The sequence below is a fragment of the Lepidochelys kempii genome, chromosome 9 (genome assembly GCF_965140285.1).
Source record: "Lepidochelys kempii isolate rLepKem1 chromosome 9, rLepKem1.hap1, whole genome shotgun sequence".
Lineage (NCBI taxonomy): Eukaryota > Metazoa > Chordata > Testudines > Cheloniidae > Lepidochelys > Lepidochelys kempii.
The window spans coordinates 97,381,049-97,452,665 of NC_136388.1; the positions used below are offsets into that span (position 1 = coordinate 97,381,049).

Here is a 71,617-nt window from a genome sequence, read left to right on the forward strand (position 1 = left end):
TTTGCACCAGGGCTAAGTGAGCCTGAAACACTGCCGTTCTGAAGTGGTGGCATTTTACAGCCGCGTTACATTGGTGTATGTAGCTGCACAAGGTACAGGGCAATGGTGAATCAGGCCCCACTGTTTGTATTCTGTATCCTCATTTCCCTCTCCCTGCACCTTTGGAGCCATGGGCAGAGCCCAGATCTTAGTTCTAGCTCTCAAGCTGGACATGCAACTTCTCCCCCTGCTCCCACAAGTTTTCTACCCTGCCTTTTTTTTTCTCTTTTGTAATTAAGAAAGTAAACAGGCTGCAGCACAGCCAGTACTAATCAGCTGTATTTTGTTTCCTAGGGATCACATTAGCAGGAACCGATTCTTTTGCAATCTGAGTGTAAGATCTAGAACAGTCTGGTAGCATAATTAATTCTTTGATATTTCATAGTACACATTGTTTGCTTGATATTAGCAGTACTGACATATTATAGGTTTTTAAATGGACAGGGTTTATAGGCATTTTAAAGAAACTCTGATAAATGTATTAAAATTGTAGGGCCCAAATTTAATGTACCATGACATGGTTACACTCATCCGCTCTCATTCATAGTGACTTGGATTCAGAATATCTATTTTAGCATATCTAATACCCATTTAAAAACCAAAATCCAAGGGTCTGAAGCCAACTCAAAAGATGCCCCACTAACTTTTGGGAGTTCGTCGTGAGTGAGGACCGCAAATCAGTCCACAACCCAAAAAGAAAAATTGTTGTAAAAACAGCTCATTTCATAGGACATCTATAAAGCCTCATTTTGTTCTCTCATGCTTCTGCTGACTGTACACTTGTGCTCTACTAACAAATGCTAAGGCTTTGCCAAATGGCAATCCACAAAAGGGAGAAATTTGTTTTCCTATTTCTAAGAGGGCGATCTGGCAACCAGGAAAGATTTGATAGCAATTAGGTCCCAGTAGCTGTAGTTATTTAGTACTTGTAGGTCTGTTATGTTACAGCTGTATGAAGCGGAAGGACAAAAGTAACAAACAATAATTAAATCATTAATAGAAAACATTGTAAAAGGTTTTCTATTCTTACTTTAGCAATTAGACGCTTTCCGATGAGAAGTCTATGCTAGCAGTTTCTCATTTAGCCCACCACAGCACAACTCATTAAGGGAAAGAGCAGAGAGAACTTCAGAGTCATTCAGAGCACAAAGTAGAGGAAAATTTAAAGGCCAGCTCTACAAGCCCCATGGCAAGATTCTGAAGTGGGTTCTAATTAGATAACTACCAGCTTGCTATTTCTACGTGGCGTTAGCATTTCTGAAGCCTGGACATTTCTAATCAGCGAGTAAAGAGAATTATATACAATATGCAGAAATGATCATTTAAAGTTCTTAATGATGTGGAGTGCTGGAAGTTATCCTGCCTGCTAATATGTTAATGAAGATGCTATTATTAAGGGCATGGGCTATAAAAAGTAGTTGTCTCATTTGCACTGCGGGTTGTGTGGCATTCTGTAGAACTATTGTGTTCTCTCCCCCTTTTTAAAAATCCAGTTTATTGTAGGAGATGGAATTAAATTATGTACCGACATTCAGGTTGGATGCGTTCAGATCTCTGCCTTCTTAAGCAAATTCAGGGCATCAGATATAAACTAATCCGATCATACTCCCTAAAGCAGGCTACTAACATTGTGGCATCACTACTGTATACAGCAATCCTCATGTTGCTAAACATCTATGGTGCCGTTGTTCACAACACACTGACAGTGCAGACCGTAGCATGGGCTACCATTGAAGAGATTCAATGTTCTCATAAAAAGAAAAGGAGTACTTGTGGCACCCGAGAGACGAACAACAAACCACAGTGTTTGTGAGAGAGCAGAGGCAGACTGAGGGAATCCAGCAGGTGGCAGTAGACTCTATCGCAACAGCTACTGTGTTTATGATCTAAACAGATCCTGACTGCCAACTTTTAATTTCAGGTTTCTAAGGGATTCTACAAAGATCTTCTTACATTTATGAAAAATACCTCGGCCGTGTCCTTTGGTTCTGATCTGTGGTGTATAGGGGATACAAAATGATGCCATATTCACTTGTACGATATCAATCGAAGACTAAGGCTCACCTAAGGACAGCCTACAGTTCGTTTCTGGAAGTCATGGGTTTGTTTTGATTTGAAAGCCTGTGATGTTGAAGGCCCACTTCCCCCTGCCCCACTGAGACCTCTAAACAAAATCGGAGACAAACTGCACCCAGCTTTTCCATGTTCAAGAAGGCTGCACCCATTTTACTGAATGAAGCTGCTGCAAGACACAGCAAAGGTCATTTCTTTTGCACTATATACACTGTTAATAATTGCAGATTAACACAGGGAGGTGGGGAGTTAAAGCCTCCTGCTGGTGGCCACCAGTTTTGTTGAAGATTAGTATTATGTATGATATCCTTCCATATCCTAGGTACTTATATAGCCCCCACTACTGTAGTATCGGAGCACCTCCCAGTCTCCAATGTATTTATCCTTACACATCCCTAGGAGGTAGGGAAGTGCTATTACTCTCATTTTATAAATGGAAAACGGAGGCACAGATTTGCCCAAGGCCACAGAAGAAGCCTGTGGCAGAGCAGAGACTTCAACCCAGGTTCCCCTAAACCCCAAGAAAACTCTGACCCTGGAGCATCCTTCCTCTCTGAGAGTTATTGTCAAAGATCCCCCATGCACTGTTGAGGATGGAGGAGGCATGAGGTGGGTCCCTAATATGGTTAAAACAATTTTCTCTTGAAGGATTTAAAGTATATTCCTCAGTTGTGCTTCCAGGCCTGTGGAGTCCAAAGGTGAAACCCTGACTTCTCTGCAAGCAATGGCAGAACCCCCACTGACTTCCCTGGGGCCAGGATTTCACCCCAATGTTACAGTGTGGCAGCATGGACTGGTGCTCAGATTTTTGTTGGGCTCTACATAGTTTGGTTCAATCTGTGTCATTTTAATGTGTGTGGGAATGTGTTGTATTCCTCCGGAAGTGCACTGTAAAGAGAGAAATGGTGACTTCTGTAATAAATGTAACACGGCAGCATTCTGAGTACGTCTGCAGAGAGCTGCCACTGGTTCTGCTTGGAGCATCAGAATTTAGCACCGCCCAAAGTTACCACCTGATTTCTTCACTGAAAGGAGGATGAGACAGTGGTTGGTGTCAGGCAAGAAATAAACGGAGTTGCTCAGCTCCTGTCAAAGGGTGACACATGACCTTGGGCCAGTTTGTCCTTTCTGAAGTCCTTGCCACAGGCAATGTGCGCGCCTGGCAAGTGACGAGCTAGTGCCTATTTACCAGTGGAAATCATAGCTAAGGATTTCGGTGGAAGGGGAAAGAGTCCCTCAGTGCAGCAGTTACAAAGAAGACAAGGTAATGCAGGAAAACACAGCATTAGCTCCTGGCATCAACAGCTGGCTGGAAGTAACGACAGTCTTTCTGTTCTGTGTCTGTACAGCTCCTAGCACGTGGGGTCCTGGTCTATGGCAAGGGAGTCCTAGGCACTGTGATAATATAAAGAATAATAATTTGGGGCAAAGGACAGGCCAGTGGAGCATTCTGGCAGACTCATTCACCCTTAGCCAGCAAGCACTTACGCACATGTGTTACTGACCCAGCCATGAGTAGTTCCTTCAGAATCAGTAGGAGCACTGACATGAGCAAGTGCTTGCAGGACTAGGGCAGATGGTATCCTTCATATAAAGAGAAAGAGTGGTCTTGGGGGCAAGGCTCCGATTAGAGACTTGGACCTCTTGAATGTAATTCAGCCACAGACTCACTAGGGAACCTCGGCCAAGTCACTTAGTGTCCCACAATCTCAGTTCCTCATCTGTAGAATGGGGATAACAACACTACAACTCTATCTGTCCTGTCCGTTCACACTGTAATCTCTTTGGGTGGGGGACTGCCTCTTGCTGCGTGTATGTGCAGCACCTAACACAAGACCCCGATTTCCACTGGGGTCCCTATGTGCTACTGTAAGACAAAAAACAATTGCTATTTCAGGAGCACCCAAGCGGTCCCACAGTCAGAAGCAGGACCCCAGTGTTCTGGGAGCTTGCCTCAGTGGACACCCACACACAATCTCACAAGCGAGAACTACACAGCAGCTCTTTGACCTTCACCTGGGGATGGGCTCAGCACCCTGGCCAGGCAGACACTGGCTCCTGGACCGGGTGAGCCCCCATACACTTGTGTGAGAGGATTTAAGGGAAACAAATTCCTTTCCTTCCCTTCCCACCCTCCTCCTTTTGAGAAATCAAGGAACGCAACGTGGGGCAGAGACTGGGGAAGTATTTGTTCAGTCATGGCCATGAAGCAACTTCACACAACCCCCCACCCATTCAGGGTGTAGTACATTTCCATTACTCTCTGTCAGATACTGCTAGCATCCATTCTCCTTCCTGCCAAGAGACAGCACCTTAGCCACTTGGGACTTACGAAGAGTAAAGCAGGGCTACATCAATGATTCCATCTGGTGACCCAGAATGACAATACCGGCTATCCATGCAGCCCCTTCTGTCATTGCACCTGGTACCTCCTAAAACACAGGAGGAGTCATAGGCACATTTATTACATTAATTATGCTTATTAGTAGGGTGACCAGACAGCAAGTGTGAAAAATTGGGATAGGGTGGGGGGTAATAGGTGCCTATATAAGAAAGAGCCCCAAATATTGGGACTGTCCCTATAAAATCAGAACATCTGGTCACCCTACTTATTAGCCACCCACAGATAACACAGTTAACACCAGTTTGCTGATCTCTTTGCTCCTAAGCCCCCTTTCTTCCAAGGAAATGTTCCCTCTGGGTTCGTAGACCAGCCAGATCTTTTACAGGCTTGAGAGTGGAGCAGCCGAGTCAGCACAGGAATTCAGAGCAGAGCCGCTCAGATGGCAGCAGAGGCATGCTGTTCGCAAAGCCCTTCTCTTTACATCCTGCGCCAGGCCCAGTCCATCGCTATCAAGGGCAAAACTGCACATCCCAAACTGCAGCCCAGGGTCCAGTGACGTGCAACTTCTCGCCTCAGCTTCCTGAGACCTCCCACCTGTCCAGGGGTCAAGGATCCGGGTCTGTGAGACAAATGGGGCTTTTTTGGGGGTTACCCCTTCAGCAGCTACCAGACCCCTTCTCTACTCTGCCAGTGTCCATTTCCAGGATCTAGGCCTTCTCTCTAGTGGTGATTTGCCCCAGTTACAGCCAATGATAAAGTTGTGCAGGTGCAGGCCACTAGTGCAGACAGATAAAGTTGCTACCTGCCCAGTGAAGCTAAGTCCCATAGCATGGAGGAGCTCTATAGAGGGCTCTGTGCACATGGCAATTGGCCTGAAATTGGCCTGAAAACGGGCCAAATCCCCAGTGCAGATGCTACTACGGCTGCTTTCTCTAATCATGCTTCATTTTAACCCCACTGGGCTTCTGCTTCCTTGGACTAACGTTAAAATCAAAATTCCCCAGCCCTTTATGATCCTATCACTGAGATGAGCAGGGGGTTGGACTAGATGGCCTCCTGAGGTTCCTTCCAACCCTGATATTCTATGATTCTATGATGTTTTACATTCAACTTTCCTGACCGCTTCACCTGCTTCTCCTGCAAGAACTACCTTAGTTTGTCTGATCCTGGGGAAATCCTCCCTTCCCTGGATGCAATTAGCTTTTCCTGACCATTAGGCTGATTTCCAGCAGATTTAGTTAAAACTTCAAACACTTTGTTTTAAGAAACTCTAAACATCTCATCTTAAAACTTTCATGCTGATGCAGATTTCCATGGATCTTTTAGGGAAACACCACAAAGGAGGAAAGAGGAGTCTGGGTTAGACAACAGAGCCTGAGAACATATGGCCATTTCTACCATCCATTACAGAGCCTGACCCTTGGGTATGCCTTTCCAGCACCCTCCTAACCTTCCTGAAGAGAGAGACCTGACAACATACAACAGCTTCCATTTTGCTTTAATGCTGATGCAGCAATCAGAATAACAATCAAACAGTATTTACTGTAAGATGGTGGAGAGTAGCATTAGACTCTGGAAAAACAGGGCAAGCTCCATATCTTTTCAGATAGAGGTCCCGATCCTTTCATCTGATCAACATGGGCATACACTCACATCCAGAGCCCATTCAAGTAAATGGGGTTCTGTGAAAATCCAAGAGTCCTCCCCATTGAATCCACATGCAGGATCAGGGCCTTATTTTTGTAGTAAGGGTCTTGCTTGGGGATAGCCCTTTAAAAGTTTTCAGCTTTGTTATCCCCATTCTCACCATGTAGTCTTGCTGCCCTCCAACCTAGCAAGCCGGCTCTAGCAAAGGAAGGCCCCATTCCTGAAAGCACAAGTAATTTTACACACAAAAATAGTCCCACTGAGTGTGTGTTGGCAGGATCAGAGACTAAAATGGATTGATATTGCTGTCATGCTTTCTGGAGTGGCTCATAACCATGAGTGCCAACCTCAGGGCAGACTGTCAAAAAGCCGAGCAGAAACCCCAAACTGGATGTATGTTCTATAATTATATTTTACCACTCCAGAAAGAAGTTTGAACTCCTACAACACTATAACAGTCTTACCACAGAGTCACAGACAGTCCCCTTGAGCATTCCGGTCTATCTTTCCACCCAGGCAAGATGAACTATGTGATATATGGTCACTTTATTCCCAAAATCACAACAATATTCAGGTTACCTTTCAGTCCCAAAGGACCAGTCACTTACCCCACCCAGATCAATTGTACTCAGATGTCAAACCAAAGACAACACCTCTAGCTAATCCTGTAATAAACTAACTAAAGATTTATTAACTAAGAAATGAAAGTTATTTACAAGGTTAAAATAGGAAATGTACACACAAATGAGTTATAGTCTTATATTTAAATAGGTAATATAAGCTTCTGTAATAAGCAACTGTATATGTCTTTTAGGGCTGCCCCATGCCAAGCAGCATGGGAATCTCTTGCTTATGTTTAGAAATCTTTGTCCCTCAGAGCCCAGACAGCATAAAGAACCCAGTTTCTCCTTGTCAGGGATTTTTATCCCCTTCACCCACAATCCAAGCTCATAGGATGAGTTCATGCATAGGTCTCCCCTTTCTGGAGGGAGTGAGGAACACAGTCAACAAGATCTTTGTCCTTTGATGCTACACAATGCCTCACTGGCCTTCAGTGGGCCATCTTGTGTGCAGGACAAGCACTTCACCTTAATTACTGCTTCTTTTATTGTTTGGTAAGTTACACAATTGCAGAGGTTTACAATGCAAACACTCAATACAACTTTATACCATGGGCTAGCGGTGATAATTGAGATCAATAATACAGCATCCTACATTATTCATAAGGTCTAGACACGAAACACAGCCTTACAACTCTAATATTTACCTTAACAATACAAACACACAGATCAACCAGATTGTTTTCCAGGCCAGCCCGGGGCCTTGGCATGAGTTGCACCTGGTCTGCCAGCCTCACAATTGGGGATAGATATAACTAACTAGTGGAATTCACTTCCACCATTTTGTACTGAGACTCTTAAGTGAGATTCTGAAAAAGATTAGATATGTTTACAAATAAGAAGAGCCTCAGCAGTTATAATAGCTAGAAGAATCTTTTCCAGGGCTATCAAGCCTTGTGGTTAAAGGCAAAAGATGAACCATGGGGCCAAGGAAACTTCTCTCCATGACATAGTGTTGGAAAATTAGGTGAATTTTAGGTGTTTCTAAATTCCTCCTATTGTTGAGGAAAAGGATGGGCTTGTTATCAAGGCCCTGGACTAGTACTCAGGGGAACTGAGTTATATTGCTGCCACTGACATCCCGGGTGACCCTGGGACAATCACTTAATATCTCTGGGCCTCAGTTCCCCATCTGTAAATTAGGGATAAAAGCACTGCCCTACTCACAGGAGAGCTGTAAAGACAAATCTATTAACAAATATGAGTACTCAGACTCTACAACGATGAGCACCATAGGAAAGCCTATACATAAGCATATATCATTGACCATAGTCAGGGTTAAAGGACTAAATGGTTCTTAGGGCTTGTCTACTTGAAATGCTACAACTTCAGCTGCACCACTGTAGCGCTTCAGTGTAGACACTGTCTATGCCGACAGCAGGGGTTCTCCCATTGGCGTAGATAATCCACTTCTCCAAGAGGTGGTAGCCAAGTCGACAGAAGAATTCTTCATCGACCTAGCGCTGTCTACACCAGGGGTTAGGTCAACTTAACTATGTCACTCAGGGATGTGGATTTTTCACATCCCTGAATGAGTTACTGGGGTCGCCCTAACTTTTTAGTATAGATCAGTCCTTAGTCTATTCCAGGATTGTAACCCCTATGAAAGGGATTATCTTTCAGAGCCTGTCACTGCTTTTCCTTAATTATTGGCCAGAAGGGTTGCTGTAATATATGAAACATTCTTCTCCGTAGAGGCTAAGTTTGTTGCTTACAATTGCCCCTACCCTATTTCAGTTTTAGCTGAGCAAATTGCATGGCACCTCAGCATGGTACCTCAGTATTACGATTGCATTTCTTTTCTAGTAAATTATTTTAAAAGCAAATTTTCTCTAATTCTTTCTCTGCAATTGTCATCAAAGCCAACCTGGTAATCTGTTATCCTCTTGTAAGAGCATTTTTATGTGCCAGTGACACTAACGTTTTTGACCAACTAAACCAGTAAACTACCAGGCTGGTTACATTACTGGAATTTTCTATAATTTCACTGTAGTTTTTACCCTGGGAACAGTTACAGTGAGAGTTTTGACTGTGTGTGTTTCTTTTCCATTACTGGTAGCTAAAGAGGGAAATAAATATACCTTAGAGGTAAAAATATAATCCCTGTACCATATAGTCCAAAGCATTTTTGCTACAGATATAAAGTTTTTCAATATATTATGATTCCTGTCAACAAACAGCACAGGAGGGAAACTAAACTAAAGAAATATAGGAGACCCATGTGCACATCTGATTAATCTGACTTTTTATGGTAAACAAAGCAACTCAAGGGGCCCGTTCTCTTTGCTACTGTAATAAAGCTCTGCGTTTATACTGTTTTATGATGTCAAACATCTAAGAGTTGTTCCTTCACTTGAAAATAGAATATAAATTACCTTGGGTAAACTCTGCAGATGCTAATGTTATCTAGAAAATCCCGGGGTCAATAACTTCATGGAAGGTATAAGGGCTTCCCACTTGGTATGAGCAAAGCTAATGAGAGTACATAGAGTAAGCATCTAGATTAGAAAGATAGAATAGCATACTGTGAACTCAGTAACTCTGGATAGTAAAATAGTAGGGCTCAGAACTGAGTTTTCAGGTACAGGTTTGTACTGTCTCAACAAAACAAAGGCCTGATCTGAAGACCACTGAGGTGAAAGATATCCAGTATTGAATTAATGGAGACATGTGAAGGAGAATCCATCATATCCCAAGGTAAGTTATCCCAACAGTTGATTACCTTCACTGTTAAAAATGCATATCTTATAGTTGGTCTAAATTTGTCTAGATTCAACTTCCAAGCACTGTAAATTGCTATGCCCTTTCCTGTTAGCTTAGAGAATATCTACTATGAGAAATCTCATCTTCATTTAGGTACTGTTAGAACAGGTTCAAGTCGCCTCTTAACCTTCCCTTGAATAAACTAAGTAAATGGAGCTTCTCAAGTCTCTTACTGCAAAGCAGGTTTTTCAGACCTTGAATCATTCTTGTAGCCCTCTTCTGAACCCCTTCCAATTTTTCAACATCCTTTTCAATTGTGAACACCAGAACTGGACAGTATCCAGTAATGGTCTCACAGATGTCATATGCAGAATGCCACCTCTCTGTGCCTACTGAATATTTACCTCCTCATGCATCCATGCATGGTGTTCGTCATCTTGGCTAGCATCACACTGGGAGCTTATATTTGATTGGTTATCCAATATGGCCCTTCTAAGTCTTCGCCAGTGTCACTGTATTCCAGGATACAGTCCCCCATCTTGTAAATGAGATCTAGTGCAGTTGGGCTCTAGCCTTGGTGCTGATGTTGCAGCTGGTAGTCCCATTTCTGAGCTGGGTCTCAGTAAGTTAATGGATTAATATTGTCATTAGCTAGAAGAAATTTTCTTATTTGGGAGAAAGATGTAGAAAGGATCAGATTCAAAGCTCGTCAAGGCCAATGGAGTCTCTCTCTTCATTTCAATGGTTATAGGATCAGGCCCTAATAGGATCGGTTAAAGGAAGGACTCCCCAGGGATCAAAGACACAGGAGCTGAGGCAACTCCAAAATATTCCATGGAATCGGAGATGTGTCTCTGCGCTAGTCCTCTTTGTAAGAGGCTGAACCAACATCGAACCCCTTCAACCCCATTGCCCAGTACATCTGAACCTCCCTTACCTGTTTCTGGTGTACACTAGACCCTATTTGCCTGAGCATAACAGGGGTCACAGAATTTATCCAGATAAATGGGGTACAGACAAAATATGTCAGGCATCATAACCCAGTTTCAAACAGGAGGTTCACATAAGAGGGGTTTGGATAAACAAGGCTCTGCTTTTCTCACTTGCTTCCTGGTACATAGCAAAAGTTGCCACAACTGCCTGACAAAGTGGGGAAAGGCAGATTTGGCCTGATTGTTAAAGGAGCTTTGGCTGGCTGCAGAACGCAGAAGAGAGGCTTCACCAGCTCCTAAGGAGAGCACAGTGTGTGCAACACCATTCCCAGGAGTTAATAGCCAGCCGAAGAAGTGAAGATTTGGAAGCTATGAGACCTCCCACCTCTGTCTCCAGAGCTGCAGCACAGTGCAGCATCCCCTGGCTTCCTCCTTTCCATCCCTTGGCTTAATACTGCAGTCAGTCCTTTCTCATATCAAACACCTGCCAGCTTCAAAAGGTATTTTGCCTATGTCATAACTACAGGGTTGGGCCCCCGTGAGAACAGGGAGCAGGATATCTGTCTCTGACCACAGAGACACAGGTATGCCATATGCGCAAAAAAAAAAAAAAACCAAAAAAAAATGTATAGTTAAATTTCTAGAGAAAAAAGGCTCAAAGATTATGACAATTCTGCAAATCCCAGCTTTGAAAAGATTTGTACTAACAACAACAACAACATCTGCTCTTTAGCAAAGAGCTGCATTGACAATGCTTGCAGTGGAAGCACTGGATTTTAAACAGCTCCCTCTGTTTGTATAACGTTCAGATGCGGAGAAGCTGTTGAAAGAGGTAGGGGGCTAAGTCTCCTCTAGCGGCAGTGAGCTCAGCTTCAGCACAGAAAAGAGGCATGATTTCTCACCGTCTTCTTCACAGAACTGGAAGGGGGTGCTAGATGTAACAGCTGACACTAACAGATCATCAAATCTGTAGTAAGTAACTCAACGATAGACAAGAGTGGGCAGCCCATGTGAAACGCTACATTTTCACCCCTGCATCATCCAAATTATCTCCCATTTGACCGGGGGTTCTCAAACTGGGGGTCAGGACTCCTCAGGGGGTCATGAGGTTATTACATGGACGGTCACGAGCTGCATTTATAATGGTATTAAATATATAAAAGTGTTTTTAATTTATAAAGAGGGGGTCACACTCAGAGGCTTGCTATGTGAACGGGGTCACCAGTACAAAAGTTTGAGAACCACTGCATTGGACAGAGCTACTATGGGTAGCTCCCCCTTTTCATTTCTGCTTCCAGCCATTCTCTCTTTTCATCCCCTTTCTCTAGATCTCAGTATTCTCCCATCTCTCATTTCTTCTCTGCATATCGCCGAGCAGGGCCGCTGCCTTCACATGAAGCACGTCCAGTAGCAGCAGTTCCTCGGCCTGCATTGGCCTCGGAAGGAAGGCGCTCCTGTGCAAATGCTGCGGTATCATTTTTAATTCAGCACTAGCAACTAGTGCCCTCTTTGTGTTGCGGAGTGCATGCTATTGTGAGCCTGGAAATCCTTACAAGCCAAGAACCAGCACTAGATCCAAGGTAAAGCCAGTGTAAGGTGGGGGATGGTCCCACTACTGTTGGGTATTCTCCTGGTTTCTGTATTATTCCAGTGGAATCAGACGGCAAAAGGCTCCAAGTCCCTGCCCAGCCCTTTTTAGCCAGATGCCTGCCTGACCTCGAGGACTCCTCTTCCACTCTCCCAGACAGCAGATTCCTTGTAGCCCCAATAAAGCTGGGCCCAGGATCCCTGGGAGGGCTTACCCCCCAGTCTCATCACGGGTCACTCAGGACAGGGGCTAGGGCATCCCCACTCCGGGGTGCTCTCTCCACACCAGCCCCCTCCCTAACTCAGTGATTGCTACGTTGAGTTTAAACCACGTACGATTTATTAAACAGCAACTGTGAACGCATAAAGGAAAAGCCGTAAAAGTTCAAGGATCCAGGAACCCGCCCGAGAGGCACAGGGACCCCGCCAACAGTCTCTGGGACCCGACACAATTCACAGCCTGTTCCGTCCGTGGCCCAGGACCCCTGCCTGGGCTGCCGTCATACCAGGGCTCAGACACTGCTCTGGCGGCGGCCACGCGCCCTCAGGCTCTTGGGGGCAGGACCCTTCTCCTCCGCATCACCCGCTCCCCGCCCTTTCTCTGTCAGGGTCGCCCCTCCCCCGCATCTGACCTTCAAGCCCCACGTCTGGCGGCATCGCCCTGCGCTGGGCCCCCGCAGTTACTTGCGCGGCACAGCCGGCACCTGCTGTCCCGGCTCCGGGCCCTGGCTCACCGTCGGTGCGGCTGGGCTCCGCTGCCCCAGCTCCTGGCCGCTGCTCCGGCCCCCGCATGCCCTTGGCGCTGCTCTGCCCTGGCAGCCCCCGCTCACACGGAGGACAGGCTCCCGGGGCTCATTGGCCTGCCTGCCCTGTCCACCTGGCTGACTTGGAATGCTGGCCTCTCCCCCCGGCCACAGGGACAGTCAAGCTCAGGGCCCTGACTCCTCTGCAACCTTTCCCCTTTCTCCAGCTCTTGGGAGAGGGCCAACCCAAAAAATGCACTGCCTTTCAGTAAGGGGCCAACAGCCCCCTTACACCCGTGTGTCTCTCGCAGCACAGGGGCACTGCAGAGCACAGGAGCGCCGCCCAGGCACTACAGAATGCAGCTCAGTTAAGCAAACTCATTTCCACGTTCCCCATACAGGCTCTACCCGCAGCACTGCCCGTGGGAGACACGGGCAGCAAGGGTGACCCTAGTGTTGTTGGCTGCCTGAGGGGGATAGACCCAGATAAGCCTCCATTGCAAATGCTAACTAACTGGTCCTCTATGATGTAGCCAGATCCTGGCACCCAAGCCTGCCTGCACAAGCCTCCATTAGGCAGCACGAGATCTCTTTCTCCTGCTGCCAGTGTGCCCAGTAATGGCACCAAGCCCCTGCTTGGCCCAAGCACACTGCTCTGCCTGGCCAGGCTCGCCCTGCTCTGCCTCTCCCTACTTGGCAATGCAGCATTCTGCTGGTTTTCTGGTGCAAGCCCCAGCTGCTGCAGGTGACCAACCGCTTCATCCTCAACCTGCTGGCAGCCAACCTACTGCAGAGTGGACTGGTGATACCCTGGCAGGTGGCGAGCTCGCTGCCTGAGCTCTGGCCCCTGCACCTGTGCACAACCCTGGTGGCCCTCCTGACCTCTTTTCCTTCCCTGGGGCCAAAACCATTGCCATGGTAGGGTTGCCCACCCTGGGGGATTGTCCTGGTGTCTCCAGGAATTAAAGGATTAATCTTTAATTAAAAATGGCATGTGATGAAACCTCCAGGAATACATCTAACCAAAATAGGCTATACTAGTACCTGGCCATCATCCACCCACTCTCCTACACAGCCAGGATGACCCCCAGCAGGAACAGTGCTATCATCCTGCTAACCTGGCTGCTTGGCATCAGCCACCTTCAACTGGTGCAACTCCCTGTGCACCATGGAGTGGACCTCCAGTGCCTCCTATGTGGCTCTCAGCATCTCCCCCTCCTTCCTCAGCCCAGTGGCCATCATGCTGGGCTGCTATAGGATGGTGCTCCGGGAATCCCATCAGCAGAACATGCTGATGACCCAGGGTCTGCACTGCTCCCCAGGACCAGCCACCTGCAACCCAGCCCTCACCACTGCAAGGCCCCCAGGGTGATCTTCATGATCATGGCCTTGCACCTGCTGTGCATGCTTCCCTCCAGCCAGCTGCACATGTGGCCAGGGCTGGTGGCTTAGCTCAGTGGTGCTTCTCCCATTCCTCTACTGCCTTTACCCCTACATCTATGGCTACATGTACAAGAGCATCTTCAAGGAGGCGAGATCAGACCCACACGTTCAGCATCATCCAGTAAAAAGAGTGAAGATGAAACCACTTATGCTATTCTACCACAGCCCATTCTGTACCTCCTAACTTTAAAAAACAGGATTTAAGCCTTTTCTGGGCTGAGCCGACCACTTTGCATCAAGTCTAAATTAATGCAATAGTTAAGAGTCTTTCTTTTAAGAAAAGGAGTACTTGTGGCACCTTAGAGACTAACCAATTTATTTGAGCATAAGCTTTCGTGAGCTACAGCTCACTTCATCGGATGCATACTGTGGAAAGTGTAGAAGATCTTTTTATACACACAAAGCATGAAAAGATACCTCCCCCCACCCCGCTCTCCTGCTGGTAATAGCTTATCTAAAGTGATCACTCTCCTTACAATGTGTATAATAATCAAGTTGGGCCAGAGGGGACATATGGTTTCTAAGAAGCTCATGTAGAGTTGTTGATTCATGGACCGATATAGTCTTGCTTTCATAACCTTGCATAATGACTTAGCCACTCCCAGTCTCTATTTAAGCCTAAATTAATAGTATCCAATTTGCAAATGAATTCCAATTCAGCAGTTTCTCGCTGGAGTCTGGATTTGAAGTTTTTTTGTTTTAAGATAGCGACCTTCATGTCTGTGATTGCGTGACCAGAGAGATTGAAGTGTTCTCCGACTGGTTTATGAATGTTATAATTCTTGACATCTGATTTGTGTCCATTTATTCTTTTACGTAGAGACTGTCCAGTTTGACCAATGTACATGGCAGAGGGGCATTGCTGGCACATGATGGCATATATCACATTGGTGGATGTGCAGGTGAACGAGCCTCTGATAGTGTGGCTGATGTTATTAGGCCCTGTGATGGTGTCCCCTGAATAGATATGTGGGCACAATTGGCAACGGGCTTTGTTGCAAGGATAAGTTCCTGGGTTAGTGGTTCTGTTGTGTGGTATGTGGTTGTTGGTGAGTATTTGCTTCAGGTTGCGGGGCTGTCTGTAGGCAAGGACTGGCCTGTCTCCCAAGATTTGTGAGAGTGTTGGGTCATCCTTTAGGATAGGTTGTAGATCCTTAATAATGCGTTGGAGGGGTTTTAGTTGGGGGCTGAAGGTGACTGCTAGTGGCGTTCTGTTATTTTCTTTGTTAGGCCTGTCCTGTAGTAGGTAACGTCTGGGAACTCTTCTGGCTCTATCAATCTGTTTCTTTACTTCAGCAGGTGGGTACTGTAGTTGTAAGAAAGCTTGACAGAGATCTTGTAGGTGTTTGTCTCTGTCTGAGGGGTTGGAGCAAATGCAGTTGTATCGCAGAGCTTGGCTGTAGACGATAGATCGTGTGGTGTGGTCAGGGTGAAAGCTGGAGGCATGCAGGTAGGAATAGCGGTCAGTAGGTTTCCGGTATAGGGTGGTGTTTATGTGACCATTGTTTATTAGCACTGTAGTGTCCAGGAAGTGGATCTCTTGAGTGGACTGGACCAGGCTGAGGTTGGTGGTGGGATGGAAATTGTTGAAATCATGGTGGAATTCCTCAAGGGCTTCTTTTCCATGGGTCCAGATGATGAAGATGTCATCAATATAGCACAGTAGAGTAGGGGCGTTAGGGGACGAGAGCTGAGGAAGCGTTGTTCTAAGTCAGCCATAAAAATGTTGGCATACTGTGGGGCCATGCGGGTACCCATAGCAGTGCTGCTGATCTGAAGGTATACATTGTCCCCAAATGTAAAAATAGTTATGGGTAAGGACAAAGTCACAAAGTTCAGCCACCAGGTTGGCCGTGACATTATCGGGAATAGTGTTCTTGACGGCTTGTAGTCCATCTTTGTGTGGAATGTTGGTGTAGAGGGCTTCTACATCCATAGTGGCCAGGATGGTGTTATCAGGAAGATCACCGATGGATTGTAGTTTCCTCAGGAAGTCGGTGGTGTCTCGAAGGTAGCTGGGAGTGCTGGTAGCATAGAGGCTGAGGAGGGAGTCTACATAGCCAGAAAATCCTGCTGTCAGGGTGCCAATGCCTGAGATGATGGGGCACCCAGGATATCCAGGTTTATGGATCTTGGGTAGTAGACAGAATATCCCAGGTTGGAGTTCCAGGGGTGTGTCTGTGCGGATTTGATCTTTTGCTTTTTCAGGGAGTTTCTGGAGCAAATGCTGTAGTTTCTTTTGGTAACTCTCAGTGGGATCAGAGGGTAATGGCGGGTAGAAAGTGGTGTTGGAGAGCTGCCGAGCAGCCTCTTGTTCATATTCCGACCTATTCATGATGATAACAGCACCTCCTTTGTCAGCCTTTTTGATTATGATGTCAGAATTCTTTCTGAGGCTGTGGATGGCATTGTGTTCCGCACAGCTGAGGTTGTGGGGCAAGTGATGCTGCTTTTCCACAATTTCAGCCCGTGCACGTCGGCGGAAGCACTCAATGTAGAAGTCCAATCTGCTGTTTCGACCTTCAGGAGAAGTCCACCTAGAATCCTTTTTTTTGTAGTGTTGGTAGGAAGGTCTCTGCGGATTAGTATGTTGGAAATATTCCTTGAGTCAGAGACGTCGAAAATAGGATTCTAGGTCACCACAGAACTGTATCATGTTCTTGGGGGTGGAGGGGCAAAAGGAGAGGCCCCAAGATAGGACAGCTGCTTCTGCTGGGCTGAGAGTATAGTTGGATAGGTTAACAATATTGCTGGGTGGGTTGAGGGAACCATTGCTGTGGCCCCTTGTGGCATGTAGTAGTTTAGAAAATTTAGTGTCCTTTTTCTTTTGTACAGAAGCAAAGTGTGTGTTGTAAATGGCTTGTCCAGTTTTAGTAAAGTCCAGTCCTCAATTTCAGCCACGAGGAAGTTTGTGTGGAAGGTTGTTTTTTTATGAGAGTATCCATTTTTGAGAGCTCATTCTTAATCTTTCCCTGTCTGCTGTAGAGGATGTTGATCAGGTGATTCCCCAGTTTCTTTGAGAGCGTGTGGCACAAGGTGTCAGCATAGTCTCTGTGGTATGTAGATTGTAATGAATTTTTTACCTTCAGTCCTTTTGGTACGATGTCCATCTGTTTGCATTTGGAAAGGACGAAGATGTCTGTCTGTATCGGTACAAGTTTTTTCATGCAGGTGCCCACATATCTATTCAGGGGACATCATCACAGAGCCTAACAACATCAGCCACACTATCAGAGGCTCGTTCACCTGCACATCCACCAATGTGATATATGCCATCATGTGCCAGCAATGCCCCTCTGCCATGTACATTGGTCAAACTGGACAGTCTCTACGTAAAATAAATGGACACAAATCAGATGTCAAGAATTATAACATTCATAAACCAGTTGGAGAACACTTCAATCTCTCTGGTCACGCGATTACAGACATGAAAGTTGTGATATTACAACAAAAAAACTTCAAATCCAGACTCCAACAAGAAACCGTTGAATTGGAATTCATTTGCAAATTTGATACCGTTAGCCACTTCCAGTCTCTATTCAAGCCTAAGTTAAGTCATTATGCAAGGTAACCTATTTCCCCTTGTTTTTACCCCCCCGCTCAGAGGTTCTTGTTAAACCCTGGATTTGTGTTGGAAATGGCCCAACTTGATTATCATACACATTGTAAGGAGAGTGATCACTTTAGATAAGCTATTACCAGCAGGAGAGTGGGGTGGGAGGAGGTATTTTTTCATGCTTTGTGTGTATATAAAAAGATCATCTACACCTTCCACAGCATGCATCCGATGAAGTGAGCTGTAGCTCACGAAAGCTTATGTTCAAATAAATTGGTTAGTCTAAGGTGCCACAAGTACTCCTTTTCTTTTTGCGAATACAGAGTAACACGGCTGTTACTCTGAAACCAAGGTTTAATATCCCTTCCAAAATTTGTTGTTAATGGTAACTCTGGATATTCTTGATAACCACGTAAAAATCCAATCACATTATACAGGAGGTCACACATTGGATGATCTGGTGATCCCTTCTGGCCTTAAACTCGGATTATGACATTTTGAATCTCGTTAAATTCTTGGCCTCTACAGCTTCCTCTGGCAATGAGCTCATTTGATCATACATTGTGTGGAAAAAAAAAAAGATTTCCTTTAAATTTCACTCAACATCCCCTTGTTCTTCAAGTGTGACCAGCATGAACGTAACAGAGCTTGTCTCTGCAATGATTTCCTGTTCACTTCCAGATACAATCAGAGGTGTTGGTAATCCCCTTTAAAGCCTTGGAGTGGATCTGCTTAGAAGAGAGAATGCCTCTCATCCTATAATCCAAAGCAGCAGTTAGGCTCCACTTGGCTATTGTTCCCTACATTTGAACACTCCATAACTAGCAGTACAGCCCAGAAATAAGGGTTTGTGCCTTTGGGAATCATTTCTTTGCAGCTCATTTGACAAAGTAAATGAATGAAACTTAAGAGTGGTGACATACTTGACAAGAAAATGGACAAGTCAGCCAGAGTTGTGCAGTTTTATTTGAAGAAAAACAGTGTCGATATCCTTAACAAAATTCTACATTACACTAAATACATGTTCCTTTGTACGATGATATACAAGCTGTGAAGAAGGTGCACAATACTATGTACAATCAGTTTTAAGTTAAAAAAGTTTCACATTTTTACATAGTATTTACTGGACAGTCCTATGCTTTGATGGTATAATTGGTAAAAGTAAAAAGAAAAGTAACAAAAATCACAAGAAATCTCAGCTAGAAAACTATATAATGCACTATTTTTTTTTAAAAAAGAAACTGTTTTCATTGCATCATTCATTTGTTTTAAATCAAACTTTGTATACGGTATTTTTTAAAAATTATTAGAATGGATTAACATTTTCAGGGACAGTATGACTGGTGTAAATGTTTTCCAATGCTGCTATTCCATCCATAAAACTTGTATTTTGGGCCATACAGACTGAGATTCAGCTTTTACATCTTAAAATAATTATGCAGTAGGTTTCTCAATACATGGTAAAAATATATCACAGCAAGGGAGATATGTTCCAAAGACACTTTGAAATTCTTCAGTCCACTTTCACAACACTGTAAATCTTACTAACAAACCAGAAGCAGGCAAAAAATCCAATCGTCCCTAAAACAAGAAGAGTGTTAAAATAGTTAGTTAACCTTCCGTACATGTTTCTGGAGCAAGTCTAGTAACAGACAATTCCCAGCAGGACAGAATATCTCATTATCCTCCAGTTACCTATCCCGAAATAAAAGTGCACTTTTAATTTTAACAATGCACAACCTGGGGCTACTAACTTATCAATTTCAAAGCTAATAAAGACTTAGGATTTTCTTGCATGATGTGCCTGTAACCCATTGAACGTGGTTACACAAATCTGTCATTAGCAGCCATATAGATACTCTAAATCAACTAGCAGTTAATTTCCTCTACTGTATGAAACATTTACAATGTATACATATGCAAAGGCCACGTCCAGCTCTGTCTTTAGGTCATACACTACTGCAAGGCCATGTGATCTAGTGAACTGCCCACTGACTGGGAGTCAAGAGACCTGGATTCTATTCCTGGCTCTGCCACTGATTATGTGATCCCAGATAAGTCACTTCAACTCTATTTTTCCTTTATTTAGTCTACCTATTAAGGACAGAAACTGTCTTATTATGCGAGTCCATTGTACTAGGGCTGATCTTGAGTGGGGCCTCTAGACACAACCATGGTACAAATAAACATTCCAGCTGGAGTGTGGGCCAACCTACCACTGAAAATGGTAGTCCAACTAAATTTTCAAAATCCACCCTTCTGTGGAAGGGCAGTTCACACGAGTGAGCTGTCTACCTCCCTGTCAAGCTACACAAATGAAGACTGGAATTATGGTGTGAATTTCTAAGTGAAGGTAATTAGCCACTGGAACAAATTTATGAAGGGCTACAGTGCGCAATTTGGCAATTTTAAAATCAAGACTGGATGTTTTCCTAAAAGAATGTGCTCTAAGAATTGTTTTGGGGGAAATTCTCTGGTCTGTGTTATTCTGGAGGTCAGACTACATGATCATAGTGGTCCCTTCTGCTGTATAAGCAAGGGTTGAGTAGCCTGCAGAAGTTACTGAAGATTTAAGGCAGGAGTAACCATTGCATGGCAAGAAGGTGGAGAACAACATAGGGCAGAGGAAGAGACTGGCCCAGGACCAGAGTATTTTCTGTTTTTACTGTAAAGAGCAAAGTTGTGGCTGCCTCACCCACTATCACTGTGATGGAGTGACTGGAAAGAAGGAGGGAAGACTATGCCTCCTTTTCAGTTACTGGGGACATGTGCAATGTGTCCCAAATATCCTCCCCATTAACTCAATTGAGACTCAGGGGTAAATGTGTTTCTCTCAAACTCCTGCACCAATTTCAAAGGCAAACTTTATGAAATAAGTAAGTTGTCCATCTAACAACCTTGCATTCAAGGAGATTCAATATTAAACCTCAAAACCCCTCCAGGAAATAGCTATTACTATAGGCACTTTGCACTTTGGTTAACTGAGGCACAGACGTTAAACTAGATGTCACAATTAACACCCTTCAATGGTAGGAAAAATCAGTGTTAGCTAAACAAGTTTTTAAAAAGACAGCGAAGTGCAACACTCCTATAAAGATTCACTGCACTCTTAGGAGACATACCCAGTCCACTCCATCAGAGGCTTTTTATAAACATAATTATGGAAAATAGAACATGTTCAATATCAGCTCTACAATCTTATTTATTCACCATCACAGGCACAACCACTGGAAGGAAGTTTCATGTTCTTTGACTATTTTACCTTTTACATATTTATTGAATTAGCGTCTCTTTCTACCCATCTAACCACTTGCTGACCAGACTTTCACAAGTGATAAATGAGAAGCCTTTCTTCAGATGCTTCCTATTATATACCTGCTAGTTCTTGTGATACTTCATTTTGCCACATACATTTCTCATAAAGGGCTTTTGACAGCCTACTATTAGGTGCTATCGATTACCTTTTTCCTCCAGATCTTCAGTTATCATAGTCCGAAACAGTGGGGGTTGGCAGATTTACCATGCTTGATAGGAAATCATACACCAACCACAAAAGGAATTTAATTCCTCTGTGGGCTTGACATCACTAAGTCTTTCTAGTTTATAGTTGATTCTCCGACTCCTTCCCATTGAGTCCAATACTCCTGTATCTGCATTGTTACAAACTCTCCTCCCCTAGCTCATAGTTTCTTCCTTTTAGTGTTTGTTTCTCCTTATCCCACCTTCTTGTTATGTTTATAACATAACCTGCTTTGAGCCTTCTTCTGTCTCTTAAAGCAGCTACTTACTGAAGTGCTATGTTTTTCCTGCATGTTTAACAGATTAGGTATATTAAAAATCAATCAGCTTTCCTGTAACAGAAATTCAATATTTTACAGCACTAAAGTTTTAGCACAAGAATAAGATTTTCCCATTGCACAGTTCTATGAACATACGATTGCAAGTACATACAAGCTTACTATAGAAATATACTCTATACAAACCCCCATCCACTGACCCTTGTTACTCTGGACCTTCCCTACGCACCACTCTTCCCTCAAAGGAGGACTTCATTCAAAATACGAAGTTACCAAAGCCATTCCCAGTGAACAAGGACTATTTAATCTATAATCAGGTTTCTCAAATACACCAATAGAATCACTTGCCAACTTCCCTCCCCAAATTCTGTTCAACAAATCAAAGAGAAAATATTCTCTTTCTTGGAGATTTTGCCAATTTAGATAGTAGAAGCCTTGTAGATTTATGGATATTAGCAGCTAAATCTGAGATGTATACTCATAAATGCATAAAATGGAGGCAAGTGTCAAACACCACCTGTCACCCTGAACTGCAAGAGGCACACAGATGTAGCTCAGACAGAAAACTGCTAGACACCTAATTTGGATTTTGTCCAGTAGCCTATATAATTACTTTCATCACCAGAACACAAAATCTCCCCTACCAATACTATAATGGCACATCTGTAGTTAGAGTTCAGTCACCGTTTCCATTATGAACCCCAGCATGCACTGTAATTCCTCCAACCAAACAAAAATTTCTTAAGGATTTAGAATGTGGATGGTTGTAGTGACAAGAGACTTCAAAGGGCATTTAAGTCTATGGATACCATTATTTGAATCATAAATAGCCCCTAGTTTATCGCTATCAAGTCTACTTCAAACTCAAAGATCAAAATAGTTTGAGAGGAGCTACCATGGTCCATATCATTTAAAAAAATCTACCTTTAAGCATCCATAATTGCAGATTTATGATGAGTGAACTATAGCAAATCAGTGGAAAACTTCAGTGAAGCAATCTTTTAAATATTCCCAAGGTTTTTTTAAACCTGTAGGTTAAACATTTATCTGACAGACTAACAGCTCCTGTGGCTGAGTTCAGTACATTGCTTGTTTTCAGTCGTTTGATATTACACAGAGTCAACATTAGCTGACAGTTGGATTAAATTATTGTTCACAAGTAACCTGTATGTTTGCAGAGCTCCTATAACTCACTTAAAATCCTCTCATAAAAGCTGCCCACTTCTTCCAGGTTCCAACAACAAGACCACTTCTGGGGAAGGGAGTATTTCTTCCCCAACCTGGTTCACAGCTTTATTGCTATCTGAAAGGCTGTCACTTGACTTTTCTATTCTGCTTGTAAAGTCATTTATTTTCTATTGCCTTTGCAAACTTTTTAAATAAACTAACGTATTTCACTTCAACTCTGTATTGTGAAAGCCACTGCACTAAGTTGCTGTGTATGAATGACTGAGCAGAATGGGCCCAATTCTTCCCTGTCTGGCACCTGATGTAGTAATTTACAGAAGTGATAAATGGGTATAAAATGTTTGATTAGGAAGGTGTCCCACGTAAGCAGTTCTATGATATTGGCACTGACCAACTAGTTAAGAGTAAAATACAAACCAAGTAATACCTTGGTGAGGTGAATACAACTGAAGGAAACTGTTATTTTAAAGGCTATTTTAAAGGCTGCAGCTTTAGCTATATCATTTACTTCAATATGATGGACAAGAAGGCTGGGATTTTCAGAGGCTCCCAAAGGAGTTAGGTGCCTGACTGCCATTGTTCGAAATGTTATCAGCTAGCATGGCACACTGGTGAGACACTGATGCCAGACAAGTCAAGGCTGGCATTTTCAGATTCTCTTTCCTCTGAGCACCTCTCTCATGAAAGCCAGTCTTGAAATACAAGCACACAGCTGATAGCAGTTTCTCTCAACTGAAATCTTGCCTCGATTGCCATCCTTTGTTGCTTTATTAAAATATCATTCCAGTAATATCTGAACCAGCTTGTTAAACAGGACACCCTTTCCTGCAGAGGAGACACACTATTACATTTCTAATTTAGTATACATGCCTGGTATCAACTTTAGTAAGTTTACAACATGATGCCCAATTCAAAAAACACATCTATGTTTACCAAAAAACCAACAAGGTTATTTGTTTGTAAGTGGTCTAATTTGTTACCATTCAAAGCTACTTCAGTTTCTTTCACAAAGCATGGTCAAAAGCAAAAGCAAAATTTTCTGAAAGAATCTGTACAGTCTACTGATTCAAGTTACAAATTCATGTGACTGGCTATTTAGTTATCAAAACGCAAGAATGCTTTCAAACCCAAGTGAAATATCAGATGGAACACAGAACAGGAAAACCCAAACTCTTTTCACTGTAAGCAAGTTCTACTCACTGTGGATGTTAACCTGTTTATTCCAGGAAAAAATTACTGATTTAAACAGGAAAGATCATACTTTGATCCTGAAGAAGTTCTGTTAGCACTACACTTTTATTCCACAATCTACCTTTTTGATAGGGGTAAGAGCTTTGATATACACCTCTCTCTGCCCCATACTATTGTGAAAGAGCTCAACCGCAACAAACTCCTCTTATATCCCTAAAAGGCCTTGATTTGTTCTAGAATCAAGTGTTATGAGTGCACCTTTTTATTATTTTTTATTTTAGTTTAAGTAATCCCAAGCCTGCAAATTTACAAAAATATGAATATGGATTAGGGCAGACATGCATTTAAGGAATTACTTTTTTTTTTGGTAGAGCTATCTTCAAAGGGATGTCCTTCACAATTACTTTAAGACTAACTTTCATAGATAAGCCCTTGGAGCTCATCCATAGAAATGAAAGCATCAGCTCGCTACAAACCATTATATATCTTCTCTCTAATTCTCCAGAAGTGTAAATGTAAGCTTGTTTTTTTTTTATGGCAATTATTTAAAATTCATGAAACTGATAGTCAAGATGTTACTGAATGTCTGAAGTAACTTTCCTACCCTAAGAGGCAAAATATGACCAATACATCTGAAAACAGCTGACAATTCAGCTCTTTTTATCTTTTGTCCTCAGCTTTCTATATTGTTGAATTCTCTACCAGTAATGCATAATAGCACTTAGCAACAGTTTTCTTTCTGTGTATACAGAATGTTTGCTAATGGTATTTTTAACTGGCTAACAAATTTATTAGTAAATTATTTCTTTTTAAATTTCACTTCAATATTAAAAACACAATTACTGCACCAAGTAAACCCAAAACACTTCAAAGCAGACTGCCCTGTTCTACTTGGCTCTTCTAGCTTTATTGTTTAATGAAGACAAAAACATTCAGAGCACGAACAGAATGTAAGAAAGCAAATAGAAGAGCACTCTGCACTTGGCTGATACTTCTTATGTACCTTAAAAGCTCTTTGTATCATACTGGTTTCAATCACTGCACAGTGGTGGGTGCTTCAGAATCTCAGATTCTAAACACAGTCTACCCAGAAGATCAAAACTCAATTTTGAACATGGCATTAACTCACAATTGAAAGTGATGTTCAAAAATAGGTCACTGTGAAGCAACATGTTTTGACTAAATGCAACCATTTTTTGTCCTCAAGCATAAAATTCACGTAATCATAACTATCACCATTCACATATACTTACTACATATTTATTTATTTCTCTACAATTTGTACATTAAAATAGTACACAAAATGGATGTACACAAAAATAGTTCGATTTGGCCAGCTTCATTATATTGGTGACAGTCATTGTTTTAAATATTCACATGTATTTGTTCAGTTTCAGCATTCAGCTCCTACTTGGCTATTCACTGTAGTCTTTTGTGGAGGCCACAACCATGTTGCCATGCACGAGCTGTTAATGAGGAATTTTATATTGGATTTCAGGTACTGTGATGGAGAAATGTTTAAAAAATGTAGAAAAAAATCCTACCGCTAACGTAACTGGAATAGTTATGCACAGTAGTACATCTACTCACGTTAGCAATCCATTAACTCACATCAGTAACTTTACTCACATTTAGAAGTGTTGGCAGGATTGGGCCCTTATTTAGGTTTAATTTACAAAGTGGGTGCTACTAAGAAAAAGTCACAATAAACCAAACTCCTCTAACCTTCATTGGACTGTGTAGGTTCAGTAGTTTACTATTCACGCAAAGCACTGATTGTTAAATTATCAGAGAGGATAAAATTCAAAAACAGATTATCAAGGACTCAAACTATGAATTGCTCACAAATTTAAATATACAAGCCATTTTTAACTTATAAAGTTTAGAATTTGGAAAAACAGTCACTTCCTAAAGTAATGTGATTCCACACTGACTTTTGTCATGAAATGGTTATAGAAAGCAGAACTACTATTAATGTGGTTCTATAAAAGTTAACACGTGAAAATAACAATTACATATTATTGTAGTTTTTCAAGCCTCATTGGCCTTCCCATTAAGGACTCCAGGATCAACACATCTGAAGCTCTTAATACCATTTCAGCAGCTGCCATGACAATTTCAATTATTTTATATGTGAAAAGGATATTTAATTCTATCAATTTACATCTTGTAAGTTGAAATTGAAATTGGCAATGTAGCAGCTAACCTATGCTAAAACCCAGACACATTAACATATTGCTTTAGTTTAAAAATAATTAAAACATTTTTAACTATAGATTTCTTTTTTGTAAATTACAGCAGACATCTGGAGCTTATCTGTTTTGCCAGAATTTAAGTAGGGGTTTAACCAGCATCATGCCACAGTCCGTGTTTGCTTTTTAATTTAAAATGGGAAGCATTAAATCCTTCTCAGTTTTCACTTTTAAGAGACTCAACACTGCAAAGGATACAATCCACAGCCTTCCCCTCCTCTTCCCCCCATGAAAAGGGGAGGAGAGACAGACTTCAGCAGGGTGTAAATAACGAGAAGGAAAAAACATAGCAAATACATGGCAGCTAACGTCATTAAACATAACGTACACAGGGTATTTGCTCACTTTGCTCAGAAATGCATGCACTAATACTCCCTGCTAATTCTAGCATGCACTGTGCTGTTTTGTTACCTCAGGTGGTTATTCAACCAGTTTCAGGCACAAAAAATATCAGGCTCTCCTCCCCTCTCAGCTGCAAGGCTTAAATAGTAAGAAAGAAAAAAAAACCCACCAACTTTTACAGTGTCCAGGAAAATACAGAAGAACTGCCTAGAAACAGCTGTGTGCAATTTGGCCATATATACCTAGTCCTACCTCAGTGCAAAAGACTGGTCTAAATGACCTATCAAGCTCCCTTCCACTCCTACATTTCTAGAATTCTAGATCTATGTTAAGCGAATATAAATATTTGAAGTGGTTTTCAATAAGCAGGTAGAAGTCTTTTAGAGGTAGCAGTGAGTTATCGGTCAGTGTCTTGTAGCTCATCAATAACAGGATACTACAAATTAACATCACTAGTCACAGTTTAAAACAATCCTCTATATACAGAAGGCATTTTCCCTATAATTCTACCACTCTTGTGCTTTGGGATTCAAAGTGAAATGCCACTTGTAAGGTAGGACTGTGTGAACTCTACATCTTGCAGCACCAAGGTAACGAAAGATTATTAGAAAGATGTAATCCTGAGCATGAGGAGCACTGCATCTTGTTTTTTAACCTGTTTGCACAAGAGCCTTTCCTCTTTGGTATGAAGCTTTCTGGGCCAAATTGTCACGTCAAGCCCCAAAATTACATTTGATACCACTTGCTTATGAATGTTAAGGTAATTCTGTAGTAGATGCGCAGTTTGCATGAGTAATTTCAGAGTCCACATTTCAAAATATGGCTCTCTGTTTGGAACTCTACGGCATGTGAAGTTTTATTCCCCTGAATACTCATCTTGTTAAAATAGTGGCAATTTCTACCTGGCATCTCATTCTTCATTCATAGCCATTTGCCTTTTTACCACTTTTCGTCAGGTTTCCACAGAATAAAATTACACCGGTCTTAATCATAGATCCAAGTGTGGCAGCAGATCCAAATTTAGAAAGCAAAAGTTCCTTTTCTCCAACAGCATTTGAAGTTATCCCACAAAGTAGCCAGGCACCAAATCCACTTCTCTCCACAACTAGTATATGGCAAGTAACAAGTTGGAACGGACTCAGACGAACTTAATCTCAGCAAGTCTAGTGACAACAGAGAATGGGGTGCAGGGCAGCAGCAGAGAAGAGACTGAGGTTGGTGGTGGAAATAACCCTGAGTGCATCCAAAATACTCACATTTTTTTAATTTTGTTCTGAATGTAAATGAGGATCTTCTAAGAAGAGATGGGGAATCTAAGAAAGTCCTATAGAAGTCCTATCACTTGCTCCCAAGACTTAGATCAACTTACAGAATTAGCGTAGACCAGCCCTTAGTAAATTGTCCAAGGTTACAAAGAAAGTCTGTAGCACAGCACAGAATATAACAGAGGTCTCTGAAGTCCCAGACTTGCACCCTAACCACTGAGCCATCCTGCCTTTCTAAATTCTGAAAGTTACAGCCACAGTCACAAGAGGCCAGATTTAGACCCTTCTCTTGAACAAATGAGGAAGCCTGAAGTGAACAGCCACCTAGAAGCCTCCATAGCAAGCACCCATTGAACATGAGTGCAGAAGGAGGTTTCTTGGATTAGCCAAGTGCTTGCTGACTCACTGCAGTACTAAAGACCTTTCTGCTGAACCTGGACCTCACAAACCCTAGCCTTTTCTGTGGGGCTGGGGAAAAGAGCTGATGATGTGATCAATAAAATTCACACATTCTTCACATACTCTACCAGAAAGCTAACTTCTAGTTCTGGAAAAAATCCTGTTTCTCACATTATGCTCCAAGTTTAATTACATCAGAAGATATGAATAAAGTACATTCTAGCAGACCACAATAGGTGGTCCTGCCTGCATCTCAACAGCACAACACTGGAAGTGTCCCCACACTGTCTATTTAACAATGTGCTGCAGTACCCCATTTGCCTCATTTCAATAGGCTCAGAACTCCCAAGATGTTTAACTCCTGCACAAACTTTTTTTTTTTTTTTTGGGTCAGTGTAGGGCAAGTTTTGTTCAACACATTCCTAACCCCTCTTTTCTTCTTTGCATCTGCAAGTTACGCAACATCGCATCTGCTTTACCATCTGGCATTTCAAGTGTCTGACTGCTCTGGGTATTTGGTTCTATCACATACTCAATACCAGTTCACTACCATGTGAATATTTGGACATCTTGCATTCATTATCAAGTTAAATAAATTGAAAATAAAAATTTCCAGTCCCTATACACTGCGTGTGACATTTGCAATTTAAAGCCTTTACATTTAGTAATAGTTATATTTAGCATTTAGATCACTTTACATTTTCAAAACCTTTTACAAGTATCTGTTGTAAGGATTAATTAGGTAAGTGTTAGCCCCATTTTACACACTGTGAACACACATCAAGATGCTGAGTGACTTGCAACAGTTAGTGTCAGGATTAAATCTTCCAGTCCCACATTCATCCTTCCAGCAAAGGCTGTTCTCATTTTTAGTCTCCGTTTCTTATCTTTCATTTACGTTTTTTTTATATATGATCAGCATTCCTTTCATTTTGTGACTTCCTAAGTAATTTCCAATATAAAAGCTTTTCTGTCAAGGACACTTTGAAAATGTAAATCTATAATGTTCTTAGGTCACTGTTACACTACCATGCAATAATCAAGGAAACGCAACAAGTTAGAAAAGAATCGCTGCAAATTAGATTGTAGATCTTCAGGTCAGGAACAATAAGTTATCTGTACTGTTATGTCGCTAGTGTGCATATGGTTGGGTGAGTGAATTATGGTAGCAGCAGACTCAAAACATGTTTAATTTAAAAACTGCTGTTTCTTGCAAGCGTTTCTCAACTTGACTCTGGCTAGAATGTTCAGAAAACAGCAACCCAGAAGTCCTGAAACCATTGCATTGAATTTCACCAATAATGCTGCACTTACCTGTAAAAAGGAAAAATATCAAAACCATGATCATAGTATACCCAAAGTATAAAATGGTACTAGCAGTTCCCGTTATTTGGAGTTTAGAGAAGAAGTAATGAACAGCATAGATAAAAAGATAAACGGCTGTAAAGCTGCTTGTTAAGAACGATCTCCACCACCAATGATAATCCTGAAAGAAATAATAAACCATTACAGGAAAAAAAATCCAAGCACAAAACTAAAACTGCACTTTTATTTCAAAGCAAAGCATTATTTACAAGTAATAATAAGTGTATGACGGATTAAATTATTTCTTGGCATATTTCTACACTCATACTTTTGCTTAAACTCCTTTTCATTAAAATTATGGTTTTCCAATTGCTATTTCTTTCTCAGAGTGAATTCTGTCAGGATCTTTCAACTATGAACGTGAAATTCTGTTATCTACAATCAAGACTATATTTAGGGTTTTTCTGGTAATTGTAGAAACTGGGGAACTACAGCAAATGTCTGCTCAGTCTACAAAGGAGAATGTGCTGGGGACTTAATTTTTTTTTTTTTTTTGCAGATTTTAAAAAGTTTCAGAATTATACATTTACACGGGATAATGTGTTAAGTAACTATTAATTCATTGAAATAATTTCACAGATGTGTAGCAGCTCTCACCCTCAAGAGTCCCAAAGCACCTTGCAAGTTTACAGATACATGGTACAAGTGTCCACCACAGAAATGCAGCCATAAGGGGCAACATGATAGTAGTTTAACTGCACAGCTTAACTATAGTATTCAAGAGTGGAAATGAACACTATGGTTGAGGACCAAATCTTCAAGACTGCAAAAACTGCCAACATACACACCCCTTCATGAGTGTACCCTCAAGACGGGATAAGTGTATACACTATCTTGGATGGAAGTTAAGCAAATTTTGTTACTGAAACTGCAGAGCAATTATAAATTACACGGGCCGCAGCACATTGGAAACCTTAACTCATGATTTATAGGGAACAATTACAAATGGGACTTCATTCTTTCACTGTTATTTTAAATACACACAGTTGAAAACGTGTCAAACTTTTTGCAAAAGTATTAGTGAAATCAGATTCAAAGCTTTCTTTAAGCCACAAGAATTATTTTGTTGGGGATTGCTAGAAAATATTTAACTAGCCCTTTTCAGTAAGGACAAAATTACTAAAACCACACAGTGTACAATACCTCATTAGTGGTCAATTTAAAAGCAACATCTCTCCCCCTTTATACTGATGACTTTGTAATCTGCCATGCCAGATATTAGCAGCACAAAGCCTCCAAAGCTGAGCACTGACATGTTATGCCCAACAGTTGACTTAAATCAAGCTGTTCATAACATTAAGAAGTGTAACATTAAAAATCCAACTGGAATGTCATTTCCTGTTTTGTGGCTCCTCTACCATTACAGTACCATCCCAGGGCATAAAACGAGAGCTTGCACTGCAGATGCAGTGACAAGGCAGAAACTGCTTTTTTTTTAAATTTAACTTGTATATATTACAAAACATAGACCAACAACATAACCAGGCCAAAGGTACATACAATCGATATACAGAATCCTGACAGGTTTCAGAGTAGCAGCCGTGTTAGTCTGTATTCGTAAAAAGAAAAGGAAGGCTTGTGGCACCTTAGAGACTAACAAATTTATTTGAGCATAAGCTTTCGCGAGCTACAGCTCACTTCATCGGATGCATTCAGTGGAAAATGAATGCATTCGATGAAGTGAGCTGTAGCTCGCGAAAGCTTATGCTCAAATAAATTTGTTAGTCTCTAAGGTGCCACAAGCCTTCCTTTTCTTTTTGAGAATCCTGACAATACACCCACATAGTCTACAGTGTCCAGCACTTTGCAGAGGTGGCCTTGCATAGGCATCCAACACCCCTTGCAAACTTCACTCTAACATGTCCCAGCTAGCTATGCATTGCACTGTCATGATATATGCATCAAAATATGTTCATTTACCTCTGCACATAGATGGAAATAGCACAGCAAGACTGTAGCCTCAGAACATGTAATAAGAAGAATTATAAATACTAAGAACAGGAAACCAAACATGTAGTACATTTGATGGGACCTAAAACACACAAAAGAAATGTGTCAAATTAGTGTTCAATTTTTTTTGTTACATACCTAAGAAATAAGTAATTAGAAAACAGAACAGGCTTTGTCTGCATTGTTGACATACTCCTCCAAATCTTCAGCCTCTACCCGCTATCCCTCTACCTTCATGAGTAAATACGCTGCTTACACAATTGCATTGTTGAAGTCAGGGTAAGGGCACCTCAACGCTCTAGCATCGTTTTGTAAAACAATTAGACCCTGACTACATAGACCAGGGAAACCATTCCTTTCCCCTCACCTTTCTGTCAAGGACTGTTCTCACTAGAAAGGTACTATCAGAATTTCAAATCTCAGGGCCTTCTGAGACCTTATGCTCCATTGGCTCTCTCTAGTGCTGCTCTCCAGCATAATATCTGCCTCCTTCACATTGCTTAAATTAGTCTTCCAGCTGTCTTATTTTACCATACCACGCCTTCTAACAGTTGCTCCTCCACTCCCAGACTTCTATCCTTAGACAAATCAATCCTATTCAGCTCAAGGGTCATCTAAACGCTTGACCATACAAAAATGCACCCTTTCCTACCAAGTGCATAAGTATCTGTTTTATGAGATGTGGGAGGAAGCATTAAATCTATGTAATAATTAGAGGGATGCAATTACTACAATTTAAAGATATTTCACAAAAAAGGAATACTGGCAAATTCCTTCATGTCTCCCTCCTGGTTTTTCTGAATCCACTGTTTTGGGTTCTCCGTGCTCATTGTACATGTCCATTTTTGAACTGACAGGCCAGCCTGCCCATCAAGTAAAGATACAATACTCACCAAATACTGTTTAGAATGAAAAAAAGCTGAATAAAAATACAACCAAATGGCAAGATGCCACCCATGATGATACCAGGCAACGGCTTTGTGAAAAACGACTGCTCCGGGATCTGACGAGGAATCTGGTTTGTACGAACTGGGTGTTCAATAGGCTTTGAGAGAAATTAATACAATTAAAAAAGACAAATAACTGTAAACAACATAGTAACAAGGTAAGATAGGAAAAAAAGTGTTAAAAATTAAAGACACTTAAGATTATTATTTCCTAATACTAGCTCCTAGGAACTTGACATGCTTAAGTCTCCCATTATATTCATCCATTAGGATATGTTTTCATCCATAAGGCTACATTTTAGTCACAGATATTTTTAATAAAAGTCATGGACAGGTCACGGGCAGTAAACAAAAATTCATGGCCCGTGAGCTGTCCATGACTTTTCCTATAAACCCCTAACTAAAACTTGGGTGGGGGGCTAAGGGTGCACTGGGACGGCCCAGGGGCGCTGCGGGAGGTGGCTCAGGACCCTGCTGGTGCTGGGAGAGGAGGGCCAGGCCGCGCCCGCTGGTGGTGGGGAAGGGGAGACAGTGGCACGCAGCCCGGGACCCCCAGCTGGTGCTACCTGGCTCTGCGTCCCTGCAACTCTTAGGTGGTGGAGGGATCCGGGGGCTCCGCGCGGAGCTCCTGCCACAAGCGCTGCCTGCACAGCTCCCATTAGCCAGGAACTGCAGCCAAGGCAGCTGCGGGGGCAGGACCTGCAGGCACAGGCAGTACACAGAGCCTCCTGGCCCCTCCACCGCCTAGGAGCTGCAGCCCCATGCCAATGGGAGCCGGGGAGCCCCCCACCGCTCAACCCCTAGCCCTGAGCCCCCTCTCACACACCCAAACTGCTGCTGGCCGCTGCAGAAGTCACAGAATCCGTGACTTCTGTGACAGACTCGCAGCCTTAGCCATACGCCACTGAGCTAAACCAAATCTCTAAAGATGACAAACTAATGCACAAACCAATAAACAGTGATTTTTTGGAAATTCCACTGCAGCGATGACCTAGTAAATTTCAGCATGCAGGAGGGAGAGGTCTTTATTTAGTTTTTGATGGAATTACTGATTTTCTTCTAGATGTGTTAACCTTTCAGAAGACTGTAGCACACATACTGTGCAGACAAGAGGAATGTCAATAAAGATGTGTTCTTAGAAGAGATCCTGAATGGCCAGAAAAATATTTTGAAAATCAGTTTGTATTCTTGTCCATCATACAAAAAGATCAGAAGTTGGAAAACAGTTCATTTCAGAATGGACAGCCACATGCATCTTAGCCAAATTTTGGTGTTGACAGCTAACACACTAACTCCGCATGAATAAATACTTGATGTTAGAACAGAAAAGTATTATACTGAGTGGCAGATAAGACACACTTAAACAATGCACTCAAAAACTACCTTTTCTTTGAATCCAAAATATGCACCAATGAAGGTTAATGGGACAGAAATTCCAAACCACATTGCCAGGATAGCAACCAGTGTGCCAAAGGGGATGGCAGCTGATGATCCCTTCACCCACAGAATAAGATTCATAATGAAGAAATCAGCGAAGACAATACTGAAAAAAAAACCCAAACAAAACACAGAATTTTCTCACTAGCAGCGTAAAATCGGAAGAGAATTAAATATTTTTAGGTGGTTCATAAAACTAAAGGATTATGAATATTCACTTGTAGTCTATGCAATATTGTTTCACCACTAATACATAAAAAGTGGTAATTATCACTTGCAACAGCTAATTGTCTTTAATCTTTAGAGTCTTTTAGCAATAAGGCCACTTATTTGGAAGACCTTTAATTGGCTATAAACAAACCGAGGGAACGTGAAGAGCCACTATCATAAAAAAAGTTACATGGTGTGTTTAAGCAAACACTCTCGACTGTACTGTACTTTGCCTGCCCTTCCTTTCCCATCACTGCTAATTGTCTGGTAATGCTTTTAAATAGCTCTTTTCTAACGAACCTGTTATTCCTTCTGCCAAATTCAGTCATTGCTGGCAAAACCCACTGTTCAAGATACCACAAACTACATCAGAGCTACCACAGGCTAATCCTAGAAAAAGCTTCTTGTTACAACCAAATCTCTCTTCAGCCATAGGACACAATATATAAAAAGTGAACAAAAAAAGTGTGCTAGTTCAACAACATTACATCTTTGTACTATAAGAGATTCACAGTTTCAAAGGGAGCTAAGCTACTGAAGCAAGAGTGTGTTATTGCTTCGGTTTAATCAGCATTATACCTTCCATTTTCTCAAAAACATCGATAAAAAGGAAAAAACATTCAGAGTTTACTAAGCCCTAAAGGCTGGTTTTCTAAGCCTGAAGAAGTCCTCTTCGACAGTCTTCTTGCACTTTTAGTACAGAATTGTGTCACAAAGCAAACAACTTTCTCACCCCATTTTATTCCCCTAAACCCTCCATTTACAAAAAAAAAGTTTTTGAAGACTTCTATTTTGGAAATTAAGATGTAGGTCATGCTCTCCTGCACCCTTTCCATATGCTTTCTGAAAATCCTTTCAACAAATGAGACTGAAACCCAGTTTTAATTATTTGAGAGAAGTGATTAAGATTTCAAACATGTTCCATCCAGTAATAAAGCAATAAAATACATTGCCAGGGAACCTCATCTGGGAATCTGCATGGATTCCCACCACCCAGGGTACAGGAGAAGATTCAGTCCCAGGAAGGGGCATTGTAAAATGAACCACTCACTGGGACTCATATGCAAGAATTCTTGAAGTAGAATTTACACTAGTCTCAGACGAAGCTAAACATTCCATTGTAGTGGACAACATCATGCAAAGAGAAAGCAGTGGGCAAGCCATTGCACAAATGGTTCCCAAATATTCCTGTGAGTAGCACCCTATAAATGTGTGATCAAATGCAGTTAAAGCAAACCCTGCATGTTGTATTTTAGACCTTGTTCATGTCAGTAATCCAATCTCTGCTTCTCCCCTTCCAAAGATAAAGGAAAAATACTCTGTATATAAACTCAGCCTACTGAGAATATAACTGCCTTGGGCTGTTTATGACATTATGCGGTTTCACTGAACAAGCACAGCATAATCAAGACATCTGTTCTTATTTTACCAACCCCAATCATTCTGCTTCCTCTATGAAACTGAATATATTCTGGAATTTAAATTATCAGCATGATTTTTTTTCTACAGATAAATATCCTTTGCACTGTGAAGATATCTAAATGACAGCAGGGAGACTGAAGCACATTTTGTTTAGGAATAAGATTTCCACATAGAAATACTACAGATTCAGTTGTCACCCAATACATCAGGTTTCATTCGATCCAATTCTAGTTTATTCAAACCAAGCCATGTTTTATTAATTCTATTTTTCATCTGTCTTCATACAAAGATACAGACGTTTTGCTGAAAACAGATCTTGTTAAACTCCATTCTGCAATAGATTATCCAGAATAAAAATCTGAAGGCAAATTCAAGATATTTACTGAACACAAAAGCAGAAAAATTGCTTTAGCTATTCACAATGCCAATAATCTACTATATACATTCTATACATTTATTTTCCACTCTACCACCCACCCACCCAAAAAGCCGTGCCAAGGACTACCTCTAATAGGCAACCTTCTGTCTTAAAGGACCACTTTAAATTACCTCTACGGTTTCCAGTACAATTATATATATTACATTAATTTTAAATTTTATTTTTAGGTACATAGACACAAAAACATACCTGAAACCCTAGTTTCCAAATGAAATGTTCCTAAACCCAATTTTAAAAGCTATACATGTAGAGCACCACATTGTTCTTCATGAACTAGTCTCTAGTCCCGTCTTTAGCAAGATTATTCACTGCAGTAGCACACAGCTGCTATTTTAGTCAAAAAAATAATTTTGTATAGAACACTAATGTCCCTATTATATAGTTTCACCAGAAGAACATTCCAATATATTCAAGATACAAACAACAAGATAAAGTGTTTGTACCAAATTAGTAAGGAACTAAACTTACAATCTCAGACCTAACCCTACTTCCTGTATACTAAGTACGAATAGTGTGACTGACTACAATGGGGGTAGGATCTAGCCCTGATTTATAAAGGTGCTCTTAGCAGAATAGCTTTTCCAAAAAGCCACCATAATAAGCCATGCATTTACAATGAAATATAGTCCCTACTAACGTTAACGTGAGTATCTAGAAAATACTGAATGCTGTAATCGAAGAGCTGTTGTATTATATCAGGATTAATTGCAGCAGCAACAATACAACTGAGTCAATGGTTCACAAATTTTTCCATCTTAGAACAACAAAAAAACATTTCAGGCCCCACCTCCATAGTGTTGGGACTACTTATGAAGGAAGGGAGGGATGGTCATGACCCCCAGGTTGAAAAGCCATGTTCTACAACATTATGCAATTTGCAAACTCTCCAAATACAGGAGATTTACAAGCTTTTCTTCCCACTCTAAAATGTTGTGTAGAAAGGAAAATAAAGTAGGGAAGCAATAAAGGCAACGGCACAGCCCCTGAAAGAGTTCTGTGCTAAGAAATCAGTGTTTTTCTTTATTTGTGGTAGAGTTATATACAAGAATACAGGAAAGAACAATTGCATAAGAGTAAGGAACAAAAAGTACTGACCCAGGGCACAACAGAGCTGTCAGCAAAACATTTGTCTTCCACTTTTCACCTCGAAATGCTGAGGAATAAGTAAAAATCATTACTAGAGAGTTTTAAATGCAATACCTCTTATAAATATTTTGCAGTATGACAGCAAGGAGCAGATCTGATATCCGAGACACCAGCTCCAACTTGAATCACATATAATGCCTGGCAATGCTGAATTTAACATGCTGTATCATATGAAATAAGCAATGGTACTTACTCTTATACATTCTAGCAGATACATAACCAGCAGGAGTTCCCAGCAAGACCCACAGTACAACTGCACAGGTCATCAAAGCTCCTCGGTTGGCAGGAGAAAGAAAGCCAAGGCAAGCTAGAACTAAAGATGTGAAAAGACAGAATAAGCCATTTATCACATTTTATTAGCATATTCTATAGCTCACACCACAGCACATAGGTTCATCCAGTTCACTGAGACAGCATATGTGTATGTATACATACGCACACATACCAACTCGTCATAAGTGCACACCATTCTGGGCATAACTGAACTAAATGCTTGTGTATTTTTACCTCATACTCAAAAGGCTAAGATTCCTGTGGCTAAACGGCTTCAAGAGAGGCACATGGTTGAAGTCTCTGCTCCTCCAACAACTATACCATGAGATTTCAGCTCGGAAATCAGCTTTTAAAAGCTTAAAGAATGATGCTTCTGTAAGAGTACATTTATTGCATAGGCAACCATAATAGTTTAATACATGCCATAAGAGTCGTCCAAGAAAAGTAGGCCCAGAGTAGTAAAAAGCAGTGATTTATTTTTTAAAAAGGTAGTTATAAGAAGCATGAAGATAATAGAACTGGATCTTAAGTAACCGATTTAGAAACTTCAAACTCCAGACAAAGGTTATCACAGCTCCCACGATGGACAATGCTTATCTTCAGGAACAAGGTAGACCATCTGGAAAATAAGGTCCCCATATTTAAAAAGGAAAAAAAGGAGGCGGTAGTTTGAGTTCTTGAACAAACTGTAAGGGCAACCCCAGATTTGAAAGGCAGTTATTCAATTACAGACTCTGCAATTAGTGGTATGTGAAATTTTTGTATTTGGAAATAGACTCCAAGAACTGTCATGGGATTTGGAAGGACCAATTTATGAAGACAAAAAAAGGTAAGTTATTATACTTACATTTAAACACATTAGGAACAGAGAAAAGGATGTTGAACTAGAACTCTGAAAAGTAATGCTCTGTGTGAAATGTTAGTCAGCTAGGAATGCAGTGAGTTGGGGTGGACATATTTACATGTTCTGATCTTCTAACAAAGAAAAGTACTGATGAAGTGGAAAGATAAAGTTGCCATTTTCACTGTTAAAAATAATTCACCAAGTTTTTAAACTCTAAAACAGAAGAAGGCCAACAGAATGTTAGAAACCCAGAACTATAATCATATCTTACATTACTGATTTGTTTCACCAACCTGTACAGGAGTACCCTACTCGGGCTGGTCAAAGACTATTGGGATTTTGTTGGTGTGATTCTTTTAAAATTTAAAATATTGAATACAAAAGTTATTCCTCTCCCCATAAGATTTTCATTTCTACTTTTAATGATCAAAAAGGCAGAAAAAATCTTCTACACCACTGTGTAGACTGTATGAAGTCTTATCTTCTAACAGCAAGTTTTCCTTGTTGTTTATTGATAATGGTCTTGGCAGAACAGCTACATAATCAGCCTTCAGGCCACTGGCAGGTCTATGCTCTACGGGAGTCAAAGGCTACAGAACTGATGGTTCCTTGTTCACGCTCAACACCACACAGGAATCTTTATTAAAATTAAAGTTTAAAAACAAGCCAGAAGGGAAAGCCAACATCTTACAGTATGATGTTAAATATGGCAAGAATATATTTTAGAGGAGGATCAAGGACAAGCATATACTGACCCTTCTGCTTAATGACCTATGCTACAAGGGAAAACAAGCTACCCCTTCCTTTTCTCCGCATAAGATGTTTATAGATAACGGCAAGTATTGAAGGTCAGTCTGAATTTGCTACCATTTTATCTGGACTTCTATCTGTATTTACTGTAGACCAGTTCTCTGGTCTGAAACATTTAATCAAAGAATGTGTTTTTTTGCTTGGCATCAAGATATACAGAAGATAATGTTTTGCTGGTATGTACAATTTAGAACAAATGATTTAATACCAAGTGCTACAAAAATATATAAACGTCAGTATGTGCCAATATTTTACTGTGTAGTAACAAAGGGAGTTGTAAAAGATTTATATGAAACAATGAAGTATAATAATTTGAAGGAGATTACAATGTTATGGCTGTATCTAGGTGTTTGTGCCAAGCTCAAGTTACATGAGCACTGATTCAGTGCCATTTTATTGGCACATACTCAAGTTCTTATTTCAGAATGACTGTTGACTGTTATATCAACTTTATCAGAAAAAATGTGTTCTGAAAAATATTAGAGCTTTGATTAAACGTCTTTGAACTTACCTTACTAGGTCCAAGTATTATTGGACCATGATGAGTAAGTGTGGACTTCTAGTATATTTTTAACAACTTTTAAAAAGGGGATTTGGACTGGGGCTACTTCACTTCTATAGCATGTGAATTAGCCCTAATAGAGAGATGCTGTGATAATGATCAAAACACTACTATTTGCAATAGCGTTATTGCAGACATCTGGGTCATTACTATGGGCAAATGTATTTTTCTTTTCTTAAAAGGAAGGATTTGTAACCAATCAAAAGGATAGACAGCAATGCAAGAAATCATTTCATGTTTCTTACAATTACACTAAGGTGTAAGTATGTAATTTTAATAAACCTTATTATACTTACACAGAGTAATAAAGGTCATAATGAAAATTTGCGTTCCTTGACCCAAGAAGACGGATAACAGCATTCCCTTCCTTGGAGGTCTAAATACATCTCCATGAACCAACTTCCAACCAAATTCCTCTTGAGCATCTTCCTGCATAATAGCAACATCTTTATTAAATATACATAATTCAGCAATGAATATAAGCAAAATGTGAAACGTGCTTTCAAAGTTTGATTAACTTTCAGTTTGGCCCAAAGACAGACTAATTGCATTGATTCATCACTCACTGGTTTTACAGTCCCCTCATGGTTTACTGGAAGAAACAGGCAAGATTTATCATGAAAATGCTTGCCTTTGAGAGTGACAGAGAAACAATGTAATTAGCAAAGATCCTCATAAGGTCAACGTGAATGTAAAGCAAAAGAAAGCATTCCATTTAATTTAACTTGGAATACAGCAATTCACATTGGTTTAAATAATTATGCTTTGAGACAAGCAAAAGAGATATCTGCCTCAGTAACAAGAACTAAGTAATGACGGGCTTTTTGCTTTACTTCATAAGTGCAAATTTGGGCTCCCTCTGCTCCAAATATCTTCCCTGTTAATTCTCAAGTTGAGACCATTGTGTTCTTCATCATGTTGCTGTCATGTTGCTAAATAAACTAATGTAGTCTGAGTCTTAGGGAATATCAATCTGGAGGAACTAAGCAGCAGTCAACTCTGAAAAACTGGTGGTTTCCAACAAACTTGGCCCATGCTAAAATAGCTGTGCCCCATTCAGTCAAAGAGTGCTGGGTTCCCTACACATCATCCAGCCTAACTGTAATCAGTAAATATTTTCTGGGGTGTTTGGTACCAAAATTAAACATTCACAGAAAAGAGGTGGGAAGGAAGGGAAACAGAACTGCATGACTGACAACATCTCTTCATTTCCTATGGAACATTTCATCATCTCCCTAGTGTGAGGAGCTTTGTGTCCACCTTGTTGATAAACAATTCTCAAGAGCTGGGGGTATGCTGCAAGTGGGACTTTTTTTAATGTGTTTAGAAAACAGTTTTACAGCAAGTGTTATGTCAGCAGGGAAACAGAAACCATAGATCCAGAGTTAGGTAACAGGGAACATGATTATTAAGGTACAACATGGAGGAAACGCTGCCAAACTCAGAATCATAATAAATTCTCCTCCTGGACAGAAGTCTTCTAGTTACTCACTCCTTTCCCAAAAGTACAGTGCACTTTTGCTGTGGGAGTCCACATAAATCTGGTTCCCATTTCCAAAAGCAGGAAGCTTCTATTGTCCTTACTAAGCCTTTTTTCATAAACCAGTAAGTAAACAAAGCATTGGTTTAAACGTTGTTGCCTGAAACAAATGCTTATTTTTAATTTACCAAAAAAGAAAACTGAAAAAGAAATATCCTTTTCCAGGATGGACCTCCTAAATGCATGCCTTCTATGCCAATCCAACAGGGGACAAGGCAAATACTTTCTATTGGCACATTTGGAAAGGTTTAACGAGTGAAAGAACATGAGTTAGATTTTCCATGAGAAATTAGTCAGCAAAAATACTTTCCTTGGAAAACAGAGCAGGTTCTGGTCCCACCACCAACTTTGCTCTGAAAGTTGATGCATTATTTGTGCTGCATGTCTGAAAAAAATCAGATCAAGCTGGGCAGCCTGAGTCCTTGTTTGTCTTACGTGAACCAGAGCACTCCCCACTCAATGGAGTTGGATTTTTAGTAAGCCTACTAAGGAGCAAAGGGGTGGGTCTCAGAGCTCAGGCTCCAGCCCAAGCGTCTGCACTGATATTTTGAGCCCCACAAGCCCAAGTCAATTGACCCAGGCGCTGAGACTCGCTGTCACAGATTTTTTATTGCAGTGTAGATGTACCCTAAAATACTGTGTTGGACTTAGAGCCACACTGCCTCTGAGAAGGTTCAACTGTTGTTTTCAGTACAACTCCACTAAAATGGGAGTTACATCTGCTTATGCCAGAGCTAAACCTGGTCCCACCATCTGGATGAAACAGCGGTTAGACCACTATCGATAAATATTCTATGTCCGACTGCAAGCTTGGTATTTCAAACCTGTAAAACAAGTAGGTTTGAAATATGCAATGTTTAGGCCTTAAAATGAAGAGGTTTACATCTACAACTGACGATTACTAGAAAACAATTCTCTAAATGACAGTTTTATGTCCATGAACCTCATGCTTTAGATTTAAGATGTAGAAGTAGTCCTTTCCCCATCCAGTGCAGAAATCAAATAAACCTGTTAAAAAAACATTTCATTAAGATTATGATAGGACAGCAGAGAGCACGTTTATTTGTATTTTAAAAAGGAACAAAGTCGTACCAAATTCACTTCAGGTTGATTAAATTTAACCAGCAAGAGAGGCATAATGATTTTGGTTTTTACCGTTACAATGGACTCACAGAAACCTACATATAGTAGTATAGAAATTCTCAGCTTGCCTTTGTAGCCATCACTTGATGCATTACAGGTTTACTTGTTAGTGTCCCTCACAAGACATCCAAGCGTGTGCACAGGCACTCAACATTAAGTTCTTTGAAATATCTGAATAGAACACACACCTCACCTTTGCTTACCCCTAAAGTTTATCCTTCCACATTAAAAGTTTGTCAAATCGAGGTGGGGAACTGAGCCTCTTAATCATATCTGCACCAAATACTCTCTTCTTTGGGGAAGCTGACATTTCAGTAAGGCCATTTATTACTCTCAAAGAGCTGATACATCTACATATTACTTATACTGACCTCCTAGACTGCATTCAAAACTGTAGTTAATAGATTTTTTCTTCCTAGAAAAGGAGATCTAAAAACCATAAGAGTTCTACTCACAGAAGAGTCAATCTGGTTATATCTTGCAATATCTTTATGAAGAGTCCTTAGTATGATCATAGCCACCATGCCAGATAAGAAGAGAACAATTACGAGGGAATTCATTATGCTGTAGATAAAGAAAAATTCAAAGTTTCTATCCACTTTTTCAGACTTCAGCATATGCACTACATAATATGTGCACATCTGAAGTCTGAAGCACATTTTTGGATATCAAGTTTGTGTGTAAGTAGTTCTGTCAGGTATTTTAAATTTTAATGTTTTCCTACACAGAAAAAATAAATTATAATAGGACATACTACAACACAAAACTAGGAAAGCCCCTGCAAAGCCATTCTGCTGAAGAGCAGAGAATACTAGAGAATCTCAACCCAACTGGTTTTTGCCAAATGGATTTTATATATGAAATACAATCAAATCTATGTAATTCCATTAAACAAATTAGTTACATATTAAATATCAGATTTCATGTATGATATGTATTGCTTTTTTAGCATTTATGTACAGCACACATTTTCCTCTTTACTGTACAACTTATACATTAATTCATAAACAATAGATCTTTTGGTACATTCTCTTGCATAAAAAACCTCACTGACTATCTTTCGTATTTAACAGCAGCAGCTAATATTAAAAACAAAACTTGTACAGATAACCTCTATTTGGTAATCAGAGCAAGCCAGATGGTAATGGTAAGAAAACTGATGGGCAGTAACCTTCCAAAAGCTCTGCAGAACAAGATGATAAAGCAACCTCCATGTTTTCACTTTGCTTTTGGATACTAATGGCACATTCCTTTGGTGACATGCAATACTTTAGCTGCTCCCAAGAGATCCAAGACTGACAAAAGCTGCTTTACGTATTGAAACAAGGAAGTTCATTTGCTTGGAAACTAACAGACTTAATTTTACATGTAACAGTTACATATCCTGAAAACTGAAGGATAAGATCTTTGTGCTTCACTGCAAGATGTATTCACTCCATAAATTAAAAATTTTACCTAAACCACTGAATGTTGGTATGTGGCATAGACTCCAAAATGTAGTCCCATCTGGAAGCCCACTTGATATCATTTTCCTATAAACAAGGTGAAACAAAATGATTAAACAAAAAAAAAAATGACTTTGGGGGAGTAAAGGTTTTGATGCCACTTCCTAAAGTTAGTGAGTATGCATAATCTACTTGACTGTATGCAAACAGCAAGTGCACAAATGTGTATATTTTTGCACATGCACAGGTCTGAAAGCCCAACCCTTCAAAATGGGTCAAGATGTCAGTCTATCATGGCCTCACTAACAAAAAGTCAGCTGCTGTAGAACAGAGAGCAAATTTCTGTCTCTTCAGTGTGCAGACTGCAAAATCAGACTGATAAAACAGTGGCCAAACTAAAACAATGCAGGTGCGATAACAAAACATAAAGCTATTACTATTTAAGTTATGGGCTTAGTTTACTTAGTTTTAAAAGTAAATGTCCTGGATCCATAAAACAGCCACTACTGATTTTACTGGTTTATTAATTTTAAATTTTAAATAAATAAATAGCATTTTTTCCTTAGAAAAATGCATTCTGACTATATCTAAAGTAAAGTTTAAAGGCAGCAAACTGCAGAGAGTCAATTTTAAGTGTACCTGATATTTAAGATGTAAATAGTGACATCTGCTGGAAATACCTGAACTAGCAGGAATTATCGACTTGCTGAAAAAACAAGTGTCCCAAATGCATAATGCATTTTGTAAATTACTGAACAACATTGACATGATAAATTGCAATTTATCCTCAAGATTTAAACATATGTTAATAGACAGGAGGTTCATCCATGTCATAAAATTGGCAAGTCTAAGGAGGACTGGATAGCTTAAGGGAAAAGTGCAAGGCTCTATATTCTATAACCTCAAGGTAGGTTCAAGTTAACTTCAGATGGGTGGATAGTGAAAGCTATCATCATATGACAGCTGTATGGCTGTCTTTGCAAAAAATGAACTAGTGCTCTCAGTCCAATTCCTAGTAGACAGGTGTCTTACATCATAAAAACAAACCATAATTGCCACTTTTTAAGGTAGGCTGAACAGGGGTATCAATTTTTGAAGCAACAGGGAAACCGAACTATCCTCACACCCATAAGAGGTTACCTTTCAGATTAGGGTAAAAACACATTCACAAGTACGATTTGCTACTTACTGCCTGTGATGTATTAGGTGAAATAAGGACTGTTTTCAAAGCCACTTATCCAGTAGTTAATTTAGTGCTCGCAAGTGTCTGGGTAAAATTATAACGAAGACACTTTCAAATCAGATGGACAGCAACTCAGTTGACAAGAACTAAAAAAATATGCTCACTATGAACTCATTCATTAAAGTAGGTAAATTATAAAATCAAAAATGTCTCTAAGAAAGTTTATCTATAAATATATTCTCTCCAATATGAGGGTTGCTTAAATTAGCGATCCACTGTGAACAGTGACTATGTAGAAGAGTTACATGAACCAATAGCTCTGTTCCCTGTGTTTAGAGCCAGATCTGCAAACTTTAATGCCAAATCTAAGTTCTACTTAATTTTACTGCTGTTAACACTGAAGAACCAATGAAGCTACAGAAGAGTGATCTGGATTTCATTTCCTTTTTAACCATCAGAAAGACAGGTAAAGTTCCACTTGCAGATTAGAATTTGAGGACAGCTGGATTGCTCTGTTGTAACTGAAAGCATAATTTAACCTGTAACATTTTCATTACTGATGACACATGATCACAGAAAAACCCTGCGTGGCTTTCAAACTCAGAGCTGGTAGTTAAAGCCATCTTTTTACTTGTAAACAGAGAAATTTGCTTCTGGAAGTCATTTTTCACAGTGCTCTCCTACTGCATTCTGAACTTTGGGACTGGATGTTTAATATTTTTACCTACAAAACTGCTTACATTCCCAAGTTGTTCCTCAGACATATTAATATTCATAAAACTGTATTAAAACAGTGAAAACATTTATACTGAATAAATAAATAACTGCCAGAAAGAACCTGGATCCAAACAATTTAGGAGATTTGTTACTAAAACATTAATAATACTTACTTCAAATTTCACAGAATAAGTGTAGATCAAATCCAGTTTGTTTGTGAATTTACCAGGAATCTCCATAGCGGGACCTCCACAATTTAAATTGTTTTTATCTGTATGTTTGTAGCTAGCAAGACAGAAATTTTAAATAAGATTCATACCTGCTGTATTGGGTAGAGAACTTCTTCAAAATTATTATCTACTTTTTTTGTATCTTTTCCCACCAGTTTTACAGTTTCTTTATTGAGAAAAGGCCTTCCGGTTCCCACCATCAAAATGGACTTCACCTCTGAACATGTGAAGGGTTTGGTTTGAGGTTTTAGAACAGGGGTGGGCAAACTTTTTGGCCTGAGGGCCACATCAGGGTATGGAAATTGTATGGCGGGCCATGAATGCTCACAAAATTGGGGGTAGGGGTACAGGAGTGGATAAGGGCTCTGGCTGGGGGTGAGGACTCTGGGGTGGGGCCAGAAATGAGGAGTTCAGTGTGCGGGAGGGGGCTCCAGGCTAGGGTTCCGAGGGGGAGGTGATGTTTCCGGCTGGGGGTGCGGGCTCTGGGGTGGGGCTGGGACCAAGGGGTTTGGAGGACGGGAGGGGGCTCTGGACTGGGGGTTGGAGTACAGGGGAGGGGTGTAAGCGCTCCGGCTGTGGGCTCTGGGGTGAGGCCTGAGATGAGGGGTTTGGAGTGCAGGAGGGTGTTCCAGGCTGGGACCAATGGGTCTGGAGGGCAGGAGGAGTATCAGACACGGGGCAGGCTGTTGGGCCACAGGGCGGCGGGGGGGGGGGGGGGAGAGAAAGGTGAGGGATCTGGCTGGAAGCTCTGGGGTGGGGATGGGGGGTTTGGAGTACAAGAGGGGGCTCTGGGTTGGGATCAAGGAGTTCGGAGGACGGGAGGGGGGAGCTGAGGGCTGGATCAAAAAGGTCTGACGGGCCGGATGTGGCCCGCGGGCCATAGTTTGCCCACCCCTGCTTCAGAAAGTTAGAGCAAACATGGTTCAGCCATTTCTGATTATGCGGATAATAGGAAAATACATCTCCCCATCATTCAACATTCTTGCATAGCCCTGTAGCCAAAACTGACGTGAAGAGAAAGCTGAAATACAATGAAGGCATTGAATAGTGGCTTTTGAGTGTTAATGAGTCAGTTTTATTACCACTAAACATAAGAATAGCCATAAAGGATCAGACCAGTGGTCTACCTAGCCCACTATCCTGTCTTCCAATAATGGCCAATGCCAGAAGCTTCAAAGGAAAAGAACAGAACAGGGAAATCATCATCAAGTGATACACCCATCCCCTATCATCCAGTCCCAGAATCTGGCAGTCGGAGGCCTAGGGACACCCAAGACGTAGAGTTGCATCCCTGACCATCTTGGATAATAGCCATTGATGGACCTATCCTCCATGAACTTATTTAAATTCTTTTTTGACCCAGTTACAATTTTAGCCTTAACCAATGGGTTCCTCAGAGTGACTGTATGTCATATGAAGAATACTTCCTTTTGTTTTAAACCTGCTATTAATTTAATTAGATGACCCTCTGGGTTCGTGTGTTCTGTGCAGGGGTAAATAACACTTACCTATTCACTTTCTCCACACCATTCATTTTTACTTTCAAAAAGTAAAGTCAGGAAGATACATCAATGTATTCAAAGATTTACAATAATCAACAGAGCACAGACATTTCTTCAGAAAAACTGAAACTGTTTTATTTCAACTGTAATTTCTAGTTTCGCTACCCATGGTTGAAGACACTGAAGCATATTAAAATGGCGTGTACTAGTAATTACCTTTTTGGATCCAGTCTTGCCATTACCAGTCTTGCTCCAGGCCAGCTTTCATCTTTCCCGCTATGGTACATGATTGTAATGTCAACATGGTTGAAGAGGTAGAAGGTGTCCCTCTTGTGAAACTGAGACTGCAAAATATTACATGTTTGAAAAACATTTCCAGTAGAGAGGTAATACTGTAGTCAAAGATCCAAATACTCCAAAATAAAAGAATACTGGGGGCTGAGGGGCAGACACAGAAGGGGTGGAGGAATGAGGAGTATTTTGTATATTCTCAAAATAGACATTAGAAAGATAACAAATCTACAAAAAGCAAAGAAAATAACGGTAAAGAATAAACTTTGCATTCCACAAGGTTTAAAACAGTCTACATCAGTCTTGCAAGGTCATCATAAGACACTCCAGTCCAGATTTAAAAGTCTACTCCCTCTATTATCTCCATGTAACCCACACTAACTGTAGCTCTTTGTCCCCCCTCTAATGGCTACAGCAGAGGTCCCCCAAACTGTGGGGTATGCCCCCTAGGGGGCATGGAGGAACCGGGGGGGGGCGTACAGTGGGGCCCAGGCCAGCCCATGGGGGATGGGGAGGGAACACCACCCAGCCCCTTCCCCCGCCCCCAGCTCTGCTCCAGTCCCTGGCTCCCAGCCCCACCCCTGGCCCAACTCCAGCCTTGGCGCAGCTCCACACCTGGCCGTGGGCCCGGCTGTCGGCCCCCACTGCAGCGACACTGCAACTCCATTCCCACCCCCAGCCTCAGCCCCTGGCCATGGCTCCGTCCCCAGGCCCACTTCTTGCCCCAGACCTACCCCCAGCTGTGACCCTAGCCTCAGCCCCCTTACTCCTGTCTGAGTCATCCTCCCACCACAAGCCACAGTCCTGCTCCTGGCCACGGTGGGATGCAGATAGGGAGGGGGCAGTGACCCCCAAAAGTTTGGGGACCACTGGGCTAGAGCATAGAGATGTGAGTGCTATCTCTAACCTAACATGTGGTTCTTCAGCTGAATAGTCTATTACTCCTGGGGGAATTCTGCATCACTATGCTTTTGCAGAATTCATGGCCCCTGCAGATTTTTGCTTCCCCGCAGAAAAATGACTTCTGACAGGAAAGAAAAGGGAACCCGCAAAAGTGGTCATGTACCCCCTCCCTGGCAGGGCAGGCAGGTTGGTTTGGGCACCCAGAGCAGCCAGTAGAGACATAAATCACCGCCAGGGGGACCTGGGTAGTCATGCACATATGAGAGAGACAGACACATTCTGCCCCTCTCGTTCGCCACTGCAGCACGCTTGGCGTGGAGGGGCAGGACTTTGGTCTGTTTCTGAAGAGGCAGACATGGGACAGGCTCTGTTCCCTCAGACAGAGCAAAATGTAGTAGCCTGCCTGCTTAGTTAATTGTTCCCATTGTTCTGAGTGAATTCCCTCAGCAGTATAAAACAGTTGTAAAAATTTTAAGGCTCCTTTACCCTGCTAGAGTGATGTAAGGGAGCCGTATCGTAAAGGACAATTTGGCCTTATAAATGCTTAGTGACTAAATGCTTTAGTGATTAGAACTGGTATAAATTTTTGGACTGAAAAAATTTCCTATCATAATGTGTTCCATGAACTGTTTACTACTGACCTTTCTGGAGATACTCAGTAGCCAGTATAAATTGTGAGTTTGAGTCCCCAGCCCTCGCTTGCTCTTCAGTTGCCTATCATGTAATACTGAGCATATGGCTGCATATATTTGTTGACTAATAACTAGAAGTAAATGGTCCATACTAGCTACATTACTATTAGACAAAGGGGGTTTGGTGATTTCCCTCCAATGCTCCCCACTCCCATTCTCCATCCATTGTATTGTAGTTTAAATAAATTACTAAAATATTTTAGATCTATCATTCAATTTCCTCAGATGACCGATCCAGAGGTGATGTTAAATTTACACTAGCAAACTTTCTGATCATTAATCACGATTGGTGCCTTTCCACTGGCAATAGCCATGATGGAAGCTGCAGTGCATATCAAAACACCTAGTTCTGTAGCCATAATTAGCCACTGGTAATAACAATGCAGCAACTTTTTTTAAAACCCCATACTGAGTCCCCTCTATTCTATAGCTTCCATCATTGCAGCTCCAGGAGCAATCGCAATAAATGACAACAATGAAGTTTACTATGTAGACAAAGCCTAACATAACTAAGTCTGATTGAACTTTCCTTTCTGCCCCCATTCCCATTTCCTTTCTGCCCCCATTTTTTCCCCCAAAAGAGGTTTGTTTGCTAATAGCTTGTCCCAGAAAGTGTTAGTGAAACTAACAGTTAGCCTCAGTTTCAAAATGCCTTCAAAAACACTTCCATCTCACTCCAACCCACTTCCCCAGCATTTCAATTATTCTTAGTAATGTGCCTTGCATCCAGAAAGATTACCTGAATTTTTCAGTAAAAATGCCCTCTTCCTCTCATACTTTGCTGCAGATTAATCTGTCATTATTCTGAAAGCACTCAGATCAGTATTCTTCTAGGATTCCAACAAAAGTAACATTGGGGAGTTCTAGTGTTGAAATATCTGATCCTCTAAGGTCCAGGGACTCTGGATTCTTTTCCTTCCCCAATGATCAAAATCCTTGTATTATTGGCATAGTGCTAGTTTTCGAACATTTTGCTACAACTCTCCAGTAACTATGTATTTAGTCACTGGTTTGTTTTCTTTGGCATTTTGTGCAGTTTAAGTATTCTAAATTAAGGGCTTTGGAGGCACTGAAAAATTAGATATGCAGTAGCCCTGTTGGCATATTCTATTATCCCTCTTTAAATTTTTTTTTAAAAAAGGGGGGTCACACGCAATAATTGGTTCTAAATTTAGGTAGGATGGAATATGTATTTTGGTGTATTTTTAAGATATACTGGAACGATGCATAGCATTCTACCACCTTTGCAATTTAAACTTATAGGCATAACTACTGTGTTCTTCTTTGCCCATATGACAGTTACTTCTCTGGCACAATGCCATATAAATATATTTAATCCATTCATCTATACACAGACATTACCAGGCTATGACATCCACTGCTGCAGAAGCACTGTACAGCAGAGTTAGTGCTTTATCCAAACATGTGCACTTTATAAATAGGCTTGTATTACATACTGATCTCTCTGGGAAAATCATCTGGTACTTGTGTATCAAAACCCAGAGAAGTTTAAGCTTTGGAGTTTTCAACTTGCTATCTTTGATTCAGTCAATATGCATTTACCAGCCAATTATTAGATCTATTACTGTACATATTTAATCCACAAAATATTGTTCTCTTGATGTATTCACGTATGAGCCCTGTTATCATAACAGCATTACTGTGACATCAAGTTTACAATATTCCCCTACACTACCCCTGGAGGAATACCGCGCCACTGCACGGGCGCAGAATTCATGTCATCCACAGACTGCTTTGCTTCCCTGCAGAAAAATGACTTTGAGAGGAAGTAAAGGGAAGCCGCAAGAGCAGTCTCTCACCCCCTGCCCCCAGCAGCCGGCACAGATGTAAATCAGCCCGTGGGCGGGGGGGACTGTGCATGCGTGTGGGGGACATGTCAATCACTACCGGGGGGGGAGGGGTACGGCTGGGCATGCATACATGCGAGCAAATGAGAGAGAGACACACACACATACACAGTCCTTCTAGGTCGCTATTGTGACATGCCCAGCATGGAGGGTCAGGGCTTCGGGATGTCTGGAGGTAGGTGTGAGGCAGGCTTTGTCACCTCATGCAGAGCATAATGTACTCCTGGGGGAATTCTGCATGACTGTGCATGTGCATAATTAATGAGTCACGCATATTTTTATTTTTTTTGCGCAGAAAAAAATTCTGCTAGAACGTTGGTGCAGTTCCATATTTTGCAGCCCAGAGGTCGCTGTGGCGCCAGAACAGAGCAGCAGCTCCCAGACAGCTAGGGAAGAGAAAGAGCATGCAGATCCTTCCTAGCAGCAGGCCCAGTCAGGAGAGAAGGGCTATGGGGGGGGAGGGGGATGATAACACGGGACAGACAGAGTGGGGGTGCTGGGGGGTCAGACAGGGGCTCATAAGGGCTAGTGGGGGAGGACATATGGGGGCAGGGGCTGAATGGGAATGGAGGCACAGGGCCACAGATAGGAGGGAGGTGCAGGGCCATGTGAGCAGAGGGGAAGGGGGTGCCCAGCTACAGCAGGAAGTGAGTGGCTGAGTGCGGGCACAGACACACGGGGAGGGGATGCAGGGCCATATACAGACAGGGGAATGGCTGAGTGGGGGAACAGACACATGGGGATGGGAGGGAGGGGCAGGGCCAGATGGTGGGAGTGGATGTCTAAATGGGGATGTAGGGACCCATGTGGACAGCGGGTCCAGGACACATGGGGACAGGGCAGATGTTCCTGATTGAATGGGAGAGGCTAGGGGTCAGCCAGGGTCTGAATGGGGAAAGCTCCTTAACAGTCCCTCCCCGCCCCATAAAAAAACAAAAACAAACAACAAACAAAACAAAAAACCCACTGTTCTGTACTTTTCCCACCCATACCCAACAACCCTCCAAGTTCAAACCCAGGCTCCTTCAGAGCAATTACTTCCCTCTTCCTCAGCTCCTCCATTACCCCTGAATCCCCCAATCCTTTGCACTGCTTCTGATGGGTGCGGGAAATACAGCTCTGTATTGTAGTTTAAACGAATTATTACTCAGAGTTCTGTATTAATATGCCTAGTAAGGAATTTGTCAAAAAAACATTTTCTGAATCTTTTCTATGAATCGTTACAGACATACTTGTTGACAGGTATTTTGAAATAAATTACAAAAAATAATTTTGATGTGATTATATGGTGTTATTTTGACAAATAAAATATGCAGAATTTTAAAATATTGTGTCCAGAATTTTTAATTTTTTGTTGCATACTTTATTTTTTGGGGACAGAATTCCCCCAGGAGTAATAATGTAGCAGCCTGCTTGCTAAGTTGTTTCCATTGTTGTTAGTGAATTGTTCCCATTCTTAGTGAATCTCCCCAGAAGCATAAAACAAGTGTAAAAGTTTTAAAGCTCCTTTACCCTGCCAGAGTGGTGTAAAGGAGACATTGTAAATGACAGTGTAGCCTTATAAATGCTTATGGTGCTTCAATGATTAGAACTGGTCTAAATTTTCAGACAAACTTTTTCCAGTCAAAATGTGCTCCATGAACTGTTTACTTCTGACTTTTCTGGAGATAGTCAGTAGCCAATATAAACTGTGAGTTTGATACCCCAGCCCTCACTTACTCTTCAGTTGCCTATATCTAATACTGAGCATATGGCTACATATATTTGTTGACTAATAACTAGAAATAAAGGATCAAACCTAGCTACATTATTATTATTAGACAAAGGGGGTTTGGGGATTTTCTCCAATGCTTCCCACTCCCATTCTCCATCCATTGTATGGTAGTTTAAATAAATTCCCAGAATTTTAAAATATTGTGTGCAGAATTTAATTTTTTGGCGTTGAATTCCACCAGGAGTACTAAACATACTTGCTGCTAACAATTATTTTCTCCATCAAAGCAGGGTTTGACAAGTCTTTTCACAATTCTGACTAAACTACGTATATTTAACTGCCATTTTTGAGTGTTATACATTTGTCAACAAACACATCAGTACCTGTTTCTTGGTGTTTTCTGGAAGGTTTCGTTCCTACTAAGATCTTGCAATAAGCTGCATGCAGCACGAGCCCCATTAAAGTCAGTGGGGTTCTGCATGAATGCAGGGATTTGCCTGCATGGAGCAGGATCTGGGCTCAGGTTTCAAAGCACTACTGCTTCTGAGTTAGGGAAGTGGCAGAGGAGCATATGGCATTGACTTTGTCAGAAGAGAGAATGTTTTTCCACCCTTACGGAATTTGAAAATCTGCACAGATTTTGCCCAAACTTGATTAAAAATTCCCCTCAGCCAGAGCCTAAACATGAAGTTTCGTCCGAAAATTTCAGAAAGTTTAAATCCATGCTATACCAGGAATTCATGTTTGAAGGTATTTTGCACCGTTAACTATAGTGTTTACTACAAGCTGCAGCAGACAACCACATAATGTATATAAATGAGGAATGTCTGATTACATATAGGTGTGCTTACCTTTGTCAATGGACATACTGACAGGTTTCAGAGTAACAGCTGTGTTAGTCTGTATTCGCAAAAAGAAAAGCAGTACTTGTGGCACCTTAGAGACTAACCAATTTATTTGAGCATGAGCTTTCGTGAGCTACAGCTCACTTCATCGGATGCACGAAAGCTTATGCTCAAATAAATTGGTTAGTCTCTAAGGTGCCACAAGTACTCCTTTTCTTAATGGACATACTGTAGATCTTATTTAACTATATTTGTGTTTTGTATATCAAGCCTGTTTTACACTCTGTAAGCACACGGTTATTTATTAAAAACAAAAAAACATGACAAAGACTTATGAGGACATGACCCAAACACTACAGCTTTGTAGCTAGACCCATATCTGGCCATATTAAAGAAATAAGCTCTCACCACTTACATCAAGAACGCAAGCATCTTTAACTCTGCCATCTGTAGTAATAAAACATCCTATTGGAAATCCCGGATTACAGTACTTGTGTTCATCTTCCACTTGATAACACCATGTTACAGGCATATTATCAATAATCCTAGGCAAAGAAATTTTGATCAGGCAACTCCTTAGTAAGAAATATCTAATTATTCCGTTATTTTTAAGTTATATTTCATATGCAAATAAAAAACAGGATTTTAGTTAGGTCTTAAAGAATAATATGTTACAGGACAATTACTGGAGAGAAGATAAAAAGTGTCACCTCTCAGAACAACTCATTACATTATGCTAATTTTCATTTTGCTGTTCACAGTTCAAAACAGGATATGTCTGAACTCACCAGTGATGCTGATAATTCAATTGCATTCCTTTCTTCAAAAAAGCCAGTTTATTTTTGTCATCACTTTTTTCTGGGTCATATGATTTTGTACAAGCTATCTTGCAGGTTTCCGCTTTGTTAAACGTAAACTGTTACCAAAACACACACACACACAGAGCAATTTTAAAATTTTGCTCTTAAAGTACCTTTTTAAAGAGCCATTATTTTTCAATCAAAGTCTATTTTTAATCTAGATCCTAGCCTATCCCACTAAAAAGAATTCTTGAAGCCAAAGTTTGTTTCATATCAGTAGTTTCAACTCAGTTTGAGAACCAGTGCTTATGTACAACCTATGCAAAATATTTCATCTGTACATTCCTAAAAGTACATAAATCTCTACAACAATTAGAATACTCCAAGTAAACAACTATTTGAAATGTTAACCATAAGGTTTTTAAAAATAATCCACTTGCAAATTGATAAAGTATTGCACCAGTAAAGAGATCACATTAGCTTTACTTAGCACAGTGCATCATGAAATTACCCATGTTGCCAACAATGCCCCTTTTGTATACTATAGTTTAATTTCAGCTGCTATAGAGCATGACGACAAACCATGAGGCAATGCTGGCAAATTTCAGCAGCACGGTAGACATTTCCTGCTGAAGTGCACTTTTCCATTAAGGAAGTGTTTTCACACATTTATATTTCTAATCTGGTTTTACAGTGTGGTTAGAATTTATAGTTGTGTTAGTTAACACATGTTACAACACAATTAAAAATCCTAGGATATAAGCCCTAAAAGCGAGAGGAAGTTACTGCTCACAAGTATTCTGAATGGCTTGTGGGCCATTTTTAATATTGCCACATCACACCAATAGCTCTACCAAATTGTGTGTGTAAGGGTAACTATACTGAGGACCAAACTAACCTCCATAATAGGTTGTCCAAAATTTTGCACATGTGTACTTGAATAATCTCTGTAAAATATACAGTTAAATACTCTTGGAAAAAATGTGTTAGCAGGTTAGGATGGAATTCTCAATTCCCATGCACTAAGTTAACAATGACCAAGATACCGATTTATAGTGATAGTACAAAATCCTTAGTTGTTATCTGATTATTATTGAAGGAGAGATTTTTTTTAAGACTGTAATTATCAAGTGTAACCAGAATAACTTTGGATGGCTAGAATAACCTTATATGGTGATGATGCTATTCTTTCTCCAAACAGGATTTGTCCAAGATTTTCGGAAGGTCTTTTTTCTCTCTCATCTTGACAGAAGTCAAAACTGAAAAAAATTAGAGTCTTTAATATTAATACATTTTAGGCTGAAATTTACAGTTTCAAAATAAATCAATTTGTTAAGCTATATCCTTGATACAGGAGTTTTCAGGAGGTGTTTTTTTTTTAAACCAACAATCCTTAATATACCATTGAAAGTCTGACTCCAAATGCAGACAGATTAGGTACAATTCACTGCACAAAGTAACTTTTTTAATCAGTCACCAACGCACTCCATAGTTCAAGCAATATTGTTTAAAATATATACTGTAAGATTGTAGTCAAAGTTCCGTTTTCAAACTGCAATTGAAGTAAGATAAGTTTCAGGCTAAAAGAAGTAAGAAAATCATACAAAGCACTATTCATGTTCCTTCCATGACATAATGCCAAATGAAGAACGATTTTTTAAAAAAAAAAAGATTCCTTACAGATGGAAAATAATTAACATGGCAAGTGTGTATATTCTGTAGAGGGACAAATCTGATGGCTTTTATCCCAGTATGCAAAAAAGATCCATTCACCTGTCCAGAAGTTCTCCTTTACTTGAAACAGCTAACGGTAGGGAAATATAACTATTCATGATCTCTGTGGGTACATCTATGTTCTAAAATCACACTTGAAACTAGTGAATAAGAAGCTTTTCCTAACCAGTGCGTGAGCCGAGGCCATCAATTTCTGCAGCATTTAATGCAACACCTGTACTGTTGTCTTACTGAGCCAGCCTCCAGTATCTCTGCTGCTATTCATTGCTTTTCCAAGGAAGAGCATAGTAAAGTTTACAAGAATACCACTTGTTATTCCCCAGTGCGTTCAGCAGTAAAATTTAAGAATCACACAAATTTCTCATTTCTACTTGGCAAAGCTACCAGCATCAGCAAAGGCAGGCAGTGACATTCTTGAGAGAAAAGGACCAAAAAATCCCCCCAAAAAACTAAAAACAGAGGCTGTGGGTGTAAGAGTAATGAAGACCTCCTTCCTCTTCACAGCATCCAGGAGGCACTGGGAGAAAAGAGACAGAAAGCTCTGGTCTTACAGCAGACAGTGGGGTGAATTTCAAATTTATCAGCTATCTAATAGATGTCTACACAGAATTCCAAAGCAGGACCCAGGGACAAAACCCCAAAAGAAAACCCAGCAACTTCCCCTCTTTCCCAATAGTATAGGGGTAGAATTACTTAGCAGGACATAGTTAGTGAACCCTTATAACTGATAACCCTACCAATTGTCATCTTTCATACCTATCTGAGTAGTAGGCTTACTCCTCCAGCTAGCAAGTGTCTGACAGTTCTTTCAACATATTGAATCAAGTTACAAATCACATTACTTTAGTTTATACAAATATAAAGGCGAGGATAGAAAACATACTTTCAAACACTCTAGAATCGTACTATAATGTACTTACGCATCATATTCATAAGGTAGAACTGATTCTACTGAGTCCAGTCTATTCACAAAGAGCTCAATTTTTGACTAAAAGAATGAAAAAGAATGTAAGCAACATACACTGTAATACAAGAAAAGGCAACAGGGCTTTTACCCATGTGAGAAGTATCTTAAACTAGTTAAACCCATTCCAAGTTTAGAAAGACTCTTTTTTTATCCTTTACACTTTGCTGTGCAGTGCTAGGAAGACTCACGTTAAAGACCTTGACTAAACTAAAAATCTTTGCAGTTTTCCAGTAGTAGCACAATAATAGCTAGCACTAGTCACTTGTGTAAACACCAGTGCAGACAAAACTCAGATTTTAAAAAACAGTGGTTAAAAACTCTCTACCTACATTAGCACTTACCAGGCTGCTAGCATAGCCCAGCCGCACCACTGACTGCAAGACAGGTATCAGGTTTTCTAGTAGAATGCCCACTTTGCAGAACCGAGCAGGAAGTTCTCACATTTTTATGGCACCACATCACAAAAGAAACTGACAATTTTTCAGCACCATACGGTCTCTAATGACAGCAGAAACCAGCATGTTGTTTGAAGGGCTCAATGGCAGTAAGACACAACATCATAATGCACAAGCAGTCTTGCCCTTCCGCCAAGTTTCCATAGGTGACAAGTTTGAAGCAAGAGGATTTCTGGTCACCTAACAAATGGTTGGAAACATTTTAAAAAAAAATGTTATCATGCACACAAATGTGTGGATAACACCTGGTTTTAAAGTGTTCCCAGAAACTCAGATCAATGGTCCACCTAGCCCACTATCCTGTCTTCCACAGTGGCCAATGCCAGAGCCTTAAAAGGGAATGAACAGAACAGTGCAATTATCAAGTGATCCGTCTCCTGCGGCCCAGTCCCAGCTTCTGGCAGTTTGAGGCTTAGAGCATGGTGTGCATCCCTGATCATCTTGGATAATAGCCATGAACCTATCTAATTTATTCTGAACCCAGTTATAATTTTGGCATTCACAACATAACCTGGCAATGAGTTCCTCAGGCTGTGTGTTATGTAAACAAGTACATCCTTTATTTTGTTTTAAACCTGCTGCCTATAAATTTCAGTGGGTGATCCCTGGTTCTTCTGTTCCATGAAGGGGTAACAAAAGTGAATAAGGAAGTGTTATTTACACCATTCATGATTTTATAGACTTCTATCATATTCCCCCTTAGTCATCAAAGCTGAACAGTCCCAGTCTTTCTAATCTCTCCTCATATGGAAGTTGTTACATGGTCAATCTTTTTTGTTGCCCTTCTCTGTACCTTTTCCAATTTTAATACATCTTTTTTGAGATGGGGTGACCAGAACTGCATACAATGTTCAAAGTGTGGGCATACCATGGATTTATAAAATGTCCTTATAATATTTTCTGTCTTATTACCTAGCCCTTCCCTAATGATTGCTAACATTGTTAGCTCTTTTTGACTACTGCTGCACATTGATTAGATGTTTTCAGAGAACTATCCACACTAACTTCAAGATCTTTTTCCTGCATGACAACAGCTAATTTAGCCCTCATGGTTTTCTACGTACAGTATGCTATTCAAAGAAAAGCTGCATTGTATGACAGATCCACTGTTCCTCTGAGAGCCAGCTTGCTCTCACCCAGCACCTGGCCAGGGTTGACAGGCAGGTTCAACACCTTATCTGCACCAGAGATGCTAAAAGCCATGGGATGTATCCCCGTCCTAAAAACCCCACCACAGGAAAGAGAGAACTGGGTGTGAAAGGGGTGGGGCTCTCTCCTCCCACCACAGCCACTTGCTGCCCCATGAAGGGGCTGCCCCAAGGATCCCTACATTTGACCACTGAGAAAGGGTCATCACCCCCCTCCCTTATGGGCCCTACTCCATACCCAGCTGGGCCCCCCCTACACCCCTCCCACCCACACATACCCCAGGCACAGGGCTTGGTGGTCTACAGTCACCAAGAAGCCCCCTACAAATCCTCCCATCCCATCCACACAGGACCCTGCTCCGCACCCAACGACGCGCCCCCTACAAACCACCCCCCCCATATGGGCCCTACTCCGCACCCAGCCGGGGGCCGCCCTACAAGAGCCCCCCTGCCCCCCAGCCCTCCGCAGGGTGCCTCAAGCCAGGAGCCCCCCCCCCCCCGCAGGGCTCCCCAGCGTCCCCTGACAAGCGATGCCCGCCCCCAGCAGCGCCGAGCCCAGGAGCCCGGCCCAGCCAGGGAGCCGCGGGCCGCTCTCACCTGGCAGCTCTCGCTCTCCTTGGCGGGCTCGCAGAAGCTGACGGGGGCCAAGCCGGGCAGGTAGAAGGCGGCGCAGAGGGGAGCCGAGCAGCCCAGCAGCAGGATCCCGGCAGCCAGCAGCCTCATCGTCCCGCCTGCTGGGAAGGGAGGAAAGCCCGAGGCGGGACCCGACGAAGCTGCACCCAGCTCCAGCGCAGGGGCCGAGCTCAGCGCCTGGCCGGGCGGCGTCACAATCGCGCTACCCGGCGCCTGCGCGCCTCGGCCTCCTGCCACGGCACCAGATGATGAGGCCCCGGGCGCCATCTTGAATGCGGGCAGGGTAATCCGTGGGGGCGACCCCGTGCCTGAGGCGAGAAGAAGGAACAATGGCCCCGCCCACCCGTTATGACGTTAAGCGCCTCCTCAGGTGGTTGCCTGATACCTTCCTCTAACCTGGGGGGGGGGGAGGGGAGGTGAATGCCAAAGGCAATGGCTGTGGGCTCTGTCCATGTCCCCATTCGCTTCCCTTCCACCCCCCAGCCCAAAGAATAGCCTCAACAGGGTCCTTGCATCCCCAGTGCACCTTCCTCTCTCACCTCTGCCCTCACATCCCCACAGACTCCTACAGCACCATCTCCTCATTTCTGGGCTCACAACCCCATGGCCCTGGGGCACCGTCCCCTCAGTTCTGTCCTCACGTCCCCATGTCCTCATAGCACCATCCCCTCATAACTGTCCTCACACACAGCACCACCTCCTCAGCTCTGGCCTCGCACCCCCATGGCCCTAGGGCACCATCCCCTCAGTTCTGTCCTCACGTCCCCATGTCCTCATAGCACCATCCCCTCATAACTGTCCTCACACACAGCACCACCTCCTCAGCTCTGGCCTCGCACCCCCATGGCCCTAGGGCACCATCCCCTCAGTTCTGTCCTCACGTCCCCATGTCCTCATAGCACCATCCCCTCATAACTGTCCTCACACACAGCACCATCTCCTCATTTCTGGGCTCACAACCCCATGGCCCTAGGGCACCGTCCCCTCAGTTCTGTCCTCATGTCCCCATGTCCTCATAGCACCATCCCCTCATAACTGTCCTCACACACAGCACCACCTCTTCAGCTCTGGCCTCGCACCCCCATGGCCCTAGGGCACCATCCCCTCAGTTCTGTCCTCACGTCCCCATGTCCTCATAGCACCATCCCCTCATAACTGTCCTCACACACAGCACCATCTCCTCATTTCTGGGCTCACAACCCCATGGCCCTAGGGCACCGTCCCCTCAGTTCTGTCCTCATGTCCCCATGTCCTCATAGCACCATCCCCTCATAACTGTCCTCACACACAGCACCACCTCCTCAGCTCTGGCCTCGCACCCCCATGGCCCTAGGGCACCATCCCCTCAGTTCTGTCCTCACATCCCCATGTCCTCATAGCACCATCCCCTCATAACTGTCCTCACACACAGCACCACCTCCTCAGCTCTGGCCTTGCACCCCCATGGCCCTAGGGCACCATCCCCTCAGTTCTGTCCTCACGTCCCCATGTCTTCATAGCACCATCCCCTCATAACTGTCCTCACACACAGCACCATCTCCTCAGCTCTGGCCTCGCATCCCCATGGCCCTAGGGCACCATCCCCTCAGTTCTGTCCTCACGTCCCCATGTCTTCATAGCACCATCCCCTCAGCTCTGGCCTCGCATCCTGATGGCCCTACGGCAGCGTCCCCTCAGTTCTGTCCTCACGTCCCCATGTCCTCATAGTAGTTTTGTTTTAAGCTCTCTTTTCAGCCATTTCTTTGCTTCTCCTCTTGTAAAGAGTTACTTTCATACTGGAGAAAACTGAATGAGAAACTTAATCACAAATATAATAAATTGCCAGTAATTTCTGATATCCCCTCTACTGTTACTGAAACATTTGCATTTGAATAGGGACTTTTTTCCATCATAATTCAGCTTCAGCTTGAACTTGCACTATAATCATCATCCCGCATTTATGAAATCATAGAATGTTGCCATAGAAATTATGTCACAAATTCATCATTATAACTTCCCCTGCAGGAGCAGTTAACCATCAGAGGGAATATTCCTACATGTTATAAGTATCAGAGGGATACAAGATTACCTCTATAAACTGCAGACACCATAAAATATGATCAAGAGACTTTATGGAGGATGATTTTTGAAATCAGCTCCTAATCTCTGACCGGTTTCCATAAAAACAGACCATTAGCTAAAAAAAAAAAAAAAAAAATTCAAAATCCCAAATACAGAAGCAGTATCGCAATGGTGAAGTTACAGACAACATATTCCAGTTATCAGAGTAACAGCCGTGTTAGTCTGTATTCGCAAAAAGAAAAGGAGTACTTGTGGCACCTTAGAGACTAACCAATTTATTTGAGCATGAGCTTTCGTGAGCGACAGCTCACTTCATCGGATGCATACCGTGGAAACTGCAGCAGACTTTATATACACACAGAGAATATGAAACAATACCTCCTCCCACCCCACTGTCCTGCTGGTAATAGCTTATCTAAAGTGATCATCAAGTTGGGCCATTTCCAGCACAAATCCAGGTTTTCACACCCTCCACCCCCCCACACACAAATTCACTCTCCTGCTAGTACTCCTTTTCATATTCCAGTTAGGAAGGCTCATCTGTCAAACTGCTGAAAGGGATAGGTACATTGTCCTGCACATTGCTGTGATAACTTGATCAGTAGTTAGCTACCGTGACAAGAAAAATTCACAGAGTGAACTTTAAGGTAAATAATTTATACTTAAAATATTTTAGAATTTTCCAGTAGGTTAAAAGCCTGTTTCTCTTACTTTTCCAAGAGTGCTCAGTGTTATATTTCCTAATGAGAACCATTAAATGGGGAAAACCTTAAAACAAATAATATTTATGCTATAAGGAAAGAACTCTGCTAGTAAGTTTCTTGTTATCCTTCTTAATTATTGAAAATAATCCATGTTGGCCAAAAGAGCTCTCTCTCTCACATTTAGAGCTGAGAAAACCTTTCAAAGAGAAATCAAAAACATTGATTAGTAGTCCAGTGCTTGAGTTCATCAGTTCCAGGGAAACAAGCAAATGTTTAACATAACTTTGGGCGAACCTGGATACATTTTGCGGATGCTTGTGTGCATGTCTGTCTGTATCTGTCTGTGTCCACGCGCACACGCCGCCTCGTGTGCACTGTCTCAATGTGGGTTAAAACATCCAGATCACTTTGGAATGGCACATTCTGAATTGGGACTGGTCATGTGGCAAAAATGAGGCAGGAAAAATCATAGCTGTGATATATACAAGCCTCCCTTCCCAAGACTTTTAAGCCCCCCGATCCTGAAATCTGTTCCATCTAGGTGGACCCTTACCCTACACCCATGCAGAGCCCTGCTGAAGTGCTTTTTGGCGAGCGTTTCCCCATGCAGCTCAAGTTGCAGGATCAGGGCCTCAGTGAAGGAGCCATAACAACTTTTCCCAGTCCAGGACTATGTACAACAGCACAGCCTTGGGTGTCAGAGCCCCTTGCCGGGTCTGAGTAAAGAATAGGCTCGACTGGTCTGTGCTCTGGGGCCCAGTTCCTGGAGTCATGTGATGATGTCAGAATCTCAGTTTTCATCAACAAAAGTAAGTTTCTAGTTCTCACAAAGAAAAGCTTGAAAACCTGACCTGAGCATGATTGCTGCAGTGACAACTGCCTGGGTCTCCAGATAGCCGGGAACACTAGCTCCAAAAGGGGGAAACACCCCCCATCTGGATGGGGCATCCCACCAACACCTCCCTTCTCTCCCAAACTGAGAGACTCTTGCTGCTACTCCTGAGGAGGAATAGGCACCATGCTCCTTCCTTTGCCTCTCTGAACAGGGAGGAGGGCCTTCTGCCATTGCCACACCAAAGATGTGTGATCACAGCATGAGAACTAAGCCATAGAGCGCCCCATACTGTGCTGTTCATAGGGCCCCAGATTGCCTTAATCCCATTCTGCCCCTGACTCTTCCATCACTGAGCCCTTGGTAAGAGTGACGCTGGGTTAATGGGGTACCTTATTTGCCCCTTTCCAGCACCAAAACCATCATTCGACTAACACGGCTGTTACTCTGAAACCATTCCTTAACTCGTGGCTTTCCAATAAGCTAAAAGGTTAAAGTGCCTGAATTGTTTCACAGTGTAGAATCCCTATTCACACCCCTCTCAGGGGATCTCAGGAGGTATTGTTTTTAATATGGCATCCTTTTGTTTCTGTGGGTTTTCAAGAATTTGGACTAACGGGCCCACACTTATATTTCTGACCAGTAAAACATCCAGTGACTTCAAACTATCATTTTTGCCTGCTTTCAGACTGGAGAATCAGGCCCTAAATGACAGCTAGTTCACTGGTGGGTGAAGTGAGGTAATATCTTTTATTGGACCAACTTCTGTTGATGAAAGAGACATGCTTTCGAGCTTACACAGAGCTCTTCCCCAGGTCTGGGAAATTTAATCAGCATGTCACAGCTAAATACAAGATGTAACCATGAAGTTATGAATTTAAGCTCCCAGGCTTGTCTTTTGAAAGTGTTGTTCTGGTTTCCTTTGAAGATGAGGAGTGGTAGGTCAGATATAGCGATCACTTTGTAAAAAGTTTCAAAAGGGTAGCCGTGTTAGTCTGTATCAGCAAAAACAACGAGGAGTCCTTGTGGCACCTTAGAGACTAACTGCCAAATAAATTTGTTAGTCTCTAAGGTGCCGCAAGGACTCCTCGTTGTTTTTGTAAAAAGTGTTCACCCACACGTGATGTGTTGTTTTTGTCTTTTATCATTTTCTTGCATGAGTTCATTCGAGAGCATAGTGATTGTCTGATTTCATCCTGACATAGTTGCCATTGAGGCATTTAGTGCACTGAATGAGGTACACCACATGTTGTGATAGGCATGTGTGGAGTGTGGGAGCCATGGATCTTGAAAAGTGTGTTGTGGAGGGTGTTGATCATTGTAGCAGTGAAGATATGTCTGCAGAGACTGTGAGAGTGGAGTGGCCAGCCTGGATATAGTGTGAGCAAAAATGACAAGTCAGCAATCTGGTTGACATCTCAGGTGGCTCAGAAAATGCTTAAAACAGAATTGGACACAGGCTCCGCAGTGTCTGTTATCTCACATTTGGAATAGGAGAAAGCTTTTAAAAATACCAAACTGAGGGAGACACCAATGTTACTGAAAACTTATACGAGAGAAAAAATAGTGCCAGTTGCATGTGAATGTGGAGTATAACAATAAGCCATGCAAGTGAATGTGGAGTATAACAATAAGCATTGTTTATTAGACGTATATGTCATTGATAAGGCTAAGATTTTGTCATGGATATTTTTAGTAAAAGTTATGGACAGGTCACAGGCAAAAAAGAAAAATTCACAGAAGCCCTGACCTGTCCATGACTTTTACTAAAAGTATACCTGTCAAAATGGGGATCTGTGGGTCCCCACGCTGCCTGAAGTAGGGCAACTTTGCAGGGGCTAGAAGCCGCCTGCAGCAGCTGCAGGGTACCCATTGCATGCAGCTCCGGGGAGCTCCTGCCTCCCGAGTTGGCCAGAAGCTGCGGGGTACTCCTGTGGGTGGTGGCCGGGAGCTGCAAGGGTTCTCCTGTACTACAAAAGTGATCTTTGCTCCCTTGGTATTCACCCCTTCTTGTCAACTGTTGAGAATAGCCCACTTCTACCTTATTTGAATTGGGTCGTTAGCAATGACCCCCCACTTGGTAAGGCAACTCCCATCTTTTCATGCATTGTGTATTTATACCTGCCTCTGTATTTTCCACTCCATGCATCTGATGAAGTGGGTTTTAGCCCACAAAAGTTTATGCCCAAATAAATTTGTTAGTCTCTAAGGTGCCACAAGGACTCCTCCTTGTTTTTGCCAATAGCAAGTAAGATGCCTTTCCTTGGGAGCTCAGGAGAAGCCATTGTGGAGCAGTCTGGAGCTAGCCAGGGAAAGGGCAAGACTGGCTATGTGGGGAGCTGGTGAGTCCCAGACCTGCATACAGGGTCCCCCCTGAGAACTGGCCCCTGGGGACCGGAAAGCAAGTTCCCTCAGCTTGAGCCTTTCCCTCTCCAACGTACTCCAAGTTTGTAGAGCTTTGTTGGGAAAACTGCCCCCAGCCAGGCTGAGCTCCCTAGGTGAAATCAGTCACCACATTGCATCACTGCTCCTCTGGCTGCTAGTTCAGGGCTGCCACCTGCTGTGAGTGCATCTGAGCGCTGGGGTGGGAGACTAGTTTTGATTTTAGTATAGTTTTGTAATCTGCACCGTGAGCCCTGCATCCATGTGCGGTGAGGGGAAACCCTGGCACCAGAAGCAGCCTGATTCCTGCATGAAGAGGATGTCTGCCAGCAGAGATCATCAGCCCTCTGCAGTGACTGAGGAGTCCAGAGCCATCTCTGAACCTGAGGATCCATCACAGAGTTGTGAGTGCACCATCTTCTATTTTGGGGGAGGGATAGCTCAGTGGTTTGAGCATTGGCCTGGTAAACCCAGGGTTGTGAGTTCAATCCTTCAGGGGGTCATTTAGGGATCTGGGGCAAAAATTGGGGATTGGTCCTGCTTTGAGCAGGGGGTTGGACTAGATGACCTCCTGAGGTCCCTTCCAACCCTGATATTCTATGATTCTATGATCTTTTAGTTAGCTAGTCAGGGAGATTGTTTGAGAGACCCCCTTACTCCCTCAACTGTGTCCTCAAGCCAATGGAAAAGAGTTTGGGGATTTTATTACCTGAGGCCTATTAAATCTGCATAGGCACTTACCACCTTATCCCATTTGTGAGTCTTTTGGGTTGTAGTGAACACAGTGAGACACATTGCTAACTTCTGCACAGAAGATAGTGTGGTCACTGGTCATCAAAGGCCCCTACAAAGTACACGTACCAACGGGACACTAATTTTGCATTTGCTATATTCAGGTCACTGGGGAAATTCATGGTATTATCAGCATGGGCACAGGTGACCCTAAGAATAGTGTTTTACCCTGTTATGTTATATTTATTTCCTAGTTAATATAATTACTGTGCTAAATATATTGTATGTGTTTGTATTATTTTTTGGAAGTCTCCAACTATCTGGCAAGTAAGTGGGGGTTACCCTGCGATTAGAATTTTCCTCCCAAGCTGCACTGGTGACCTTGTGAGGAAGGAGCAAGGGGGGTGGAAACACCACAAAATAAATTTCTATCGGAAGAAACAGAAGTTACACCCTGCCGAGTGGGTGGCAGGATCCAGAAAAACCCAGGGCTGTCCATCAAAACCTGTAAGGAGATTGTAAGGAACCTATGAAATCACATTAACGAGAATTTGGACAGAATCACGGAATCAAAACAACATGGAAACCAGCACTATACAAAAAAAAAAACCATGCTATACAAAAAAAATAAAGTCGTTCAGCAGCAGAAAATGAATCTTGAAATAGCATATTTGAAACCCACATACATTAATTTTGTACTGTGTGGGAAGTGTCAAAAACACACGTACACACACAAAACGAGAATGCATATATATGCATTTTCATCCTTCTCCGCCACTGTAGATTAACTGACCATTGTTTAGAAACACGGCCTGCTACTACTAGTGCAGTTCACACACCCCTCCATGTTCAGTACACAATTTAAACATGTCTAAAAGACATTTTACAACTGGAAAATGCTCATCCAAAAAACTAAGAAACAACAAGCTGACACCAAAGTTAAGAGCTAGTCAGTTCCCTAATGACTTCTATGACTTCTAATGACTTCTATGAATCTGGCGGTATGTTCTGCAAGTGCTGTCATCATACAATAGACAGATTAGACCCGAAAAGATTCCTACGACCATCATCTAACATCAAAAACCCATCTGAAGAATCATGCCATATGTGACAAGAATCATCGAGGTTCTCACTCCTTACAGAGAACCATTGTAGACAGTATGAAATCTGCAGATTCCAGATGGGATGTTGAAGATTTTGTTGCGGTCTGTGCTGAGGCTGATATCCCATTGGAAAAAATGAAGAAGCTTCGACCTTTCCTTTTAAAACACTGCCAGGGGAGGGGAGGGGGAAGTATTGCCTGAAAATGAAGCAACTCTTTAGCAGATTCACCTGCTGCATATTTATCAGGAGCACATGGTGGCAGTGCTGGCAAAATCCATGGGAGAAAGATTTCAATGGTGATTGACGAGACAACAGATATCCAAGACTACACTGTGCTAAATATCGTTAAAGGTAAGTTTTTTTCTTTTACTATAATGAGATCCATAAGTAGATGCTTTCTTATAACGTATGCATTGGCCCTTAGGAAAACGTTTGTTGTACTTAGAAAACGTGAACCAGTTATAAGATTTAAAGTACTGATAATTTAAGAAAAACATTTAAGATGCTGTAACCCCTTAAAATAGCCTTAACAAAAAACAAACAAACAAACAAAAAAGCACCGCATTGAGATTTTAGAGCTATTCTATAAAGTGCTTGTTAATAATTTTATCAGACATTTCATATTTAATATGCTTTAGGACATTTAATTGTGTATTGAAGTGCACCTGTAATATGCCTGTACAATATTAAAAAAACCCTTTTAACATGAAATGATACGATAGTGATTTTCAAGCTGGATTTTTTTTCCATTACTGAATTTTAAGTTTGTTTAATGAAATCCTCCAGTAACAAACAAGTAGAAAAATTATGGCAATAGAATACACATTATATTCAGGAGTTGAAGATCAGTGCTATTTGACTGGAATCAATGAATAGAACTAGCTCAGCCTCGATGTTTGGTCAGTCGTAACTGACAATGCAGCATACTGCATCAAAGCATACAGAGAAGCACTGAAATGTGTCAGACACAGCCATGCACGTGACATGTCTATGTCATATAATCAATCTGATAGGTGAAACATGGCAGCATTTTCACTTCTTTAGCAATGTGGCACCTTTTGTTACTTGGATGAAACCTACCTTGTTCAAAAAGCCAGCCAGAAAGTGAAGATGGGTTGCTTTTCTTAGATTGAAGATGTGCACACCACAAAGGTCCCCCCTGAAGCAGTACATACAAGATGGAATAGCTGGTTTCAGGCAGTAAAATATCATGCAGAGCACACTGATCTCTACTGGGACTTTTTTGAAAAAGAGAAGTATTCACCACAGGCTGTGACAAACCTTTTGACATTACTTAGCAATCAGGAAAAATCAGACTTGCTGAAACTTAAGACAGCTTTCATATCTGAAGCTTGCCCCAAACTGATAACACCTCTGACCATCTTTGAGGGTACCCAACACCATACAGCTGTCTCAGATTTCAATATTATGGAAGACCTGGGGTCTTACTTGATTTCTGGAAGAGCCAAAACCTTTGGGTTTGGTGAAGAAACTCTTGGAAATACCCCGGACAATCTGCATGAAGAATATCAACTTACTTTTTATCAAATTCTCCAAACACCGGGATGTCCATAGAGCAAAAGACATGTATTGACTGATCCATTTGTTTGATCCCAGGCAGACTCCAGTTATGCAACAACACTCTGATCAGAACTGCCCACTCCTCACTAGAACGTGAGAACAACGGCTGGTGTTTTTGCGCAGCACTCAGAATGAGCCCATCCCAGATCAACTGGATCCTTCCACTTACTAGAAAGTTATGAAGGGATGAGTACCTAAAGTAGTAGAGGTTGCCCTACCTTACATCTTCTTCCTTGTCCTCTCTTGTAGACACAGAGAGAAGCTTTAGTAAATATAAAAATCTACTTACAGACATGAGGGAATCACTTTCTGAGGAAAACACTAAAAATCTAACATAATGTACCACAATGGAGATGTCTGCCTGAGATGGCAAAAATAATGGCATTTAAGTTTGTCAGTATGTAGTGCGGCTCAGAAATAAACTGTTGATTTGATAGTTTGAAATTTATTTAATCAAGTTTGAAATTAATTTAAGCATTCCTTCAGAATATAGGAAGCTTAAAAGTACTGAGTTTAATTTAACATGGCAGCAATGACTGCTGGAAGGATGAATTCTTTTATGTTTCGTACATTTTTTATGTTTTAATTATTCAAATATGCATTCAGTTAAATGGACACTGTAAGAGGCTCATACTTCTGTGGACTTCTTGTGTTCAGCAACGTCAGTTTTATCATATTACCGAGTGATCCTTTAAAAAGTTATTTAAGATGTGTTAATTTTACCATATACTGTATAGCTGCAGAATGTTTTATTTAAATTGTAGGATTTTTTTTTTTTTTTGGAAAAATCAGTTTTTCCAATTGAAATCCAATTCTGAACATTTTTATGCATTTATAGTAAGGCTACTTAATTGTTGTCAGTGTATCAAACAATTTTGATTTAAAAAAACAAAGATGAAATTATTATTTTTTTAAATGGAAAAAATTCAGAAAATAATAAATCCAAAAATGCACGGATTTCATAGGGCCCTAAAGGAGGAAACTGGGTGGATATGGGATGCTACACGTAGCTATGCTCTCCCCCCAACACACTCCAGCCCCATTCCCCTTCCCCGCCCACCTCCCTATGGCCCTACTCAACTGTAACCCCCCTCTGCACATTTCTAGAACACCCGTGCGCTATGGCATTGAAGGTAAGGAGAGCTTTGTTAAAGAGTCACGCATAGGTACAAGCCTCCATTTTTCCGATACCAAGTCAGTGAGGCTTAGTGGTACAACAGAAACCCTCCAATAATTTTTTTAAAACTTTCTTAACTTCACACAGTGTATTCCTCTGTGCATAGTGGAAGATTCTGACTCGAGTATTTAAACCTCTGACTTAACGCTCAGCATTTCATCTCCTTAACAAGTGCCAGTGCTTTACAAAACCGTCCTACATTCTCGCTCTTATAAAATAGTTTCAAATCAAGTATGTTTTTGTTCCTCTTAGTTCTGACAACATGGCCCCCTTATTCTAGTGAGAGCTGAGCACAATGAAGATTTAGAATTGTGAACCCTTTGGAAACTACGGAGGAGATTATATCCTTTAGAATCTCCTGTAAAACCCAGGTCATCAGAAGAGTGGTCCAAACCCCATAAAACAGATCACCTAAAGGGACTTCTCCCCATTTCCCCAGAATAAGCTCCACTTTCGCACCAAACCTGTTACCTTTGGTGCCTTTAGAGCAGTGATTCTCAAACTTTTGTACTGGAGATCCCTTTCACTAGCAAGCCTCTGAGTGTGACCCCCCCTTATAAATTAAAAACACTTTTAAATATATTTAACACCATTATAAAGTCTGGAGCCAAAGCAGGGTTTGGGATGGAGGCTGACAGCTCATGACCCCGCATATAATAACCTCAGAGCCCCCTGTTTGAGAACCCCTGCTTTAGAGGAATCCAGCCACCTGTACCTTCCACCTTGCTTAGTGGAAGGAGTGGGGGTTTTTGGCCCACACTTACAGAGTGATGGGCTATGTGGCAAAAGATGCTGCCTCCTTCAGGTATCTTCTATAGGAGATAAAACATGTCCTTCTAACCCCATCCCTGTAGTATTAACATGTTTCCCCTGCCTCTCAAACATCCTTTCAAGATTTGGGAGAGGCCCCAGACCTAGTGTCAGCCTCTTCCAAAGGAGGAGGATAAAGGTGGTGACTTACAGCGCAGCCCTCCTCCTCCAGAGAACTGAGTAAGGGAGTTGCCTGTTCTTTTTAAATGCTACCACTGGTAATTTTCCTACATAGCATTTGAATAGCACAGTATTAACAAGGCTTTCCTGCAGATACAGTACCTCTGTAAAGGACTAATGATGCAAAAGTGGCCATGACATTCCATGTCAAGGAAAGTTTTTGATAGACTTCAAATGTTGTTTTCATCATCAGCCTCTAATAAATTGTCATTTCTTTACAGAAACACATGGGATGGCAAGACTAATCTGTAATTAAGTTCTAGCAAAGTGGCATGAAGGATACTATAGGCTCTTAATTACTTTTTGTTGTTTAAATCATCTGTAGATTGGAGCAAGGGGGAAGGAACAAGAGAAAGCACAGTGTGATGTTATCTTCTGTACACGCCACAGCAATTCCAAGAACAAAATGGCAGCCATCTCTGCTCACAGGCAAGAGTTCTTTAGAAATTTAAAGGTTTCAGAGTAACAGCCGTGTTAGTCTGTATTCTCAAAAAGAAAAGGAGTACTTGCGGCACCTTAGAGACTAACCAATTTATTTGAGCATAAGCTTTTGTGAGCTACAGCTCACTTCATCGGATGCATACTGTGGAAACTGCAGACGACATTATATACACAGAGACCATGAAACAATACCTCCTCCCACCCCACTCTCCTGCTGGTAAGAGCTTATCTAAAGTGATCACTCTCCTTACAATGTGTATGATAATCAAGTTGGGTC

General features: G+C 41.7%; 1 protein-coding gene across 1 annotated transcript; it reads right to left on the reverse strand.

Annotated features, from left to right (window-relative positions):
• Positions 1–18,635: 18,635 nt before the first annotated feature.
• Positions 18,636–59,635, reverse strand: LOC140916738 (transmembrane 9 superfamily member 2). Its single transcript, XM_073358440.1, has 17 exons — positions 59,301–59,635; positions 57,054–57,121; positions 55,565–55,658; positions 54,388–54,515; positions 54,015–54,144; positions 47,503–47,630; positions 45,728–45,839; positions 43,665–43,741; positions 42,665–42,773; positions 39,823–39,955; positions 37,231–37,350; positions 36,987–37,044; positions 33,767–33,926; positions 32,330–32,481; positions 31,407–31,518; positions 29,436–29,607; positions 18,636–19,268 (listed from the first exon to the last, which is right to left on the reverse strand). Exons 1-17 carry the CDS (start codon positions 59,601–59,603, stop codon positions 19,201–19,203), a joined length of 2,124 nt encoding a protein of 707 aa, XP_073214541.1. The 5' UTR covers positions 59,604–59,635; the 3' UTR covers positions 18,636–19,200.
• Positions 59,636–71,617: the final 11,982 nt, after the last annotated feature.

Excerpts from the sequence above, each read along its gene's own strand:
- LOC140916738 (XM_073358440.1), bottom strand. The coding sequence starts at position 59,603 with ATGGCGCCCGGGGCCTCATCATCTGGTGCCGTGGCAGGAGGCCGAGGC. Across the intron at positions 57,122-59,300 it reads AGGAGAGCGAGAGCTGCCAG|TCAAAAATTGAGCTCTTTGT; the intron begins GTGAGAGCGGCC and ends TCATTCTTTTAG. Across the intron at positions 54,516-55,564 it reads TAGCATCATCACCATATAAG|TTTACGTTTAACAAAGCGGA; the intron begins GTTATTCTAGCC and ends TTTTGGTAACAG.